Consider the following 72,089-nt stretch of genomic DNA (forward strand, 5'->3'; position numbering starts at 1 on the left):
ACATTTTTGCCCACATTGGGATTCAGAAAAACTTCTAATGAGAGAATGTACTTGAGCATTAAGTAACAACTAATTGATAGAAATTTAATTGGAGAATGGGTTTGGGTTGGAAGCAGACAGGATAAGACACTGGGATCTAGAGGAAGATGGAACCACATGCACATAAGCATGGAGAAATTCAAGAGTAAGTCATTTCAGGAAGATGTATGGGACTTACGACTGAGTTGTTAGAAATAAGCCTGGATATGTAGATGGAGGGCAGACTATTGAGAGTCTGATTTGACATATTAGGGATTTTAAAAGCAACTGATCACCAGGGCCATGCTGTAATCATACATATGGCATGAGGAATTTAGCATTGCTATGAGTGGGGGAAACTGGAAGCGGAAGGAACACTTAGGAGGTTGTGGAAGTAGTCCAAGGGAGGGAAAATGGGGACCGATCTAAGCCAGCAGCAATAAGAGAGGCAGATTTTGGAAGAGAGGTGTATTATTTTCCTATTGCTGCTGTAACAAATTACTGTAAGTTGAGTGGCTTAAAACAACAAATATTTATTATCTTACATTTTTGGAAATCAGAAGTCTAGAATGTATCAGCAGGGTTACTTTCCTTTTGAAGACTCTAGAGGCAAATCTGTTTATTTGCCTTTTCCAAATTCTAGAGGCTCCCTGCATTCCTTGGCTTGTGGTTTCTTCCTCTCTCTTCAAACTCAACAGTAGAGCATCTTCAAATCTCTCTGTAGCCCTGCTGGCTTTCTCTAATAAGGATCCTTGTGATGACATTGAGCCTACCCAGATAATTCAGGACAAATTTCCCATCTCAAGATCTTTTACTTAATTACACCTGCCAAGTACCTTTCATCACCTACGATAACACATTCACAAATTCTGGAGATTAGTACATGGACGTCTTTGGGAAGCCATTGTTCAGCTTGCCATGGGAGATGTGTGTGAGTTAGAATTTGCCAAAAATTGATGAGTAAGGCCTTGAGCTGAGAAGGTAGAGGGTCTGTCATAGCACTCCTTTCATTGGGCATGATCAGATCATGGTCCTTGCTGATGTAAATATAAGGCAGCACTATTGAGGTTTGCTTTGCTGACAAGTGATAGAAAAGAATTTCCAGATACATCTGTTCACAGCTCAACAGAGGCTCAGATGGACACTGGCACAACTGGATACAGGGGCTCAAACACTATAAGGATTTCCTTTCAGATTATCAGCTTTATTTTCTCAGCCTGACTACTTGCAAATGGAAAGAGACGCAGAAGCCAGCGGCTCACACAACTCACACCTCACATTAGTGTGAAGCACTTTTTTAGGAGCTTCACTATTAAAGAGAAACTGGATTTATTTTAGCTTCTCATGTGAAAAAAAATCTCAGAAAAGGATTGAGATTGACACAATCATGTGCTCTTTCCACCTTGGACCCATCAACCGTGGTCAGGAGACAATATCCCTGGAAGCCCCTTCAGACCCACATTTGTTTATTCAACTGATAAGAACTATTTTTACTGAGTATTTACTATGTGTCAGTCAGTATTTTAGGTTCCACTCTGCAGGATAAAGAGGATCAGGACTGTGGGGATGACAGGTCATGATATAAAGGATGGTCTTCATAAACCTCATTGAGAAAGTTACATTTGTGAAGACAGTGAATGACTTAGGTGAATGCCTATCTGGGGAGAGTGCTGCAGTCAGGCTATAAGGATAATATAAAGACACTGAGGTGGGAAGTGGCCTGGGGAGAGAGTGACTGCAGCATAGAGAGTGAGAGAGTGCATAGCAGAAGAAGAGAACAGGTATAGGGGCTGATCATGTGAGGCTTTCTCTGCCATTGAAGGACTTTTTGCTTTCATTTAATCTGAGTGATGTGGGGAATCATTGCCGGGTTTTGAACAGATACATGACATGATCTGACATGGGATTTTAAAAGATCATTCTGGCTGCTGAGTTGAGAATGGATTGTAGGATTTGGGAAACCTGATTGGAGCTTACTGCAGCAAGCCAGGTGAGATATAGCAGGCTAGGACTCAGGGGTGCGGGTGGGGGGTGGCAGTAGTAGTATAAGTGTTAATAAGTGGTCAGTTGGGCCAAGAGGATTTGTTGTCAGGCAGGTCATAGGTGTGAGAAAGGAGAAGAGACAATAACAACTCTAGGTTTGGGGCCTGAACAACTGAAAGAGTGGAATTGCATCAGTTGAGACAGGGAGGGCTATGGGTGGAGCAAATTTGTAAAGAAAGAGGACATCAGAAGTTCAGGCTTTGAAATGTAAAAAATGAGATATTCCAAAGGATATATATTATACTGTTCAACTTACATGAGATGACTGAAGTAGTCAAATTCATAGAGGCAGAAACTAGAATAGAGATTACCAGAACCTAGGGGGAGATGGGATTAGGGAGTTAGTGTTTAATGGGGACAGAGTTTCATTTGGGGATGATGAAAAAGATCTGGAGATGAATGGTCATGATGGTTGGACAACAGTGTGAATGTAGTTAATGCCACAAAACTATATACTTAAAAATAGTTATTATGGTAAATTTTATGTTATGTATATTTTACCACAATTAAAGAAAAGGAGATGTTTGTTTGACATTCCAGTGGAAACTTGCGTTTTGGAGAAAGGTCTGTACTGGACATAAAAATTGGAGGGTCATACACACAGATGTAGTATCTGAGGCCAGCAAGCTGGTTGAGATCACCAAAGTAGCAAGTGTGAATATACAGAAGGACCAAAGGCAGAGCCCTGGGATGCTCTGGGAGGAGTAAACTGCAAAGGACACTGAGTAGGAAAGACTAGTGAGGTAGCAGGAAACTAGGAGAGCTGGTATACTGAAAGCCTAGTGGAGAAAGTTTATCAGTGAAAGGCTAGGGCAAAGAGAGTAGCAATTCTTCTCAAGAGGAAAAGGTGTGACCTCTTATGAGGGGTATGTCCTTCCCAGACAGGGCCAGAGTTGTGCTCTGCAAAGACAGAGACCATCTGGTCAGAGGAACCTTAGATATTGTTGAACATGTGGCATTCCCAAGGCCATGGAAGTTGAACATTGCTCCAGGCATTGTCAGAAAGCTTCTATGAAGATTTTATAAAGCAATATTTTAGATTATTTTTCTAGTCTCCTCCAATATTGACCTTTCCATAACCAGGTAGGAAACATATATAGCAGAGAGCCCTGGTGATCTCTGTTTTTTTTCCTTATCTCCTCCTATATCCATGATGCCATCCAGAAGAGCCAGTGTATCCCAGTAAGGGCTGGAGGTGGGGTGGTGGAGGGGAGATGTAAACAGCAGAGGAAAAACTTTTATTAAATCAGAGTACTAGAGACACAATAAAGTGTTTCTCAAAGTGTCTCTAGACCAGTAGCACTAGTATCCCTGGGAGCTTAGACATGCAAATTCTTGTCCTTCATCTCAGATCTACTATATCAGGAACTTCAGGGACAGGCCCAGCCATTTGTGTTAATAAGCCATCCAGGTGGATCTCATGCCTGGCTAACATTTGAAAACAACTGTCCTAGGGGAATTATTGAAATGCGTGATGAAGGACCCACACAGGGCTGCATCTTCAGAGATCTCAGGGCTCTCCACCTCCAAAATCTCGTCTAGTAACAATGATACATTTGTCTTTGGCTTTACAATGCTCATGTCCCCTTTCTTTTTTCATCTTATTCATTTGTTTCAATTATCAGAATTAAATACTTATGGTTCATAGCAGCAATCCTTGGCTGTTCCTTAATTGTCATTTCTTAATGCTTCCATGTTCAAATGAATGTTAGCTCTCATTGAAAAACCCACATTATTTATCATTTGAAAGATACATCCTTACTTTCCTACTTTAAGAGCCTGTGTCCCCTGCCCCACACACACAAGTACACGCCACCATTTGCAGCACCGGCTGTTAAAAATTATCAAATACATTTTGATTCCTACTGAACTTGACAGCGTTTGTATTGATACATTTATGAAATAAATTAATGTAAATATATTTCCTAAAGCTGAAGCATATTTAGATTCTTGAGATAAAAATTATGACCCACGTTGTATTGTCCTTTAACATACTGTTCAGTATGCTGAAGTTTCATGGGATTTTGCCGTGTGTCTGAAATTGTTATCCGTTTAGGAGTCAAGACTTCTAAACCTGCAGAGGCCAGAGGTGTGGAGACCTGAAACACAAACCCCCTAAGTAGCCCACTGGGAGTGATGTTGATGGAGTTGCTTCAACTTCCAACCCTTGATTTCTGGACCCATGTGTTCTCTAAATGGAGAAACAGTACCTTATGATTGTCATTGATTTAGAGCGTAGACTGCATCCTGTGAATTACGTAGTCAGCACTTCCTGTGTATTCAATGTCTGCATGAAATATCATCATTCTCTTTGAAATTAAATGTCTTCCTATATCTTCCATTAAATTATTATTTTTTAACTCTCCTATACTCCATACTCCCTTTAGGCTATGTTATACCTCTGTCCTCCTCTTCTCTAACAAACTTTACATATAATTTATATTTGCCACTGTATTTCTTCAATACTCACTTTCAGCCCACCCTACCTGGATTATTTCTGCCTCTGCCCCTCTATTAAGAGATATTAAGTGGAACCTTCCCTAATATCAACAAAGGCTTTCATGTCACTAGCAAACATCAAGGGATATTCTCTGTCCTCATTTGATTAGTCTTTTTCCAACAAAATGAAAACTATTAACCACTCTGCTTTTCTTCAGAAAGGACTTCTTTGCCTCCATGACACTGCGGATACCAAGTGATCCATAAAATCTCTGCAGATTATTCAAAGGAAGAACATCACAGAGAGTTGGTTCCTGGGTTTGGTTCTTATGGAAATTAAACATTCCTTATGGAACACTTTGTCACTTTTATGTCAAACCAAAGAAAGAAGAATTTCTCCATGGAGAAAATACTTTATTCTTCCCCTACACAGACACAAAGTCTGTGTACAGACTTTGTACACATGAAATGAAAACGAAAATTTTTCATTATTTTATCTTTGTACCTTAAGGGAGCTGAATTATTTAGAAAGAGGAAAGTCAGTTGAACAATTTATTTAATGAAGAGCTCTGAGAAGTCAATCCTCGAGAAAATAATAGCATGTCCCAGTGGACATGGTGTTAGTTTTCGAGGGAAGGAAATAAGAGGCTGCTCTTGTCCTATAATTCTCTGATCCCTGCCTAGTGAAACTTCAATTGGGCTTCCAAAGGGCAGACCTCAGAGAACAGAAAGCATCAATGATAACCATTAGAGAGGGTCAGTGTGTCCCAGTGAGGGCTGGTGGAGTAAGAGGGAAAAAAAGAGAGAAAGTGGGTACTGGGCCTTCCCTCTAGAATAAGAAGACTGGGTAGTCCCATATTTATTTAGTCTATAAAGGTGAAATCTCTCTACATTGAAGGTACTTTAGTTTCTACTGAAGCCAGGCTTTTCCAGCTCTTGTTCGGTTTCCTTCTCATTCTTTTTGGAATATAGAGCTTCTTTCAAATAAGAGTTATTCCTGGAGAGTCTCCACCACTTCTCTACTCTTTCCCATAGTCATAGGCTCCTGTTGGATTTCCTGTGTCCAATCATTTACTCACTAGCTACTCACTGGAGGCCTATTGTGCACCAGGTATTGTTCATTTTATTCCTCATTGATTGTATTTTTCTATTATATTCCCTAACTACTTTTACAGCAAATTCGACTTCCTGAGAGCGCTTAATAGTTCTGCATTGATTGTTTTTGTTGTTCTACTTTAGTGTCCACAATATCATTGACAAATAAGACAATTATTTCTGACATTCAGTACTCAGCACAATTTCCTTTTCTCATGTTACAAATCTCTTTGTTCAGGTGACTATTGAGTGATTGAATTTGGAGCAGACTGCCTTGGTCTGTTCACGAATTTAACACAAATATTTTAATGTTTTAATGTAGAATATCCTGTTGTCTGCAGTTGTAAGACAACCATTTTTTATTGAGTGAAGAAACCATTCTAGTTTCCCCATTTGGGAAGAGACTCTGTCCAGGCTGCTAACCACAGTAACGGCTGTTACATTTTCTCAAATGCATTTTCTATTGTGACTATGGTTATGATTTCTCTTCATTGACCTATTTTTGTGATGAATTATGTCAGCAAACATCACAGTTTTAAACCAGCTTCCCATTCATAGAATAGATATTACTTCGTTGTGATATATCATTCTCTTAAAATAGGTATGAATGTATTTGAGTTAACTTTACTACTCAATTTTATGCCTCTATTCAGGCAAATATGAGCTTGAAGAATTCATTTTTGTGTCATAGTTTACTCTTTGGGTCTAATCTTTATTATACACATTATGCATGTGTTGAGCACCTACTATATGCCAGATACCATGTAAGTCCCTGGAAAGATGATGGTGAGCAAAAACAGTCACATCCTCTGACTTACAAATAAACATAAAATTACCAGTGTGAGATGCAGATGAAGAAATAGTACAGGATGCTGGACTTGTGGGCTCACCTGCTCTGTCCTCCTGACCCTCACTCTCTGTTCTCCATCTTTGGCCTCTGAAACCCCTTCCATTCCCAAGCTCACTGATCCACAGGGCAACCATGAATTCTGTTCGCTCAGCCCAAAATGCTCACCCATTCCTTATTTCCCCTGGTTAACAGTTGCTCATCCTTCATCTCACATCTCAATCACTTATACTTTAGAGAGGCCTTTTCTTGTCACCTCCCCAAACTAAAGTGATCCTCAATGATTTTTTTCTCTCTCTAATAAACTGCATTCTCTAGGCATTAATAATGACAAATATTTTCTATCACGGAGAATATAAACATTGACTCACATCTTAATTTGTCTTTTAATTTCTTAGGGATGATTTGATTAATACAAACTTTGTATATTTCTCATCAGTTCTATCGTTCTTGCTCCATCAACTATACTGAGATTTAATATAATACATCCCCACATCTGAACATGAACACAAGAGCACACACTCTGAAATATGCCTTGTGTTTTATTTTAATGATTTTGTGATCTTTCCCCTTCTCTTATCTACGTAGTTCACATGCTTTTCTCTCTTCTTGGAAGAATCCACCTGGCAGGCAGTCTCTGAAGGAGGGAGCCACAGGGATCTTCATTAATTAGAGGTGCTGTATGGTGGTCAAAAGAGGTAACAGACCTGCTGTGTTTATCATGAACAGAATTCCATCCTTAATGCCTGCCCCAGTTTAAAGGAAATTTGATAAATTATAGCCATTCAAGACAGATTTATTGTGACATTAAGAACAGAAGCTCATATTTATCAAATGTCCACTGTATGTCACAGGAACCACACTAGAAAAAATACATGCATCATGTCATTTAATTCACTTATCAGTCATACAATGTAGGGAATATTTACTACTCCCATTGTAGAGGTGAGGTATCTGCAGCTAAGAGAGATTAAATAAATTTGTCAAGGCCACACAAATAGTAAGGTGGTGGAGCAAAATTCCACTCTAGGAAGTCTGACTCAAGATCCCATTTTCTAAATCACATCTCTATACTGTACTTTGGGAGAGTTACATATCAAAAATAATTGTCATAAAAGGAACATATTAATAATGATAATATAGCTATCATTTATTGAGATCCTACTGTACACAACGGTGTTTCTAAACCTCAAAGAAGTTAATAGTGGTAACCACATTTTTAGAAATAAAATAAATAAAGCACTTGAGTGTTAACTGTGACATCAGTAAAAAGCATCAACTCATGGATTTAATGTTGTTTGAGATGAATCCACATTTTAATAACCAGTACAGAGCCATTAGAATGAAGGAAGTACGGAGATTTTTAAAGAAAAGACATTTAATGTCTTCAATTATTTTGGAAGGGTCATGTCATAGAAGAAATTGGTATATGCCCACAGCCTCAAATATGATTTGATTCAGTGAATAGGACATGAAAATTTCAATTTTCAAAAGGCTAAATAATTACATTTAAAATTGAACTGGGCTGCAACTTGACTGAGTGAATCACTGTCATTGGAAGGACTCAATGGAAGGTGAAGTTTGTCCACCTAAAGGTGGATTCAAGAGGTGCCGACTAGCTGAGCTGCCTGTTGGATGTTCATTGAACTTTGCTTTTGCTTCCTTACACACAAGCTACATGGCAGCAGGAAACCACACAGAAGCATCAGAATTCCTCCTCCTGGGTCTCTCAGAGGATCCTGAACTGCAGCCCCTGCTCTGTGGAGTGTTCTTGTCAATGTACCTGGTCACCGTGTTTGGGAACCTACTCATCATCTTGGCCATCAGCTCTGACTCCCACCTCCACACCCCTATGTACTTCTTCCTCTGCAACCTGTCATTTGTGGACGTCTGCTTTATCTCCACCACCATCCCGAAGATGCTAATGAACATCCAGGCACAGAGAAAAGACATCTCCTACATAGGATGCCTCACTCAGGTGTATTTTTTTATAATTTTTTCTGGAATGGACAATTTCCTTTTGACTGTGATGGCCTATGACCGGTTTGTGGCCATCTGCCACCCCCTGCACTACATGATCATCATGAACCCACGCCTCTGTGTCCTCCTGGTTCTGATGTCTTGGTTCATCATTTTCTGGGACTCTCTGCTTCATATTCTACCGTTGAGGTGGCTGACCTTCTGTACAGGCACTGAAATTCCACATTTCTTCTGTGAACTGGCTCAGGTTCTCAAGGTGGCCTGCTCTGACACCCTCATCAATAACATCATCTTGTATGTGACCACTGCTGTGCTAGCTGTCTTTCCTTTGACTGGAATCCTCTTTTCTTACTCTCAGATTGTCTCCTCCTTAATGAAAATGTCCTCTGCAGGAGGAAAATATAGAGCATTTTCCACCTGTGGTTCTCACCTCTCTGTGGTCTCCTTGTACTATGGGACAGGTCTAGGGGTCTACCTCAGTTCTGCTGTGACCCATTCTTCCCAGAGAAGTTCAATCGCCTCAGTGATGTACACCGTTGTCACCCCCATGCTGAACCCCTTCATCTACAGCCTGAGGAACAAGGATGTGAAGGGGGCCCTGAGAAGGCTCCTCGGCTGAGCAGGATAGGTCCTATTCCATGATGGATCACTGGCCTGAGAACTAAGTAGACATGGTTGGCCCCAAAGGCAAATTTTGTGAATTTAAATCCCTGGGTTCTTTCTTTCCGCTAAAACACATGCTTGATTTCTTCAGTTCCCAAAACATCTATGTCTTCACTTTTATTTGTCTCTATTAGTTTGTTCTCAACAATCTCCTCCGTGATTCATTTTTGTCTTTTATTGCTTATACGATGTTCGGAAAGTTCCGTGTTTGGTTAGCTTCATTGCAACCATTCTCAAGATTTCTAATTTGAGATTTAAACCACTTACAGTATCAAGTGCTGACATGGTACCCCCAAAATTATCCTCTCAACCGTTGATGTTCTTCACCTTCATTTGATTGTGCACTTGTTTTCTCCAGAAGAAATGGACTGAAAATGATACAATAGCCACAACAAACATTTACCAGATAAGGGCTGTGCTTGTTTCTTCACATGTATGACTTTACTTCATCTTTAAAATGTTTCTTTGAGATATTTTCTCTCATTCACCCCACTTTTCAAAAGAAGAAACTGAGATTGAGTTGGGCTATGACCTGGCTAGGTGACACTGACTTTGCTATCCTACTTTTTAGGAGAACAGTGATGTGATTTTCGATTTCAAAGTAGGAATGCAGATTTGAAAACTGTTTTTTTTGGATGATTCATAGTAATATACCACCTAGAATAACTCAGAGATATTGCTTCATTCTTTGTGATACTTCTTTCATTCTTCTTTCTATCTTTCCTTCCTTCCTTCTTTCTTTTATTCCTACCTTTTCCCCTCCTTCTTTCCATTCATAATTCCTTCCTGCCTTCGCTCTTTTCCTCCCTCCTTCCTACCCTCCTTCCTTCCTTTCCTTTTTTTATTTGATGTTTATTTTCCATGACTGTAATTTTGAATTACACCCTCTAAAATCCTAAACCATGTGGTAATAAATACAAGTGAATAAGAGGGGTTTTCTTTATATGGTTTAATTTTCTTTCTGACACTCTCTGGCATTGCCACAAGAATCATAGTTACACATGTGCAGAAGGTGTTCCGAACTGAGCTCACTTTTTGAGAAGAACGTTGATAGAGTTGTATGCAGGGAAGGATGGAGTCACAGGTGCTGTCAACATTCCTCCCACATTCCCGGGGATCCTCTCACCATCTCCAGTGCATGACTGCCAATGGCCAGCACCAGCTGGAACCTACTTTGCCCAATATGTGGTCCTAGAAGTGACAGAGAAATATGCGCCATCAGGGACGGCCTTTGAGGGAGAATATGCAGTTGCCGTGTCTTTCATGCTTTAGTTGAGATAATTCTGAGGTTTGCATTTTGGATCATTTTCCAGAATTTCCCCACAAGATGAAGACTCTGCTCAGTCATAGTGGTAGCTGATCCTATGCAAGCTTTATTGGATGTATTTTCTTCCCTGTATCCACTATTCTTGTCTCCCATCCATGTTCACTGCTCCTTCCAATAAGGTGCTTGTACATGAATCCTTGGCTCAGTGTCTGCTTCTGTGGGAACCAAACCTAGCATAGATGATCAAGACTGTGGTGTATCAAGACAATATCATGAATGGATTTAGAAACTTTAAGAGAGAAAAAACAAAGTAGTTATTGGAATCATAGTAAAGACTGCAAAATTGCTCAAAAATTATAATTTGTTAAAGGTGAAAGACCTATTTGATGTGGCTTCAATTCACTTTGATTCCATTAAATTTAATCCAATGAGCACTTATTGTCTACTGTGGACAAATTGAGGAGTGGACCAGAGAGATGAAAATGATTACAATATAGAGGGGTGAGCCCAATAAAATTGGTATGTAATAGATTCTGTGGAAAACAATGGTAAAAGTTTTCAACTTACCTTGAGTTATTCCAGGAAAAATTCTTTATACATTTATTTTTTAACTTTTTTACTGAGGTGTAATTTACATACATGTAAATCACCCATTAATAATGTAAGTTTAATGATTTTAGTAAATTCATAGATTTATGTGACCATTACCGCAATCCAGTTTTGGAATATGTCTATCACCTCAAAAAGTTCCCTTGTGCCCGATTGCAGTTAATTCCCACTCCTGCCTGAGCCCTAAGAAACCACTTGTCACTTTCTGTCTGTATAAATTTGCCTTTTCTAGATATTTTGTATAAATGGAATCATTCAATATGTAGTCTTTTGTATCTGGCTTCTTATAACTAGCACACATTTTTGTGGCTCATCCATGTGTAAGTATGTATCAATATTTTGTTCCTTTTAACTGCAGAATAGTATTCTATTGTATGTACATACCACATGTTGCTTATCAATAACCAGCTGATGGACATTTGGATATACTCAGTTTGAGGTTATTATGAATAATGTTGCTATGAACATTTGTGCACCAGTCTCTCTGTAGACGTGCATTTTCATTTCTCTTGGGAAGATACCTTGGAGTGCAATTACTGGGCTATGTGGTAAATTTATGCTTAACTTTTTAAGAAACTGCCAAATTGTTTTCTCAAGTGGCTGCATCAATTTACGTTCCCACCAGGAATGCATGAAGATTCTAGTTTTCCCACACATTTGCCAACACTTGTTGTTCAGGAAAAACTTCTATTTGGAGAATATGTTTGACTATTGAGGAACAAATTAATAAGTAGAAAGTTAACTAGAGAATAGCTATGGGTGACATTGAAGAGACATTCAAGAATGAGGCATAACAGGAAGCTGTATGGAACTTATGGCTGAAATATTAGAAATAACGTTGGATATGTAGATGGAGGACAGACCATTGAGAGTCTAATTTGACATACTACGGATTTCATAAGCATTTGAGAACCAGAGCCATGCTGTAATCATACATATAATATGAGGACTTTAGAATTTCCCTGAGTAGGAGAAATTAGGGGCAGAGTAAACAATTAGAAGGTTGTGGAAGTAGTGCAGGGGAAAAATGATGGGGACACTACCTATGCCAGTAGCAATGAGATGGGTAGATTTCGGAAGAAACTTGACTTAAGTCTAGTGGCTTAAAATGACACAAATATATTATCTTACAATTTTGGAGGTCAGAAGTCTAAAATGTATAAGCAGAGCTGCTTACCTTCTGGAGGCTCTAGAGAAGAATATGCTTCTTTGCCTTTTCCAAATTTTACAGGGCCCCTGCATTCATTGACTTGTGGTCCCTTCCTCCATCTTCAAAGTCAACAGTATAGCATCTTCCAATCTCTCTCCACCCCTCCTGTCTTCATCTTCTAAGGACACTTGTGATTACATTGAGCCCACCCAGATAATTCAGAATAATTTTCCTATCTCAAGATCTTTAACTTAATTAGACCTGCAAAGTGCCTTTAGAAATCTAAAGTAACACATTCATAGATTCTGGAGAATAGTCTGTGGACATATTTGGGAGGTATTATTCAACTTAATGTAGGAAATGTGTGTGCATTAGAATTTGCCAACAATTGATTGATAAGGCCTTGAACTCAGAAGGTGGAGGTCTGTCACAGCATTTCTTGTTGATTTTCATTGGGCAGACCATCTCATGGTCCTGACTCATGTAAGGGTAAGCCTGCACTAGACAAATCTGCTTTGCTGACAAGTGATAGAAGGGAATTTCCTGATTCATCTGAATATAGCCAAGCAGAGGCTCAGCTGGACACTGGACACAGAGGCTCAGACGCTGTGAGGATTTCCTTTCAGATTATCAGCTTTATTTTCTCAGATTGGCTACCCTCACATGGAAAGAGACTCAGAAGTCAATAGCTCTCACAACTCACACCTCATAGCTTCACTACTTAAAGAGGAACTAGATTTATTTTAGCTTCTCATGTGTAAAAAAAAAAAATCTCTGAAAAGAATTCTAATTGATACAATTACTTCCTCTTCCTACCTTGCATCAAACTGTGGTCAGGAGACAATGTTACTGGCAGTGCCTTCAGAACCACACATGTTTATTCAATTTATCAAACCTATATTTACTGAGTATTTACTATGTGTCAGTCATTATTTTAGGCTCAACTCTGCAGGATAAAGAGGATCATGAGTGTGGGGAGTGTAGGTTGTCATGTTATAAGGGATGATCTTAATAAACCTCATTGAGAAACTTACATTTGTGAGACAGACAGTGAATAACTTAGGTGAGGGCATATCTGAGGTTAGACTGTCCCAGGCATAAAATGAGGTGAATTCAAAGACCCTGAGCTGGGAGGTTGCCTGGGGGAATGTGGCTGGAGCAGAGAAAGTGAGGGGGGCACAGTAGAAGAGAAGGACAGGTATCAGAGGCTGATCATGTGAGGCTTTCTCTGCCATTGAAAGACTCTTGCTTTCATTTACTCTGAATGATATGGGGAGTCTTTGCAGGGCTCTGAACAGTCAAGTGATATGATCTGACTTAGCATTTTAAAAGATCATTCTCGCTGCATGGTTGAGAATGGATTTTAGTGTGCGGTGAACCCTGCTTGGAGCTGACTACAGCAAGCCAGGTGAGATATAGGAGCCAGGACCCAGAGGAATAGTAATGTGAGGGTTGAAAAGCAGTCAGTTGGGCCAAGAGAATTTGTTTTTAGTCGGGATTTAGGTGTGAGGGAAAGAGAAGAGGCAAGAATGACTCCACAGTTTGGAGCCTGAACTACTGGAAGAATGGAATTGCATCCACTGAGAAAGGGAGGGTTGTGGGTGGAGCAAATTTGGGAAGGAAAGAGGACATCAGAAATTCAGGTTTTGAAATGTCAAAATTGAGAAATTGCAAGTGGATAAATATTATATGATTCCATTTATATAGGGGAAAAAGAGTAGTGAAATTCATAGAGACAAAAAGTAGAATGATGGGTGCCGGAAGCTAGGGGAGGAGGAATGATAAGTTACTGTTTAATGGGAACAGAGTTTCAGCTCGGGAAAATGAGAAATTCTAGAGACAGATGCTGGACATAGTTGTTCAACAATGTGTACGTAATACCATGTGTCCAGAATTGTACACGTAAAAATGGTTAAAATGGAATCTTACATGTTATATAAATTTAACCACAATAGAAAAGATGAAGTAGCACAAAATAGTGGAGAAATATTGTGATATTTCTTTCAGATAAATTGTCAATATCATTATAGAATAATCAAGAATTGTTGGGATTTTTTAGATAAAAATTTCGACTTTAGTCCTTCACAGTCTTTACCAGGATTTCTAACAGACCACAATATTGACATTTTGGTCTATACAATTATTTGTCATGAGGGGCTATCCTGTGTACGGTAAGGTTTATAACAGGTCCCTGTCCTCTACCCACTAGATGCCAGCACTGAGTTGTGATAACCAGAAATGTCTCCAGACATTGCCAGTTGTCCTGTAGGGGGCAAAATCAACCTGACTGAGAATGACTGGAGTAGAACAATTCCATGAGTGCCAGAGGTGACGGCGTTAGCTTTCAAAGAGAAGAGAATGAGAAGAAAGTAACATTTTAAGGAACACAAAACATTAGTTGAATCTTGGAAATGTTAAGGTGAGGGTCATACAGAACACCCCGTTGGTGCTATAATCTCAGAGGTCAAATATATTGGCCTGGCGACGATCAGTCTGCACCAGTGGCAGTGTAAGTCAAGTAAATATGCAGAAAGAGGGAGAAGTTCCTGTTGAGTTCTAACTCCTGTTCAGGAGTTAGAAAGACGTGCTGATGCTGGGCTGAACCCTACCAGATCCTTCAGTTCTCAGTTATATGCCCCAACTGATATATGCTCTTATTGGACACTATACCATCCATCATAACATTAGCTACCATGATAATTAAATAGTCATTTGTATAATTACTTTATTAATGACAACCTCTTAAAACTTTCCAGCTAAACTTTGAAATCTATCCTTTTCTAACTTTTGGGGGGACTTATGCTATCCCTTGCCCTTTCTTCATCCTGTATATTCCGATATCTGCATGCAATGTTATAATCTCCAATGTCATGGAAATGTTCCGCATTCTCATTTCTGTCAATGAAAATGAAATTCATTTATAGACCCATACTCCCCTTTGGGTATTGCTCTAAACTTTTGGAAAATTTGGTCTATACTTGTTACTTCCATTTCCATTCTGTTCACTCTCTCTTCAACCAACTCATCTGGAGTCTTTCTACCTCCATCACATTTGCTCTCCCTAAGGTCTGCAGTGACAGCATGTGCCCAATAAATTCTAAAGATATTTCCATTCCTCAAAATACTTGATTTTTCAGAAGAAACATCACTAATGGCTTCATCCTCCTTCTAGAAATAGGGACCTTTCCCATGCATTTCAGTTTTCTGACAACGGGATTCTGAAGGTCAAGTCTATTGGGCTCCATGTAACATTAACACATCCCTCGGGGAGAAACTCTTAGCTCTGAAATTAAATCCTGTGAAGAGGAGGCAAGAATTAGGGCAGTACCTTAAGGAGCCTTGGGAGACTTCTTTGAAGGAAGATAAAGAAATTTTTTAATCTACAGGAGAATGATCTTGTTGACTGCAAATGTTTGAATGTACCAGATAAGAAGGAATAATTGGAAGAAAGAAATCCATTCTCTCTGCAACTATCTTCAGGGAAATGGAAGTGGCAGAAAGTTTTCCTTCTATTATTCTCCTTCTACCCCAAGGGAGCTTGATTGTTTAAGGAATAGAGTGAAAATAGAACACTTTATTAATGAGGAGGTCTGAGAATTCAGGCCCCAATGTACTGGAAATGTTAAATAAGTTTTCACTGTCCCCAAGGCAAAGCATCTTGGGCCTCCAAGAGATATGGGTTATGAATTCCCTGCCTAGAGCATCTCTTTGTACTTTCCGGGGAAAGTCACTGTAAGAGAAAGAGACAGGGCCACCAGGAGTTTCCATGATGCCATCTGAAAGAAATAGTCTATCCTTGTAAATGCTGAGGGTGGGGTGTGGGAGGGGAGATGTAAACAGTCAAGGTAAAACTTTTATTAGACCAGAGTACTAGGAACACGAACAAGTGTCTCTCAAAGTGTCTCCAGACGAGTAGCACCAGCAACCCCTGGGAGCTTCTTAGACATGCAAAGTTTTGTCCTTCATCCCAGATCTGCTAAATCAGAAACTCCATGGTCAGGCACAGCCATTTGTGTTTAATAAGCCATCCAGGTGGATCTCATGAATGGCTAAAATTTGAAACCAACAGCCCTAGGGGATTTGTTGAAATTGATGATGAAGGATGCATACGGGGCTGCATGTTCAGAGAGCTGAGGACTATCCACTCCCAAAATCTTATCTACTAATGATGCACTAGTCTATTACTCTACAATACTTATGTCTCCTTTTTTTACCTTATGCACTTGTTTGAATAATCAGAATAATATAAATACTTATGATTCATAGCAGCAATTCTTGCATGTCATTAATTGTCATTTCTTAATGGTTCCATGTTCATTTGAACATTGTCTCTCATTGAAATATCCACATTATTTATCATTTGGAAGATACCTGCCACCCCCACAGACACATACACACCATCATTTGCAGCAATGAGTTTTGAAAATTATCAAACACATTTTGATTCCTATTGAACTTCTCAGCCTTTATTTTGATATATTTATGCAATAAATGAATGTAAATAGTTTGCCTAAGTAGAGTCATATTTAAATTCCTGGGATAAGCATTATTGACCAATGGTGTATTGTTATTCAACATACTGATCAAGTCAGTTCTAAAAACAAACAAACAAAAACCAAACTCTTAGTTTCAGAGAATAGATTGGTGGTTACCAAAGGGGGCGAGGAATGGGTAAAAGAGATAAAAAGGTAAAAACTTCCAGTTATAAAATAAATAAGTCATGAGGATGTAATATACAGCATGTTACCATACTCAACAATACTGTATTGTATATTTGAAAGTTGCTAAGAGAGTAGATCTTAAAAGTTCTCATCACAAGAAAAATAATTTGTAACTTCACATGGTGAGGAAAGTTAACTAAAAATATTATGGTCATCATTTCCCAATATATAAAAATACCGAATAATCATGTTGTCCACCTGAAGCTAATAAAAGGTTATATGTCAATTATATCTCAATTAAAATAAAAGGTGACTTAAATGTCCCAAGGGATGGACTGTAGTGAATGCTGTGCTGCATTGCCCAGATCCTCCTGCAGCATAAAGGGCTTATTCTTCCAGATGCATGGAGAGCAGCCATCTGACAGCCCTCAGCCCTCAGCCCTCTTTGAGAATTGCACTCGGCTTGAGGAACATGCCTCACTCAAGCTCACCCCACTCAGATCTCTTGCCGTGGAAGCATAACTGACCGACAGCCATCTGCATCCACCACTGTGTTTGCACTGAGGTTGCTCCTGGGCTGTTCTCAGCCTCTGACTGAACACAGCAGGTACCAGTGCATGCCCATTGTCATGATCACACAATGACGTTGATGAAAAGGATCAGTTACTCCTGCCAGGATAGTGACTCCTCTTCTTGACATGAGTGACCTGAAGTGCCAGGAAGCAGAAATCAAAGAGATTTTTCCATGCCTCTGGAAGTGTTTTCCCTTTGGGAGTCAAGACCTCTAACTTCGCAGAGGCCAGAGGTGTGGAGACATGAAGCACAAAATCCCCAAGTAGCTCACTGAGAGGGATGTTAGACAGCGCTGCTTCTACTTCAACCCTTGATTTCTGAACTCATTTATTCTCCAAATTGGAGGTACAGCACATTATGATTGTCGTTAATTTTGATTGTTTACTGCATCCTGTAAAATATGCAGTCAGCACTTCCTGTGTATTCTAATGCCTGCACGAAATATGATCATTCTCTTTGAAATTAAATTTCCTATATCTTCCTATATCTTCCATTAAAAAAAATAACTCCCATAGTTGATACTCCCTTTAGGCTATGACTTATCACTTTCTTTCATTTCCGTGTCAAATTTTATACATGATTTATATTTGCCACCTATATTTCCTCAATATTCACTCTTCAACCCTCTCTACCTGGATTATTTCTGACCATGATCCTCTATTTGTATATTGGAGCACAGCCTAATAACAACAAAGGACTCCGTGTCACCAGAAAGTGTCAAGGAGTATTTTTCTGTCCTCATTTGGTTAGTTCTTTCAACAAAACCAAAACTATTAACCACTCTGTTTTTATTCAGAAAGGACCTCTTTGCCCCAATGACAATGTGGACACCAAATGATCCATAAAATCTCCCAAGATTCTTCAAGGGAAGAACATCACAGAAAGTGGGTTCCTGTAGAAATTAAACTTTATTAGGGGACATTTTGCAATTTTTAAGTCCAATCAAAGAAAATGAGTTTCTTTTTGAAAGAAACAAATAAATTGCTGTCATTTGCTGCTTGCACACACCCAACCCTATCCATTCTCTTATCTTTGTATCCCAAGGAAGCTGAATTGTTTGCAGACAGGAAAGTCAATAGAACAACTATTTAATGAGAAGCTCTGAGAATTCAACCCTTGAGACTCTGAAAAATTTAAACATGTTTCTGTTGCGCCCTTACCTATAATTCTCTGATGCTAGCCAAATATAAACCCAATTGGGCTTCCCAAAGACAGCCCTCAGAGAACAGAAAGCTTCAATGATAACCATCAGAGAGGGTCAGTGTTGCCAGCGAGGGCTGGTGGAGTAAGAAGGAAAAGAGGAGAGAAAGTATTTACTGGGCTTTTCCCTAGAGTAATGAGCCTGGGACAGCCCCATATTTATTTAGTTTACCATGGTGAAGTCTCTGTGCTTTGAAAGTACTTTAGTTCGTACTGAACTGAGTCTGTTCCAGCTCTTGTTCTGTTTCCTTCTCTCTTTTTGGAATCTAGATCCTCTCTCTGATAAGAGTTATTTTCCAGAAAGTCTCCACCTCTTGTCAATTCATTCCCACAAACGTAGGCTCCTGTTGGATTTCCTGTGTCCAGTCATTTATTCGTTAACTACTCACTGGAGATCTATTATGCACAAGGTATTGTCTATTTTATTCCTCATGTGATTGAATTTTTTGTATTGCGTTCTTTATAACGATTTTTTTTCAGCAGATTTGACTCAATGATAGCACTTGAGAGTTCTATATTGATTGTTCTTGTTGTTTCACCTTAGCATCCACAATATCATCTACACATATTATAATTATTTCTGGTGTTTGGTACTCAGCCCAGTTTCCTTTTCTCATCTTACCAGTCTCTTTAAATGTTCAGAAGAATATCAAGTGATTGAAGTTGGAGTAGACTGCCTTGGCCTCTTCATTAATTTAACACAAATATTTTAGCATTTTAATGAAGAATACCCTGTTGGCTGAAGTTATAAACAACCATTCTTTATTGAGTTAAGACATTGTCCTTCGTTTCCTCATTTAACAAGAGGCTCTGTCTGGGCTGCTGACTACTGTAACGGCTGTTACATTTTCTCAAATGCATTTTCTATTGTGATTGTGGTTATGATTTCTCTTTATTGACTTATTTTTGTGATGAATTATGTTAACAAACATCACAGTATTAAACCAGCTTCCCATTCCTAGTGTAGGTATTCTTATTCATCATGTATTATTCTCTTAAAATAGATGTGAATGCACGTGATTTAAGTTTACTATTCAATTTTGTGTCTATATTCAGGCATATATGAGCTTGAAGATTTCTTTTTTTGTGTGTCATAGTTGATGCACTGAGTCTCACTGTTCATTATACATCTAATATTTGTGTGTGTCGAGCACCTACTATTTGCCAGGCACCCTGTAAGTCCCTGGAAAGACAATAGTGAGCAAAAACCCTCATGTCCTCTAACCCACAAATAAACATATAATTACCAATGTCAGAGGCAAATCAATGAATAGTACAGGATGCTGGACTTATGGACCTCCCCCACTCTGTCCTCCTGACCATCACCCTCTGTTCTCCATCTCACTGGCCTCTCAAATCTCTTCATTCCCAAGCTCACTTACCCATAGGGCAACCGTTAATTCTGTTCCCTCAGCTCAAAATGCTTGCCCTTTCCTTATTTCTCCTGGTAAACAGTTACCCATTCTTCCTCTCACAGCTTAAATATTCACATTTCAGAGAAGTCTTTTCCACCCACCTCTCCAGAATATGTTTGTCCTCAATGATTTTTTCTCTTTTCAATTAATCAGCATTCCCTTCATATTAATAACTGAAGATTTTTCTATCTTAGAGAATGTAAACATTTATTTACAGATCTTAAGTATGACTTTCAAATTTAGAATGATTTGAATTATAGATGATTTGGATATTTTTATCAATTTTATCAATCATATTTTTTGCAATTAATTGCACTGACTTTTAATACAGCACATCCCCATTTCTGACCATGTACACATGAGCCCGCACTCTCACATACTTTGTATTTTATTTTAATGGTTGTGTGATTTTCATCCCCTCCTCTCATCTGTGTAGTCCACATGCTTTTTCCCATTCTTAGAAGAATCCACCTGGCAGGCAGTCTCTGACAGAGGGAGTCCTAGGGATCTTCATTAATTAGTGCTTCATGGCAGTCAAAAGAGGTAACAGACCTATTGTGTTTATAATGATACGTTCCATCTTTGATGACTGGTCTAGTTTAAGGGAAATTTGATAAATGTAGCCAAGAAAGACAGATGTATTGTGATGTTAAGAATAGAAGCTCACATTTATCAGGTGTCCATTGTATGTCACAGGAATCACAGGAAAAATTACATGCATCATCTCATTTAATTTACTCATCAGTCTTAAACATTGTAGGAAATATTTACTACTCCCATTGTAGAGCTGAATTATGTGCAGCTGAGAGAGATTAAATAACTTTTTCAAGGTCACACAGGTAGTAAATTGGTGGAGCAAAATTCTATTCTAGGAAGTCTGACTCAAGATCCCATTTTCTAAATCACAGCTCTATACTGTACCTCGGGAGAGTTATATATCAAAAATAATTTCATAAAAGAAACAGATTAATAATGATAGTAATAGTTATCACTTATTGAGATCTTACTGTGTACAAAGGCATTTCTAAACCTCACAAAGAAGATAATAACAGTAACAATACTTTTAGAAAGAAAAAAATAAGACATTTGAGAGTTAACTGTGATATCAATAGGAAGCATCAAGTCACAGAATTAAGATTCTTTGCCTTGAAATTCCATATCTTAATCACCATTATAGAGTTATTAGAATGAATGAAGTTTGGATATTACCAAAGAAAAGATCCTCAAAGTCTTCAATTATTTTGGGAAAATCACATCAACGTAGAAATTGGTTTAGGTCCATATATTTGAATAGAGGAATTAGAACCAGGGAGTAGGAGATAGAGAGAGAGAGAGAGAGATTTTTGCTAAATGAAGAAAGTCTGAATGATTTCACACATCTAAAATGGAAATGGGCTCCCACTTGACTGAGTGAATCACTGTCATAGGAAAGACTCAACAAAGGGTGAAGTCTTTCCACCTAAAGGTGGAATCAAGAGGTGCTGACAGCTGAGTTGCCAGTTGGATGTTCATTGAACACTGCTTTTGCCCTCTTTTCCAGCAGACATGCCAGCTACATGGAAGCAGGAAACCACACAGAAGTCTCAGAATTCCTCCTCCTGGGTCTCTCAGAGGATCCTGAACTGCAACTCCTTCTCTTTGGAGTGTTCCTGTCCATGTACCTGGTCACCGTGCTTGGGAACCTGTTCATCATCCTGGCCATCAGCTCTGACTCCCACCTCCACACCCCCATGTACTTCTTCCTCTCCAACGTTTCCTTTGTTAATATCTACTTCAACTCCACCACCATTCCAAATATGCTAGTGAACATTCGGGCGCAGACCGAAGACATCTCCTACATAGGATGACTCACTCAGGTATATTTTTTAATGGTTTTTGCTGGAATGGATGGTTTCCTTCTGACTATGATGGCCTATGACTGGCTTGTGGCCATCTGCACACCCCACTCCCCAACCACCTACACTACATGGTCCTCATGAACCCATGCTTCTGAGGCTTTCTGGTTGTAATGTCTTGGTTTATCATTTTATCTGATTCCCTGTTTCATATTCTACTGAAGATGCAGCTGACTTTCTATATAGGCACTGAAATTCCACATTTCTTCTGTGAACTGGATCAGGTTCTGAAATTAGCCTGCTCTGACACCCTCATCAATAATGTCTCCTTGTATGTGACCACTGCCCTGCTGTGTGTGTTTCCTCTCACTGGGATTCTTTCTTCTTACTCTCAGATTGTTTCCTCCTTAATTAGGATGTCCTCTGCAGGGGGAAAATATGAAGCATTTTCCACTCGCGGGTCTCACCTCTCTGTGGTCTTCTTGTTCTATGGGACAAGCATGGGGATCTACCTCAGTTCTGATGTGACCCATTCTTCCCAGAAAAGCTCGATCAATTCAGTGATGTACACCATGGTCACCCTCATACTGAACCCCTTCATCTACAGCCAGAAGAACAAGGATGTGAAGGGGGCCTTAGGAAAGCTCTTCATCTGAGCAACCTCTTGTCCAGGTGGGTCAGAACATAGTGGACATAGTGAGCCCCAAAGGTAAACATTGCAAAATTAAATCTCCTTTTTCATTTTCTCCCCTAAAAAACATGCTTGATTTTTTCTATTCCCAAAGCATTCTGACTTTGCCTTTCATTTGTTTTTTGTATCAGTTTCTCTTCAACAACCTTCTCAGTCATTCCTTTTGGCTTTTCTTGCTTATACACTGTCCACTGAAGTTCTATGTTTGGTCAGCTTTTTTGAAGACATTCTTAAGATTTCTAACTTTAGACTTAAAGAACTTATCATTTCAAGTGTAGAAATGGTTTCCCCAAAAATTATCCCCTCAAATGTTGATGTTCTTCTCCTTCCTTTGGTTGGTTGTTTCTTTTCTTCAGAAGTAATGGAATGAAAATCATACAGCAGTCACAACAAGTGCATACCGGATCAGGACTGTGATTGTTTCTTCACATGTATGACTTTATTTCATCGTCAAAATATTTCTTGGAGATATGTCCAATATCATTATACAATAATAGAGAATGGTTGGGATTTTTTAGATTATATATATATATAATATATATATATTTATATATATATATGCCAGATTTGATGGTGTTAGGTTTCAAAGAAATGGGAAACAGGAAAAGCAACATTTTAGTGAGTATAAAACGTTAGTTTAATCTGGAAAAGTTGAGTCGAGGGGGTCTGCAGAACAAACCATTGGTCTTATTATCTCAGAGGTCAAATGTATTGGTCTGGTGATCATCAGTCTGCATGGGTGGCGGTATAAATCAAGTACTTGTACAGAAAGAGGGAGAAGTTCCTGTTGAGAGAGTCAGGAGTTAGAAAGACAAGTTGATGCTTGGCTGAATTCTGCCCATGATCCTTCAGTTCTCAGTTATAGGACCCCACTGGATATATGCTCTCACTGGACACTATACCATCCATCACAACACTAGCCACCATGGTAATTAAATAATTACTTCTGTAATTATTTATTAATGATTGCCTTTTAAAAACCTCTACCTGAACTTGGAATCCCATCCCTTCTTATCTTTGGGGAGAACTTACACTATCCTTTATCCTTTCTTTATCCTTCATATTCCAATCTTCATGCAATATTACAATTTCCAATGTCATGGGGATGTTCCACCTTCCTTTTTCTTTCAATGAAAATGAAACTCACTCCTCGACCCATACTCCCCTTTGAGTATTGCTCCAAAATTTTGGAGAATTTGGTCTATACTTGCTACTTCCATTTCCACTCTGTTCACTCTCTCTTCAACCAACTCACCTGGAGCCTTTCTACCTCCATCACAAATTGCTCTCCCAGAGGTCTGAAGAGATCTTATGTATCCAATAAATTTTTAGGGATATTTACACTCTTCAAAATTTTTCAGTAAAAATGTCTCTAGTGTCTGCCTTTTCTTTCTTGAAATGGAACCCTTCTCATTCATTTCGTTTTTTGTGACAGTGGGATTCTGAGGGTCAAGTCTTTGGACTCCATGTTCTATGGGACAGGCCTGGGGTTCTACCTCAGTTTGGCTGTGATTCTTCCCAGAAGAGCCCAATAGCTTCAGTGATGTGGACCATGGTCACATCCATGCTGAACCCCTTCATCTACAGCTTGATGTACCATGCTCAGTGTTCTATAGCTATTAAAAAAAATAACACAAGTTTAGCTGCTTAAAACAGTGTGCATTTTTTATTGATATCTTAATAGTTTATAACATTGTGAAATTTTTGTTGTACATTATTGCTAGTCAATCACCATGTACATGTCTCCTTTCAGCCCTTGCGTCCACCCCCCCACCCCCATTACCCCTGGTAACCACAATACAGTTTTCTCTGTCCATGTGTTATTTTGTATTACACATATGAGTGAGATCATATGGTATTTGTCTTTCTCTTTCTGGCTTATTTCACTTAACATAATACCCTCCAGGTCCATCCCTGTTGTTGCAAATGGGACGATTTTGTCTTTTTTATGGCTGAGTAGTATTCCATTGTATATATATACCACATCTTCTTGATCCAATCATCAGTAGAGGGACATTTGGGTTGCTTCCACTTGTTGGTTATAGTGAACAATGCTGCAATGAATATAGGGGTCCGTAAGCCTCTTTGAATTGTTGATTTCAGTTTTGTTGGATAGATTTCCAGTAGTGGTATAGCTGGGTCATAGGGTATTTCTATTTTTAATTTTTTGAGGAATCTTCATACTGTGTTCCATAGAGGCTGCACCAGTTTGCATTCCCACCAGTTGTGTATGAGGGTTCTCGTTTCTCCACATCCTCTCCAACATTTGTTGTTTTTAGTCTTGGTGATTTTAGCCATTCTAATGTGTGTGAGGTGATATCTTAGTGTTGTTTTGATTTGCATTTCCCTCATTAGTGATGTTGAACATCTTTTCACGTGCCTGTTGGCCATCTGTATATCTTCTTTGGAGAAGTGTCTGTTCATTTCCTCTGCCCATTTTTTGATCGGGTTGTTTGTTTTTTTGTTGTTCAGTTGTGTGAGTTCTTTATATATTATGGAGATTAACCCCTTGTCAGATATATGTTTTGCAAATATTTTCTCCCAGCAGGCGGGTTGTCTATTCATTTTGATCCTTGTTTCATTTGTCTTGTAGAAGCTCTTTAATCTGATGAAGTCCCACTTGATTATTTTTTCTTTAGTTTCCCTAGTCTGAGTAGGCATGGCATCTGAAAGGATTCCTTTATGACCAACGTCAAATAGTGTGTTGTCTATATTTTCTTCTATGAGTTTTATAGTTTCAGGTCTCACCTTCAAGACTTTGATCCATTTTGAGTTAATTTTTGTGAATGGCGATAGCAGATGATCCATTTTCATTCTTTTGCATGTGGCTGTCCAGTTTTGCCACCACCATTTATTGAAGAGAATTTTGTTTCTCCATTGTATGTTCTTAGCTCCTTTGTCAAAAGTTAGCTGTCCGTATATGTGTGGTGTTATTTCTGGGCTTTCAGTTCTGTTCCATTGATCTGTGTGTCTGTTTTTGTACCAGTACCATGCTGTTTTGATTACTATTGCTTTGTAGTATGTTTTGAAGTCAGGGATTGTGATGCCTCCTGCTTTGTTCTTTTTTGTTAGGATTGCGTTAGCTATTCAGGGCCTTGTCTTGCCCCATATGAATTTAGTATTCTTTTTCCTATTTCCACGAAGAATGTCATTGGGATTCTGATGGGATTGTGTTGAATCTGTAGATTGCTTTAGGTAATATAGACATTTTAACTATGTTTATTATTCCATTCCACGTGCATGGGATATCTTTCCATTTCTTTATGTCATTATCAATTTCTTTCAATAATGTCTTGTAGTTTTTATTGTATAGGTCTTTCACCTCCTTGGTAAGATTTATTCCTAGATATTTTATTCTTTTTGGTGCAATTGTAAATGGTATTATCTTTTTGAGCTCTCTTCCTGTTAGTTCGTTATTAGCATACAGAAATGCAACTGATTTTTGTAGGTTGATTTTGTACTCTGCGAATTTTCTGTAGTGGTTGATTATTTCTAATAGTTTTCCAATGGATTCTTTAGGGTTTTCTATATATAAAATCATGTCATCTGAAAATAGTGAGAGTTTCACTTCTTCATTGCCTATTTGTATTCCTTTTGTTCCTTTTTCTTGCCTAATTGCTCTGTCCGTATCCTCCAGTACTATGTCGAATAAGAGTGGCAAGAGTGGGCAGCTTTGTCTCATTCCTGTTCTCAGAGGAATGGCTTTCAGACTTTCCGCATTGAGTATAATGTTGGCTGTGGGTTTGTCATAAATAGCCTTTATTATGTTGAGGTACTTTCCTTCTATATCCATTTTGTTGAGAGTTTTTATCATAAATGGATGTTGGATCTTGTCAAATGCCTTCTCTGCATCCATTGAGATGACATGTGGTTTTTATTCCTTGTTTTGTTGATGTGGTGTATCGCGCTGATTGATTTGCAGCTGTTAAACCATCCCTGCATCCCTGGTATAAATCCCACTTGATCATGGTGTATGATCTTTTTAATGTATTGCTGTATTCGGTTTGCCAATATTTTGTTGAGGATTTTTACATCCATGTTCATCAGCGATATTGGCCTGTAATTTTCCTTCTTTGTATTGTCTTTGTCTGGCTTTGGTATCAGGGTGATGTTGGCCTCATAGAACGAGTTAGGAAGTGTTTCATCTTGCTCTATTTTCATAAATAGTTTGAGAAGAATATATATTAAATCTTCTTTGAATGTTTGGTAAAATTCACCAGAGAAGCCATCTGGTCCTGGACTTTTATTTTTGGGGAGGTTTTTGATTACTATTTCAATCTCTTTACTTGTGATTGGTTTATTCAGATTCTCTATTTCTTCTCAATTCAGTTTTGGGAGGTTGTATGAGTCTAAGAAATTATCTATTTCTTCTAGATTGTCCAATTTGTTGGCATATAGTTTCTCATAGTATTCTCTTATAATCCTTTGTATTTCCGTGGTATCCATTGTAATTTCTCCTCTTTCATTTCTAATTTTATTTATTTGAGGTTTTTCTCTTTTTTTCTTAGTAAGTCTGGCTAAGGGTTTGTCAATTTTGTTTATCTTCTCAAAGAACCGACTCTGTTTCATTAATTCTTTCTACTATTATTTTGTCTCAATTTCATTTATTTCTGCTCTAACTTTTATTATTTATGTCCTTCTGCTGACTTTGGGCTTTGTTTTTTCTTCTTTTTCTAGTTCTGTTAGGTGTAATTTAAGATTTATTTGGGATTCTTCTTGTTTGTTAAGGTGGGCCAGTATTGCTATGAATTTCCCTCTCAGGACTGCTTTCGCTGCATCCCATATGAGTTGGTATGGTGTGTTTTCATTTTCGTTTGTTTCCAGATATTTTTTGATTTCTCCTTTAATTTCATCAATGATCCATTGGTTGTTCAGTAGCATGTTGTTTAATCTCCACATCTTTGTCACTTTCCCAGTTTTTTCTTGTGGTTGACTTCCAGTTTCATAGCATTATTGTCTGAAAAGATGCTTGTTATGATTTCAATCTTCTTGAATTTATTGAAGCTTGCCTTGTTTCCCAACATATGGTCTATCCTTGAGAATGTTCCGTGTGTGCTTGAGAAGAACGTGTAGTCAGCTGTTTTTGGATGGAGTGCTCTGTATATGTCTACTAGGTCTATCTCATCCAGTTTTTCATCTAAGTCCACAGTTTCTTTATTGACTTTTTGTCTGGATGATCTATCCATTGATGTAAGTGGGGTATTAAGATTTCCTACTATTATTGTGCTATTGTTAATAACTCATTGTAGGTTTGTTAATAGTTGCTTTATATACTTTGGTGCTCCTATGTGGGGTGCGTATATATTTATAATTGATATGTCTTCTTGGACATAAAAGGGAGTGTCCCTTTTATCATTATATATTGCCCCTCTTTGTCTCTCTTAACCCGTTTTGAGTCTACTTTGTCTGATATGAGTATGGCAACACCTGCTTTCTTTTGTTTGCCATTAGCTTGGAGTATTGTCGTCCATCCTTTCACTCTGAGCCTGTGCTTGTCTTTAGAGCTGAGATGTGTTTCTTGGAGGTAGCATATTGTTGGGTCTTGCTTTTTAATCCATCCTGCCGCTCTGTATCTTTTGATTGGAGAGTTCAATCCATTTACATTTAGAGTAATTATTGATATATGAGGGCTTAATATTGCTGTTTTATTGCTTATTTTCTAGTTCTTTTGTATTTCCTTTGTTTCTTGTCCCGTGTGTTTCAGACTGCCAATTCAGTTTGGTTATTGTGTCTTATGACTCTTTTGGTTTTCTCTTTACTTATCATATGTGATTTTGTTCTGATTATTTGTTTAGTGGTTACCTTGATGTTTATATATAAAATCTTGTGTATGAGATAGTCTATTATCTGATGGGCTCTTATTTCCTTATACTGAATCAATCGATCTCTTCCCTCTTCCCCTTCTAAGTTATTCTTGTCACAACTTATTCTATCTTGTGTTGTGGGTGTGTGTTTAAAGTGATGAGGTTATATTTATTTTTGGTGTTTTCCTTCCTTTGATCTTTGATTTTTTGTATGTAAGCAGTTGATAACCTATTCTGGTAAAGATCTACTATTTTCCTGATTTTGTCTATCTATTTTTCTCCTTGCTTCAAGCTTTGTATTCTCTTTTTCTTTTTTTCAGGCCTGAGGGCCTTTTTGAGCATTTCTTTAGTGGGGGTCTTGTGGCCATGAACTCCCTTAGCTTTTGTTTATCTGGGAAAGTTATTATTTCTCTATCATATCTTAAGGATATTTTTGCTGGATAGGGTATTCTTGTCTGAAAGTTTTTGTCTTTCAGTATTTTGAATATATCATTCCAGTCTCTCCTAGCCTGTAAAGTTTCTGTTGACAAATCTGCTGAGAGCCTGATGGGTGTTCCTTTGTATGTTTTTTTTTTTTTTTTTTTTGTCTAGCTGTCCTTAATATTGTTTCTTTGTCATTGACTTTTGCCAGCTTTACTACTACACGTCTTGGAGTGGGCCTTTGCCTGTTGACATATTTAGGTGACCTATTGGCTTCACTTACTGGTATTTCCTGCTCCTTCTCCAGATTTGGGAAGTTTTCAGCTATTATTTCCTTGAATAGGCTCTCTGTTCCTCTTTCCCTTTCCTCTCCCTCAGGAATACCTATAATTCTTATGTTACATTTCCTAATTGATTCGGATATTTCTTGGAGACTTTCTTCATTTCTTTTTAGTCTTAGTTCTCTCTCCTCCTCCATCTGGAGCATATCTGTATTCCTATCCTCTGTAATGCTAATTCTTTCCTCCATATTGTCAGCTCTGTTGTTTAGAGATTCCAGATTCTCCTTTATCTCCTCCATTGTGGTCTTCATCTCCACCAATACTGATTGGTTTTTCTTTATGATTTCAATCTCTTTTGTGAAGAAACTCCTTATCTCGTTGAATTGTTTATCTGTGTTTTCTTGTATTTCGTTGAGCTTTTTTATTATAGCTATTTTGAATTCTCTGTCATTTTGGTTGTGGATTTCTGTGCCTTCAGGGTTGATTTCTGAGTGCTTGTCATGTTCCTCCTGGTCTGGCGATTTAATGTACTTTTCCATCATGCTTGCTGTATTGGCTTTGTTTTTCCTCATCCTGGAAATATCTGGTTGCAGTTTCCACCTGTTCCACAGCCCCCTGTGCTCTGCTGTGGCTGCCTGCACTCAGCAGCGGCTGCTCAGCCGTGGCTGCTCTGACTGGTTGGCTGAGCTGCAGTGTCTGGCATGTGGGGGAAAGGGGCTCTCTCTTTTGTCCACTGGGTCCCTGGGGTGGGGGCTTCTCACTCGCCCCTTATTATCCACTCTCCTGGGGTGTTCAAATGTTGATGGCACCCCTGCAGCAGTTCTGAGTCCTCTGTGTGGGAGTTTCCCACTGGCTGAGAGAGCCTGAAGAGCTATGGTTTCCTCGCAGAGGGCCACCCCTCCTCCCTCTCTGGGAGCTGCGTGACCTGAGTCGCTGATCCACTGGGGAGGTGGAGGATTTTTCCTTACCTCTCCCCACTTCCTCTGGGGGCCGCAGCACGTCCACTCTCAGATGTGCAGCAGTGTGGGTCTTCCGATGTCCCTTTGTGCTGTGTGAGTGTCCCTTCTTGGTCTATGAATGTCCCTTTTGTTGTATCTTATCAGTGGAAGAGTTTACAGGAAAGCTCACTCCACCATGATGCTGACGTCCACAATGTACTTTTTTTAATCTCACAGTTTTGTAGGTCAAAAGCCTGGCTTAGTTTAACTGGGTTTCCTGGTCCAAGAATAACAAGGTGAAAATCAAGGTGTCAGCCAGGCTGAATCATCATCTGGGGGCTCTAGGGAAAAATTGCTTCTAAACTCATTCGAGTTGCTGGCAGAATTCAGTCCTTTGTGATTATAAGACTGAGGCCCCTGTATTAGTTTCCTATGGCTGCTATAAAAATTATCACAAACTAAATGTCTTAAGACAAAACACATTTATCATCTTACGATTCTAGACGTCAGAAGTCTAAAATGAGTCAGCAGTGGTGCATTCCTTCTGGAGTCTCTAGGAGAGAACCCATTCCTTGTCTTTTCCAGTTTCTAGAGGCCACTGATATTCCTTGGTCCCTGGCCCCCTTCCTACAACTTTAAAGCTAGTAGCGTAGTCAGTTTCTCTCTCTCTCTCTCCCTCCCTCTCCCTCCCTCTCTCTCTCTCTCATCTGCTTCCATTTTCACATCTCATTTTCTCATTCTGATCTTCTTCATGTCTTCTTACAAAGATCTACATTGGGACTTGGGCCCACTTAGGTAATCCAGAATAAACTCCCCATCTCAAGATCCTTCATTTAGTCACATCTGCAATGTCCCTTTTGCCATGTAAGTTATATATTCACAGATTCCAGTGACTGTGAAATGGGCATTTTGGGCTCTATTATTCTATTTGACACAGTCCCTATTGCTTAGTAGCTGTCAACCTAGGGACACACTCAACTCCTAGAAGCTCCCTTCATTCCTTAGCACTATACCCTTTCATTGTTCAACGAATCAATCACATGTCAAATCATTCTAGTGCTTCTAATCTCCTACTTCCTCTTCTTTGACCTATTGGAGAAAACTCTGTTGTTTTGGAGCTCATATGATTAGATTCAGATCATCCAGATAATCTCCTATTTTAGGTCATTTGGGACCTTAATTTTATTAAATGTCTTCCTATATATTCAATTATTTTTTTTATCTCTTCCATACTTGATACTCCCCTTAGGCTATGATTTACCTCTGTCATCCTCTTCCCTGTCAAACTTTATATATGATTTATGCTTGCCACCGATGTTGCCTCAATACTCACTCTACCTGGATTATTTCTGCCCCTGACCCTGACCCTCTACTTAGAGGTAATAAAAGCAGCCTTCCATAATATCAACAAAGGTTTCCATGTCACCAACAAATGTCAAGGGATATTTTTAAGTCTTCATAGTTAGTCCTTTCAGTACAACCAAAATTATTAATCACTTTACTTTTCTTCAGAAACATATCTTTGCCTCCATGACTTATTTGACATTAAGTGATTCATAAAATCTCTCAGGATTCTTCAAGGGAAGAAGATCACAGAAAGTTGGTTCCTGGGTTTGGCTCCTGGAGAAATTAGACTTCCTTAGGGGACACTTTATAATTTTTAATTCAAGTAAAAGAAAGAATTTCTCCTTGAATGAAATAAATTCATTTCCCCCATTGCTGCTTGCACAAACACAACATTGGCTGAAAATTTTCCACTTCATTATCTTTATATCCTAAGGGACCTGTATTGCTTGGAGAGAAGAAAGTGAATAGAACAATTTATTTAATGAGGAGCACTGAGTATTCAACCTTTGAGAGTTGGAAACTTTAAACATGTTTCTGTTGTCCCTCACATATAATTCTATGATCTCAGACAAGTGCAAACCCAATTGGGCTTCCCGGGGACAGACTTCAGAGAACAGAAAGCTTCAGTGATAACCATCAGAGAGGGTCAGTGTATCCAGTGAGGGCTGGTGGAGTAAGAAGGAAAAGAGGAGAGAAAGTGTGTACTGGGCTTTACCTCTAGAGTAATGAGACTGGGACAGTCCCATATTTATTTAATCTACAATGGTAGAGTCTCTGTACTTTGAACGTACTTTAGTTTCCACTGAATCCAGTCTTTTCCAGCTCTTGTTCTCTTTCCTTCTGTCTCTTTCTAGAATCTAGAGCCTCTATCTGGTAAGAGTTATTTTCTGGAGAGTCTCCACCTCTTTTCTACTCTTTCCCACAATTCTAGGCTCCTGTTGGAATTCCTGACTCCTATCATTTACTCACTGACTACTTACTGGAGATCTGTTATGCACAAGGTATTTACATATTTTACTCCTCAAGATACTGGACTTTTCTATTATATTCCCTAACTATTTTTGCAGCAGATTTGACTCACTGATAGCACTTAATAGTTCTGTGTTGATTGTTGTTGTTGTTTCACTTTAGTGTCCAAAATATCATCTACAAATAATTAATTATTTCTAATATTAAGTACTCAGGCTGCTTTCTTTTTCCATCTTAACAATTGCTTTAAATATTCAGGAGACTATCAAGTGATAGAAGTTGGAGTAGTCTGCCTTGGTCTGTTCATGAATTTAACACAAATATTTTAGTGTTTTAATTTAGAATACCATGTTCACTGCAGTTTTAAAATAGCCACCCTTTATTGAGTTTAGAAATTGTCCTTAGTTTCCTCATTTAGTGGGAGGCTCTGTCTGGACTGCTAACCATAGTAATGGCTGTTAGATTATCCCAAATGCATTTTCTATTGTGATTATGGTTACGATTTCTCTTCATTGACCTATTTTTGTGAAGAATTATGTTAGCAAACATCCTAGTATTAATCCAGCTTCCCATTCCTATAATAGATACTACTTATTCTTGATGTATTATTCTCTTAGAATAGATATGAATCCTTTTTATTTAAGTCTATTATTGAATTTTGTGTCTATATCTGGCATATGTGAGCTTGAAGATTTCTTTTTTGTGTTATAGTTAATGCTTTGGGCCTCAATCTTTATTACACATCTAACATTTGTGAGTGTTGGACACCTACTATGTGCCAGGCACCAGGTGAGGGCCTTGGAAAGACAGTGGTCGGTAAAAACAGTCATGTTCTGACTTACAAATAAACATAAAATTCTCAACGTGAGAGGCACACAAGGAAGTACAGGATGCTGGACTTGTGGGCCTCACCTACTCTGTCCTCCTGACCTTCACTCTCTGTTCTCCATCTCACTATACTCTCAAATCCCTCCATTCTCAAGCTCACTGACCTACAGGGCAAACATGAATTCTGTTCTCTCAGCCCAAAATGCTTGTCCTTTCCTTATTTCCTCTAAAAACTATTACCTGTCCTTCCTCTCACAGCTCAAATATTCCTATTTCATAGAGGCCATTTCTCCCCACCACCCCAGGTTAAATTGGTCCTTAATGATTTTTCTCTCTTTAATTAGCATTCTCAAGACATTAATAATGCTAAAATGTTTCTATCATGAAGAGTTTAAACATTTATTTTCAAATATTAAATTTGCCTTTCAATTTTTAGGATGATTTATTTTGTAGAAGCTTTAAATATTTTTTTAGCAAATCTATAAATCATATTTTTTGAAACTAATTCCACTGATTATTATTACAACACATCACTACTTCTGAGCATGTAAACATGAGCACACACTCTCACATATGCTTTGTATTTTATTTAACGGTTTTGTGATTTTGTTTCCTCCTCTTAACTATGTAGTCCATGTGCTTTCCCTATTCTTGGAAGAATCCACCTGGCAGGCAGCCTCTGCAAGAGGAAGCCACAGGGATCTGCATTAATTAGTGCTTCATGAAGGTCAAAGGAGGTAACAGAACTGTTGTGTTTATAACGATCAAACTCTATCTTTGATGATTGCCCTAATGTAAGAGATATTTGATAAATGATAGCCATGAAAGACAGACTTATTGTGATGTTAAGAACAGAAGCTCACATTTATCAAGAGTCCACTGTATGTCACAGGACTCAGAAGAAAAATTACATGCATCATTTCATTTAATTTACTCATCAGTCTTACAATGTAGGGCATATTTACTACTCCCACTGTAGAGGTGAAGTATCATCAGCTAAGAGAGAGATTATATAACTTCCTTAAGGTCACACAGATAGTAAGCTGGAGGAACTAAATTCTATTCCAGGAAGTCTGACTCAAGATCCCATTTTCTAAATCACATCTCTATACTGTGCTTTGGGAGAGTTGTATATCAAATTTAATCATCATAAAAGGAACATATTAATAATGATAATAATAGCTATCATTTATTGAGATCCTTATGCACAAAGACATTTCTAAACCTCACAAAGAAGGTAATAGCAGTTACCACATTTTGAGAAAGAAAAAAACAAGACACATGAGAGTTGACTGTGACATCAATAGGAAGCATCAGGTCACAGAATTGAAATCCTTTGGGTTGAAAACCCATGTCTTAATCACTATTACACAGTTATTAGACTGAAGGAAGGATGGAGATTAAGAAAAAAAGACCTTCAATGTCTTTAATTATTTTGGAAGAGTCTTATCAAAGAAGAAATTGGTTTATGTGCACAGATTTGAATAAAAGAATTTGATATGTGAGTAGGAGATAAAAAGAGAGAGAGACAGATTTCTGCTAAATTACGGAAAGTCTGAATTATTACATACATTTAAAGTGGAAATGGGCTACCAATTTAATGAATGAAACTTCTCATTGGAAACACTATACAGAGGGTAAAGTTTGTCCACCTAAAGATGGAATCAAGTAGTGCTGAGTAGCTCAGGTGTCAGTTGGATATTCACAGATCACTGCTTTTTCCTCCTTACCCAGCGGACATACCACTGACATGGCAGCAGGAAACCACACAGAAGCATCAGAATTCCTCCTCCTGGGTCTCTCAGAGGATCCTGAACTGCAGCCCCTGCTCTTTGCAGTGTTCCTGTCCATGTACCTGGTCACCGTGCTTGGGAACCTGCTCATCCTCCCGGCCATCAGTTCCGACTCCCACCTCCACACCCCCATGTATTTCTTCCTCTCCAACCTGTCCTTTGTGGACATCTGCTTCATCTCCACCACCATCCCAAAGATGCTAGCAAACATCCAGACACAGAACAAAGACATCTCCTACATAGGATGTCTCACTCAGGTGTATTTTTTTACAGTTTTTTCTGGAATGGACAATTTCCTTCTGACTGTGATGGCCTATGACCAGTTTGTGGCCATCTGCGACCCCCTGCACTACATGGTCACGATGAACCCACGTCTCTGTGGCCTCCTGGTTCTGATGTCTTGGTTCATCATTTTTTCTGTCTCCCTGTTTCATATTCTACTAATGGTGAGGCTGACTTTCTGTATAGGCACTGAAATTCCACATTTCTTCTGTGAACTGGCTCAGGTTCTGAAATTAGCTTGCTCTGACAATCTTATCAGTAATATCTCATTGTATGTGGCCACTGCACTGCTGTGTGTGTTTCCTCTGACTGGGATCCTATTTTCTTACTCTCAGATTGTCTTCTCCTTAACGAGGATGTCTTCTGTAAGAGGAAAATACAAAGCATTTTCCACCTGTGGGTCTCATCTCTCTGCAGTCTCCTTGTATTATGGGACAGGCCTGGGAGTTTACCTCAGTTCTGCTGTGACCCATTCTTCCCAGAGAAGCTCAATTGCCTCAGTGATGTACACCTTGGTCACCCCCATGCTGAACCCCTTCATCTACAGCCTGAGGAACAAGGATGTGAAAGGGGCCCTGGGAAGGCTCCTCATTCGAGCAGCCTCTTGTCCATGATGGGTCACTGGACTCAGAACTTAGTGGACACTCTGGGCTCCAAAGGCAAATATTGCAAATTGAAATCTCCTTTTCCTTTTTCTTCCCTAAACACATGCTTGAATTTTTCTATTCCAGAAGAACTTATGACTTCATTTTTTTTTTTTGCTTTTGTATCTGTTTCTCCTCAACAGCCTCTTCAGTAATTCCTGTTTTACTTTCTCCCTTACATGCTGTGCATTAAAGTTTCATGTTTGGTCAGCTTTCTTGCAGTCATTCTTAAGATTTCTAACTTTAGACTTAAAGCACTGATCATATCAAGTGCTGACGTGGTTTCCCCCAAAATTATCCTCTCAAATGTTGATGTTTTTCACCTTCATTTGGTTGTGCACTTGTTTTTCCAGAAGAAATGGAATGAAAATCATACAGTAGTCACAAGTGCCTTCCCACATCAAGACTGTGCTTGTTTCCTCACACGTATCATTTCTTTCATCTTGAAAACATTTCTTTGAGATATTTTCAAAATCATTATGAAATAATAGAGAATGGTTGGGAATTTTTAGATAAAAATTTTAATATTATTCCTCAACAGAGTAGATTAGGGTTTCTCAACCTTGACAATACTGACATTTTGGGTCTGTATTATTTGTCATAAGGGGCTGTCCTGTGTACCATATGATACTTAACAGCATCCCTGGCCTTTACACACTAGATGCCAGCACTTAGTTGTGATAACCAGAAATATCTCTAGACATTGCCAATTGTTCCAGTGGGGGAAAAGTCAGCGCAGTTGAGAACATGAGTAAAACAATTCTATGGGTGCCAGAATTAATGGTGTTACCATTCAAAGAGATAGCATAATAGGAAAAGCAACATTTTAGGGAGTATAAGACATTAGTTTAATCTTGGAAAGGTTGAGTTGAGGGATCTACAGAACACCAAATTGGTGCAATTTTCTCAGTGGTCAAATGTATTGGTCTGGCAAACATCTGTCTGCCCAGGTGGCAGTATGAATCAACTAATTGCATAGAAAAAGGGAGAAGTTCCAGTTGAGAGAGTCAGGAGTTTCAAAGACAAGCTGATGCTTGGCTAAATCCTACCCATGATCCTTCAGTTCTCAGTAATAAGGCCCCACTGGATAATGCTCTCATTGGACACTATACCATCCACCACAACATTAGCCACCATTGTAATTAAACCATTATTTATATAATTATTTTATTAATGACTACCTCTTGAAAACTTCTACCTGAACTTTGAAACCCATCCCTTCATTATTTTTGACAGAATTTACACTATCACTTGTCCTTTCTTCATCCTGTATATTCCAATGTCTGCATGCAATGTTATTATTTCCAATGTGATGGGAATGATCCACGTTCCCATTTCTTTCAGTGAAAATGAAACTCACTCCTAGACCCATACTCCAAACTTTTGGAGAATTTGGTCTACACTTGTTACTTCCATTTCCACTCTGCTCACTCTCTTTTCAACCAACCAATCCAGAGTCTTTCTACCTTCACCACAAATTGTTCTCTCTGAGGTCTGCAATGACCTTATGTCCCCAATAAATTCTAAGGGATATTTCAACTCTTCAAATGCTTGATTTTTCAGTACCAATATCACTAATGTCTTCTCATTCTGTAAATAAGGACCTTTCTTAGGCATTCCATTTTTGTGACGATGGATTTCTGAAGGTCAAGTCTATTGGGTTCCATGTTCTCTGGGACAGGCATGGGTTCTATCTCAGTTCTGCTGTGACTCATTCTTCCCAGAGAAGCTCAATAGCCCCAGTGATGTGCACCATGGTCTTGTCCATGCTGAACCACTGCCTCTACCACTTGATGTACCAGGCTCAGTTTTTTATTGCCATCTAACAAATTACCACAAGTTCAGAGGCTTAAAACAATGTATGTTTTCTTATCTCACAGTTCTGTGAGTCAGAAGTCTGGCTTGCCTTAACCGGGTTCTCTGGTCAGGGAATCACAAGGCCAAAATTAAGGTACGAACCATGCCACATATCATCTGGGGGCTCTAGGGAAGAATTACTTCTAAGCTCATTTGTTGGTAGCAGAATTCAGTCCTTTGTGTTTGTAGGACCAAGGCCCCTTTACTCGTTTCCTATGGCTGCTATAAAAATTACTTTTAAAAAAAATTAAGTGGTTTAAAACAAAGTGGCTTTAAACAACACATATTTATCATCTTACATTTCTCGAGGTCAGAAGTCTAAAATGGGTCAGCAGTGCTGCATTCCTTCTGGAGGCTCTAGGAAAGAACCCATTTCCTTGTCTTTTCCACTGGTATTCCTTGGTCACTCATCCCCTTCCTATACCTTTAACTGTAGTAGTCTTGTCAGTCTCTCTCTCTCCTTCTTTCTCTCATATGCTTCCATTTGCACATCTTTTCTCACTCTAATCCTCCTGATGTCCTCTTACAAAGATCCTCGTGATTATATTGGGATTAGGCCACTTGGATAACTCAAGACAATCTCCCTGTCTCAAGATCCTTCGTTTAGCCACTTCTGCAAAGTCCTTTTTGCCATGTAATGTGTGTATCCACAGGTTCCAGGGATTCTGGAGTGGGCATCTTTGGGCTCTATTATTCTGTCTGCCACAGGCCCTATTGCTTAGTAGCTGTCAGCCAAGGGACATGCTCAACTCCTAGAAGCTCCCTGCATTCCTTAACACATTACCCCTTCCTTTTTCAAACAAACAATGGCACGTCAAATCCTTTTGATGCTTCAAATCTCCTACTTCTTCTTTGATGAGCTGGAGAAAATTCTGTTTTTTAGGGCTCATGTCGTTAGATCATCACCCAGATAATCACCTATTTTAAGCTCTATTGAGTTAGAACCTTGGTTTCATCTATAAAATTCCTTCACAGAAGCACATAGATTAGGGTTTGATTGAATAACTGGGAGTAAGTGTACATGCTGGGGGCTGGGAATCTTGGAGAAACATATTAGAATTCTCCATAGGAGCCCTGGGAAAATTCCTCAGCAGAACATTCTCTTTCTTGTCCATGATGAAGTTGGGACTTAAATGGATCCTATAGGTAGGTAGCAGCGGTAAAACCTAGCTCATCTTTCAATACCTTTGCTTCTTGCCCACTATTTCTTGGGCATCTACAACTTTATTTTTATACATTAGGAAAATCAAGTTTTGCTTATGTAATTTCTTTAAGAATTTCTATCCTATCTAGTGTCTGTAAATTTCTGTCTTTGATCAACTTTCCTGCATTTACACCAAGGAGTACCAAGCTTAGACTTGAAGCATCCCTAGTTATCCCATGAAAAAAGAGTATTGTCAAATAATGAAAATGTTCATAATGATATGATAATAATAATAATGATCTAAAAGTTGCTTGTTAAATTTTAGTTTAGTTCTATGATTGTGTCTTTATGCACACTGCTTCTGTTCATACATTTTTATTTCTGCACACATGGTGATTAAGACCATTATAATACTAATGGAGCCAACATTTATTAATTATTTTCCATGTGCTAGACTCAATAATAAGCTTACATTCATTACCTGTAAGAAATTAATGATGGCTACAAATTCTTTCCCATACAGAGATGCTGTCCATTTCTTCTCTCCTTTAATCTGGAACAGCCAGTGACTGGACCAAGAGAGTTCAGAAAAAGTGATGTTGCCTCACCTACAAGACTAAGTTATAAAATCCTTGGGCTTTTAACTATTTATTCTGGTAGCACTAAACCACCATATAAGAATTCTGACTACTCTGAGACTGGCATGCTGGAGAGGTCATGTGTAGGTGCTCTGGTCCTAGTTTCAGCTGAGACCAACTTTCCAGTTCTCCCTGCTAAGGCACCAGACATATGAGTGTCACCATCTTAGGCTTCTCAACCAACCAAACTGCTAGCTGAACAGCACCATGTGATGTAGAGCAGAGGAATTGCTGAGCCCTTCCTGAACTCCTGACCCAAAAAATCATGAGATAAAAGTAAAATTGTTCTTGTTAAGCCATTAAATTTTGGTTTGGTATATCATGTGGGAATAAATAGCTGGGATATTACTTTACTTGGTTCTCAATTTTTTTTTTTTGAGGAAGACTGGCTCTGAGCTGACATCCATTGTCAATCCTCCTCTTTAGCTCTGAGCCAATCCTCCTGTTAGCTCTGAGCTAACATCTGCACCCATCTTCCTCTATTTTGTATATGGGATGCCGCCACAGCATGGCTTGATGAGCAGTGAGTAGGTCCGCCCCCGGGACCCTAACCTGCGAACCCCAGGCAGCTGAAGCAGAGCATGCAGACTTAACCACTACACCACCAGGTCGGCCCCTGGTTCTCAAATTTTTTTAAAACATTATGCAAAATTATAAACATTATTAATCCTATTTTGCAACTAAGAAACTGACATTTGAGAGGTTGGATAATTTATCCAGAGTTTACAGAAGTAGCAAGTAGTTTCAACTATGATTCAAACTTTGCATCACAGATTATGATTCAGTACAGGGGACCTGACATTTGAGAGGAAAACCAAAGAATTTGGGAGCCATGTTTTAAAACTACCACAACTTGAGTGTATATGGTTTTACTGAAGGAGCAGCATGGAGAATCACAGTGTGCCTGAATAGCTCTTAAATTGGTAAGACATAGGAGACAGAGACACAGGGAGAAGATGGTAAACCTTTTGTCTGTTCTATAAGGCAGTCACTAGATTCCACTGTCCTTATCTTATATCCATGAAATAGATGGCATTCCATGTTTCTGGACATTATGGCCCCACCTGTGGCTCACCTGAATTTGCACTCCTTCCCTGCCAGTGTCCCTGCAATTCTCCCTGAGGAGAGAGGGCTTGACTTCATTATGGACCCAACAGGCATCAATTACCCCAATTGAAGATCTTTCCATTTCTAGGGCACTGCATCAGAGCGACTCTACAACTCAAGATATCCAGTTTCTTCTTCTCTTTGCCCAATCCTGAGAAATCAAACTCGTGGAGAGAGACAGGAAATAGATGGTCCATCTGTCTCATATACTGGCCAAACTAGCCCACTCTTGGCACCAATTATACTTTCCAAAGTGTCTGCATGCTAGAGGGAGAAGTGTTCAGGGTGGCTATCCCTCATCTAGCTTGAAAACATTTTCTATTCTTTCACATACATACATGTATAACCACAGAAAATTTGTAATACCATATTGTGTTTTTTAACTGGATGGGGTCATATTGATTATATTGTTTTGCTGTTTTTCCTCATTGACATGCTGCCAAAGTATGATTGCAGTGCTTATTCAGTTGTTTGCCTATTGATGGGTATGTAAGGATGGGATTATCTTGCAACTCATCTCTAGTATCTTGAGGCTTATTTCCAGGGTCACTTAGAATCAGGATACTCTTGTCCAAAATAGAAATGAAATATAGCTATATAATGACTAATGATGTGCTGTTTGAAATACAGTAATCTTCCAAAATCTCCTGCTCAACTTTTCTCCATCATTTATTGAAAATGTATAGATTGATGGTCTGCAACTTGGTTACATAACCTGACTTTGGTTCTGTGACCAATGGAGTATACTTCTCTTTTCAGTAAACTCATACCTTTGCTTCCCTGACACTGAGATATCTGCATTTACCTTGGTGGTTTATAATTTGAAGATAACACATGTCCTGGACTTCTGAGAGAAGGACTTATATGTGCCTGATGGTTTGGATCCCTACGATGTTTTCCTGTACTTGCTTTCTCTCACAGTACTGTATCCTCTGTCATTTTGTGTGTGTGTGTGTGAGGAAGATCAGCCCTGAGCTAACATCCATGCTAATCCTCCTCTTTTTACTGAGGAAGACCAGCTCTGAGCTAACATCTATTGCTAATCCTCCTCCTTCCCCCCGCCACCAAAGCCCCAGTAGATAGTTGTATATCATAGTTGCACACCCTTCTAGTTGCTGTATGTGGGACGTGGCCTCAGCATGGCCAGAGAAGCGGTGCGTTGGTGCGCGCCCGGGATCCGAACCCGGGCCGCCTGTAGCGGAGCGCGCGCACTTAACCGCTAAGCCACGGGACCGGCGCTCCTACGTCATTTTACAGCCTACCAGAAGTATATTTTTTGCTCACTTTTAGAATTTTAATGTGATTTAATAAAGAAAAAAAGTCCATTTGGCATCTACTAAGGAAGTTGCCATTTCAATCTAAATTGTTCTTTGGAAAACCCATCTGCCTCTCTCTCAAGGCATTAGCCAGTGATCTTTCTTCTTTTATCATGGAATTCCACCTGGTGTCTTCTTTACCATTTGACGCTGGGATCTCACACAATACTTGGCCTAATCATTCAGTAAAGATATGACTAACTAATTATTGACAGGTGCAAAGCCCCAATCAAAATCTTTCAGATCCAGTAATCTGACTTCCTAAATCTTTGCCTTTTCTGTTTTCTCCTAAGGACTACCAAAGTGCAGCAGAGGGGTCATTGAGACTTTCTAGGATTTGTTGTTCAACGTCCTAGGACAATGTTTCCTAGAATGTCTGATCATTGGCATGCTTTTAAGAGTAGATTCTCAGGAACCATCAACTCTGTGTCTAGATATATACTCAAAAGCCATGAAAGCAGGAACTCAAATAGATTCTTGCATACTAATGTTCATAGCAGCATTAATCACAATAGCCAAAACATGGACACAACCCAAGTGTCCATCAACAGATGAATAGATGAGCAAAATGTGGTTTATTCATACAATGGAATATTGTTCAGCCTTACAAGGTCTGTAATTCTGATTTGTACTGGAATATGGTTGAACCTTGAAAACATTATGCTAAGTGAGATAAACTAGACATAAAAGGAAAGTATTATATGATTCCACTTAGATGAGGTACCTAGAATAGGCAAATTCATAGAGACAGAAAGCAAATAGGGGTTTCCAGGGGCTGTGAGGAGAGACAAATGGGGAGTTGATGTTAAATGTGTATAGAATTTCTGTTTGGAATGATGAAATAGTTCTGGAAACTGATGGTGGTGATGGTCACACAACATTGTGAATGTACTTAATGCCACGGAACTGTACAATTAAAAAATGGTTAAATGGTAAATTTTGTTGTATATCTATATTATAGGTATCTATATGTATAATATAGATATACATGTATTATATATTTATCTCCAAAATAAAAATGTGAGTAAAAAATAAAACAAAATAAAGCTGTTGTAATTTTCTTTTAAAAGTACATTCTCAGGCTCTTCCCCTGGAAGTGTTGACTAGGTAAGTCTGGGATAAGGTGGGAAGCTATATGTTAACAAAAACGTCAACTGATAGTTTTGATAAAGCTAAAATGATGAATCATTGCTCCAAGGCAATGATTCTCAAGGGATTGTAATAGGAACCATCAAAATTTGGAATTTGTGAAAAATCCAAATGATCACACCCAAACTCAGACCTACTGAGATAGAAACTAGAAACTTGGGGGTAGGAATCAGAAATTTGTGTTTTAACAAATCCTCAAGGTCATCATTGTGAAGGCTAATGTTTGAGAAGCATTATCCTAGTGAATCCCTGGACTCTTTGCTCAGCCATCTTCCTGACGAGGAAACTAGAAGTCAGAAAATGCTGACACTTGTTCCCAAGAGGAGATCCAAGGAAGACTAAGGTGATTCTTCTCGGAGGAAAAAGACCCAGGAGACAGGAATCACAGCTGACCTCACTGTTAGTCTGCCAGGGATAAGGAATTGGCAGGTCAGACTCCGAATCCTGTGTGGTCCCTGCCCTTAAAGAGCCAAACTGATTAGGGAGTAGAACATCCATTGATTTATTTGTCTAACAGTCTTCAGAGGGGATTCAGTCCCCAGGGCCACAAAACCTGCAAGACATCAACTTATGGTCACCAAGGTTCCCATGTGCCTGGTTCAAGACACTCATGCCTTCTCCAGCAGAAATCAGTCAGGCCCTGTACCACATGCCTGGCTCTGTATACCTGCTCTTTTGGGGGACAGACCTTCTGTTTTTATCACTCATCACTCATTTATCACGAGAGAGAAAGAATTCAGAGGAGCTAATCCCTGTGGTGGGCCCACAGTGCCAAGTCTGCATAGCCCAATAAGTGTTGTGGGAAGTAGGGAAAAGAAGTGGCTGAATACTGAGGGCATTGGCTATTGTTAAGCACAGGGCAGTGGATACCCAATGATGTCTATGGAGAAGGAGATCTAGGAGCTAATTGGTTGAGAGGGTGAATGGCTACACTCCTCTTCTGAAGCTGCCATTGCATAGGGAGCTTTTACTTTGATTTCATGTTATATAGTGGGATGGCTGATGGAGATTATGGGGAGGTGGATGAAGAGGCTAAAGCCTAGTCTTCTCTTTGACACCATACCACTTTCCAGGACCACACTGTGCAGTGATACAGTTACCAGTCTGAGGTGCACAAACGGATGCCACCAGGTGCTGATAGAGCTTTACATTCTTTACAGTGAAATCATTATCTCTTCTTGTTCCTTTCTCCTATTACCTGGACCAAGAACTCCAGAGCCTTCATCTTCATTCAGCCTAGACAAATCTTTCTGAATGCTCTGTCTCCCTCATTTGCTTGGCAACATTTCCTGCTTCTTGAAAAGGATCTATTCTTCCTCCTCCTTCTGCACCCTTATCCAGAGTTTTTATTAGAGACCTTCAAGAGAGGAGGGTCTGTGTTCTCTGGTGTCTTGGGCTGCAGTGTCTAAAGACTAGGGTGGGGTGAGTGAGAGAGGGAAAGTGAAGGACACAGGAAGTCCAACATCCATTCCCCTCTTGACATCCTGCCATTTATTCTGGGAATATTCTAGGAAACATTAAAACTCACATATCCCTTCTTCATAGTTCCTCTTGATTCCACTTGGGTGCCAGGTCTCATCTTTAAGCAGGGACATGGAATCATTAGCAAGACATGAGAATCATTTCCTCACCTCTTCTGGCCTATGTTCCTCTTCCATAAAGCAGGTGGCTTGGTCCCTTAACTCTAATGATGTGAGGATTCCAAAACAATCCCTTTGCCCTTAGTTTTGCCTGCCTTAAATCCATATTTCACTCCATTCACCAGGGAAAACTGTGATATGGATCATGTTACTCCTTTGATCACAGTCCTTCACAGCCCCCATCCTTTATCCATTATCCTTTTCAAGGTTCCTGAAGGTGTGGTCGCTGCCTGCCTCTCCAACCTCACTCTTCAGCATTCCCATCTCCCACTTTGTGCTTCAGCAAACTGCTAAGAGCATTCTGTCCCATGTTACTTCTTGCTTATGGGCCTTTTCCATTGCTCTCTTCTCTGACAGAAAAGCCCCTACTCAATCATCCACCTAAATAACTCCTTACTCAGCTCAAGGAATCTTTCTCTGACTCCATCACTCCAGGTTGGATACGGGACTTCTCTGTGTGCCACTACGCAGACTGCATTTATCTTCCATGCCAAAAACACCAACCATGTGATTAAAGGGTTGGAGCTTTTGGCAAAGAGATATGAGCCCAACCTCTGGGAGGGAGGCTGGAAACTGAGTTCAACCATATGGGCAATAATTCAACTAATCATGTGGATGTAATGAAGCCTCAATAAAAATTCTGGACATTAAAGCTCAGGTGAGCCACCTGGTTGGCAATGCTCTTTGAGTATTGTCACACACTGTAGTTAGGAGGAGGTAATAGGTCTCGGCTCTAGAATCCATGTAGAGAGAACATGGAACCCATGTTCCACGTGTATGGAACCTATCCATACACGTGGCCCTAACTGCGTCTTCCTTTGGCTGGTTCTAATTTGTATCCTTTTGTATAAAACTGTCATGATAAGTACAGTGTTTTCCTGAGTTTGAGTCATTCTAGTATGTGATTGAACCTGAGGAAGTCCCCTCAGTTGGAAGCATTCTGGTGAATTATTGAATGTGAGGGAGTCCCCAAATTTGCAGCCAATTGGTCTGAAGTTATGATGGCTCTGGGGACCCCTGAACTAGTGGCTGGTGTCTGAAGTGAGGGCAGTCTTGCAAGGACTCTTCCCTCAGACTTTGCAGTTTGGTAAACCCTTTGGTAGCAACGGACAGTGGAAAAATTCAAGCCAAGTTAAAGTCCATCGAGCCCATCTGTAAACCCCCAAGGAGCTCTGGAGCTAGGATAATCCCGTGGAGTTGGCTGGAATTAGGGCAATGGGGCCAAATGTTTACATCCCACATCAAACAGTCCTTGAATATGGGTTGCCCTAGGAAAATAACATGACCTTGGTTAAGGTGGCTCTCTACAGCTGAGACAAGTCCCTACATGGGTTGATTGCTGAGGGGCGAGTAACACACCCAACATTTGGAGCAACATGTCCTTCATTCCTGACAGGAGATCTTTTTTTTTTTTTTCTTTTTATTCTGGTAAAATAACATAAAATTTACCATCTTAACCATTTCTAAATGTACAGCTCCATGGCATTAAGTATATTCACATTGTTGTACAAACTTCATGACCTTCATTTTCAGAACTGTTTTCATCTTGCAAAATTGAAACTCTGTCCCCATTAAACACTAACTCCCCATCTCTCTCCCCCAGCTCCTGGCACCCAACATTCTACTCTCTGTCTCTATGAATGTGACTCCTCTAGGGATCTCATATGACTGGAATCATACAGCATTTATCCTTTTGTGTCTGGCTATGTAATATGACTGGGGAGATGTTAGATGAAATGGGAAGGAAAATTATCAGAAACATTGGGAATTGCCTTTGCTCTGGTTGTCCTCTCCCATTTTCTCCTCAGGAATCATACATCCCAGTTTTCCTAGGAAAGTCCTAGTTGATAACTGTTTATTTATACTCAGTGTTAGTTGTGTCACATTTTGATTTCAAAATACTATCCTAGTTTGGACAGTAAATTAAATAGTTACCCTACTTGCTCAAGAATCTGACTGAGATCATTAAGGGGCAAAAATATAGTAGATGCCTTGGTCCTTAAGGTAGGGTTTAGATCCTCCTAACACATAGAAAAAAATCATGGGACAATTATAAAAACAATAAATGATGAGAAAGAGAGAGCCATGATTATTTCGCAATGGTAGAAAAAAGACTGCTAATGAACTAGAGTCCTGGGTAATGCTTAAGGAAAGGGAGAGGGTATACCGATGTACGATGCATAATCCTGGAGGGGCTATGACCTAAGTGAGGAGTCCAAGATAATCTCCCAACTCTGTTAGAGCTATGCTGAGAGAGAAAAATGAGTGAAAAGAAGTCAGAGGAGCCACATGGGTACATATATACTATGTGACTGCAGATTCAGAATTTCTTGTTGCACATGTTTGATTTTGATGCCTTTTCCAGTCCTGTGAACCAAAAGTAAGCAGAGATATTGACATCAAACTATTCTGCTGACAATCATGCACAAGCCATTCTTGATGTGCCTGTTCCTCAGGCTGTAGATGAAGGGGTTCAGCATCAGGGTGACCACAGTGTACATCACTGAGGCCACCACAACCTTCCTTCAGAAAGATGAGACAGTGGAACTGAGGTAAACCCAAAGACTTGTTCCATAAAACAAGCAAACAACTGACAGGTGAGAGCCACAGGTGGAGAAGGCTTTGTACTTACCACCTGATGAGAGGACTCTCAGGATGGAGGAAATAATTTGAGTACAAGAGTAAAGGATCCCTGTGAGTGGAACACCACCAAAGATGGCACTAATAAAATAAATTAATATGTTATTAGTGAAGGTGTCAGAACAGGCAAGTTTGAGGAGTTGAGGAGAGTCACAGAAGAAATGAGGGATTTACACATCTGCACAGAAGGTAAGCTGTGACATCATCAAGTAGTGCATCTGGGAGTCCAAAAGACTGATGAAAAATGACACCAGGACCAACAAGCCACAGAGATGGAGGTTCATGATGACTGGGTAGTGTAGGAGGTGACAAGAGGCCACCAACCGATCACAGAGCATCACAGCCAGGAGCAGACTGTCCAAACATGCAAAAAGAGAAAACAAGGACATCTGAGTTAGGCAGCCTGCATAGCTGATGGATTTGCTGTGTATCTGCAGGTTCACCAGCATCTTAGGGACTGTAGTGGTGCTGAAACTGATGTCAGCCAAAGACAGGTTGGAGAGGAAGAAGTACATGGGGCTGTGGAGGTGAGAATCAGAGCTAACAGTCAGGATGATGAGCAGATTCCAAGTACAATGACCAGGTACATGGTTAGAAACACTCCAAAGACTAGGTGCTGCAGTTCCAGATCATCTGAGAGACCCAGGAGGAGGAATTCTAAGACACCTGTTAGATTCTGTGGCTCCATCTAGATAGGACGCCTTTTAAAAAAGAAGAGAGTGTTGAATAAACAAAATAAAATGTAGAGGCACCAGCTAAACGTTCATGTTTTGGATTCAAGCAATTCAAAACTAAAATGTTCACACTTGAAACCTTATACCCCATTACCTTCAAAGATATTTCTCAGTTATGAATTCTCTTTAGAACGTATTCCTTATTGATATTCGGACTATTCACCTGTTTCAATATACACCCACTTTAGAGCCACTGAGCCAAAGATTACTAGATAAGCAGGCACATTTGAGATAACAAATCCATGAACACAGTAAAATATCTGCACCCTACTTTTGAAGGAAAAATATAAGAAATATCCTTCTCTCTTAAGAAAATAAATTATTCTAATTAAAGAACACTGTGAAGCATTCAAATGTACTTTATCTTATCCAAATGCAGTGCAAGAAATGCACTCAATTTGGAATGTAGCCTTAGATGAGCTAAAACCCTATTAGCTACATTCTAAATTAAAATAGAATGTTCTTGATCAGGTAGCATTTTTATATGCCAATTATGCTCCTGGCTTTTCATTTTTATTTGATTGCATCACATCCATCTTCCATGGATATAAGTGTTCAGTCAAATGTGTGGATTGTATGGTCAAAGATTTTTCAAAATAACTCAGATATATAAATATTTCACCATCATGAACTTAATATTTTGATAAATAATTTGTTGGTAAATGCACAGAACCATATAGCATTGCTGATCACGAAGACAGCATTAATTTACAAAGCACCAATGATTAAGCAATAATTACATTCTGATGAACAATCTGTATGTATCTTTCATTTTTGCCAGGTTATTTTCTGTCAATGCTACACAATCAATGCTACACAATCTCAGGGAAACATCCGAGGTTAAGTTCCCTTTTTGCTGTTTTTGTTTGTAGTGGCTTTGTAAAACTTCTTAAATATGTTTCTAATCCTAAACATTTGTGAAGGGTTGTTTTTCCCTCAGATCCAACCTCTTATTAATAGTTGAGAAATTTAGAACAAAATCCAGGTCTGAATCCTTAAGATGGCCTTCTTTTCCCAGCTTAAAATTTTTTAAGTCAATCCTTCCTTATAAGATGTATTGTATTTCTTGTAAATTCAGCTCCCTGAAGGCAATCAGGTCTTCATTTCTGCTAGCAGATAAAAAATGATTTAATTTGGGGAAAATGCGAATGCAAAAAGAACAGAAAATACTACTACAAACAAACACCAAAGTAGTTTGCTCATCAGTAAAATGGGAATATTAATTGAACCTTATCTAGTTGCTATAAAAATCAAATTAAATAATAATGATATAATGCTTAGACAGTGGTTCTCAATGTTAGTTAGCCATTATAATTACTTCCTAATCCTTAAATATTTACTGATGTGCTGGTCACAATCTAGAACCAATTAAATCAGAATCTCTACATGTAAATCCTTTGGTCATACTGATGCATAGCTAGGGTAGACAACCACTGCCAGGCACGTAGTAAATGCTCCATTAATGTTAATTAACATTTATCATCACTACCATTATTAGCTACTATTCATATTAAGCATATAAATATTTAATCCTTCTTGCTTCAGAATTCATATTTATTATTGATAAATTTACTTTTTCTGCTATCCCTGCATGATCCCATTGTGTTCAGTTGCCCAAAGGTAAACATTGTCATGAATTTCCTTTCCATGTTTCCACAATATCAGTATTGATGTGTGTATTCATAAACAGTTTTCTTGAAAAATTACCTAAATACTATGATAATACATGTATTGTTTCCTGAGAATTTCTCATTTACCAAGAATATTGTATTTCAAGTCTCTGTGAAGTACACACACCTATTTCAAACACTTTAAATGATTCATAGTATTACCTGAGAGATGAACTTCAATTTATCTTTCAATTTCTTATTATGATATTCCTAATATCATAATATTAGGAGAGCATATGCAGATAGTACCTATCTGCATATGACACAAGTGAGAATTTACATAAGATATATGCACGAAAGATAATTGAGTTGTAAAAAGGAATACATGTGCAATTTTACTATTAATTATCTACATTTATTTTCCCAATAGAAAATTTAGAAAAAATCAAGTACACGCTCTTATTGTCAAGGTATAGAATCAGACAGTTCCCTCAAGTCTGTCTTGCAATGGCCTTTCTGTGATAGGTCCACGTGAAAATTCCCATCTTGTATGGGGAATAATATTTCCAAATCTGAGATTTCCAAAATGGGCTACAAAATGCATTACTGTTCATAGAGAATACTATGTTCTATAATATTTATGAATTAAAGGCCCCTGCAAACCACTTTGCCCATTCCCCTAATTCACAGATGAACTCACCAAATTCCAAGAGAAAGAATTTGTGGTTTTGCTTCCATTTGCACATATGGGACTAAAGCAGGTTGCAAAAGAAAGCACTCATTCTGCTTGTTCAAGAGGACAAAGCCCTGGGATACCAGTCAGAAGACCTTTGTCTGAGTCCCACATCTTTCACTAACTAAATGTGGAGTGTGTGTCAATCTCCACACCTCTCTGTGCTGGTATCCCTTACCCAGAAATGAGGAGAATGACATCCATCTCTAGGACATGTGTAGCACCTAACAGAGGTTTGCACTTTGTAAATATCCACCCATGGTTTTAAATCAGAATTTGAATCATTATTGAAACAGTGGATTTATTGATGAAACACTATCCAAGAAAGGTTTAATGACCTTTTATTCTATTATATGGCAGAGAGACAGAAGCCTATCATGCCCCAGGTAATTCATTTATGGCATGAGTGGAATTCCTAACAGGTGTTTCAGTTCACACACTAAGATTTACTTCCCTTTCTCTTTATCTCTCTCTCTCTCTTTTTTTTTCTTGCTTTCATTTTTAAGAAAATATCCACATGTTTTATAATTGAATGTTTTAGATTCTATTAAATGAAAAATGAAGTGTCTCTTAGAAAATTGGTGACACAGATACAACCACTGTTGTATCTTTTGCCTAGCCCTATGTAATGTCACTGGAAGCAATGAAAGTACAGGCAGGAAAGTGCCCAGTGTATGAAAGTCATATTGCCTATGCTCTGTTTCTGAGAACTAAGAAAAGGTGTATTCAATATACAACAGAGGTTGTTGCTGTTCTTGTAGCCTATTTTTTGCCAAGCAATGATAGGCTGTGAGGAATCTGAAACGAATGAGACTGAGTTGGTTCCCTTCAGGCATCAGAGTCCACTTGCATAAGGATAGAAATAAAATGTTCTCTCAGGATCTAGACAAAACCAAGCCTGTAGATCACAGGATAATTTAGTTGGGTCTCTGGTGTTGAGCCTTGATACTAATAAAAAGGCCTAAAATTTACTTTGCCTTTACTATCTGCATCCATCACATATTTAGTCACACATTCTATACCCTTTATATTTAATTCTTACTCAATGCAGTTGTATCAACTGGAGATCAACTCAGATGGTGACATTGAGGCTCAAAGATACTAACAACTTGCCCAGTGTCACACAGATAATAAATAGAACAGGTAAGATTCAAAATTAAATGGTGTATCTCTGAGGACCAGGCACTGAAATTGTTCACTGTTTAACAATGAGGGTTTAAGCAAACATCCAGAAACTTATCCCAAACTTCTTAGGGTACACCTTTTAACTGTTTTCTGAGTAAGAATGGAACCCAACACTTTGACTCTACGTCTCCCTTAGAACAAGAGGGGATAAATTACAGGAATGAAGGAGGAAGTGGAGCTGTTGCAGCAAAATCTGGGAGCAAGGACAAGAAAGAGAAATTCCCAGAATTATCATGTGTCAACCATTTTTGTGATTCTTGTATGTAGTCTCAGCCATACTTACTATAGCTCATGAGCAAGGGAAACCCACTGTTTTCCATTGTGGTCTACCAGAAGCCTAAAGAGAATAGCACAGTGAGTGGGGGGCTCTGTCTGTAACGAAAGGAAGAAAAATGCCAGGTTGAGTTGGCAGGAGATAATATTGTCTAGATGCTCTGTGAATGGAGTCTCGCTGTCTGGATTGAAACTTGACATTGCTCCTTTTGACTCCAGGACCCGGTAAAAATTACAGAAAATACTATGCTCCTATCCTTAATTGTAAAATTATGATAAGGTGTGTTTCCCTCTTTTTGGGGTGGTAATGTAGATAAAAGGTAACAAGCTACATAAAAAACTTAGCTCAGATCATAGCGCTTAGAATCCCTAAGTAAAGGTTTGTAATACTGTGGTACTGCCAGTATTTTCATCAGTATCATCATCATCAGCCTCCTGATCCTTTTTTGGTGCTTAGGGGACAGTTTATAGGGACTCATTCCTGCTGTCATGGGGGAGATACTTACAATGGCAGAATCAATGTGGGAGAAAAGCAGAACTTTGAATGAGAGCTTTGAGATCCCCACCAGAACCAAGAACATAAACTACATGGGGCTCTGAGCTGAAACTTTGCACATTGGTGCCCTCTCACCTGTTTGTCCCAACTCTCTTGTTTCTCCTAATAATGAAAAAACAATGCTCGCGACGGTCCCTTCTCCATCCACCATCCCCATGCTACTCACTGGGCTGTTCTGTGTCTCTGCTGGAGTATGATCAAGGAATGAGAATCCACTGCCCATCTCCCACCTGGCAAGCAATGAAGGTTCAGGTTCTTTCCTTAGGACTGGCAGAAAGAGAGAGTTAGTCAAAAGCCTTTTGATGCAAATGGTGATTCTTGGAGGAGAAGACACAGACGTGAACCGCACTGGACTGTGACCAGGATCCTGAAGGGCTAGAGGCACAGGCTGATTATTTACTCTTGTATGGCCTTGAGAGCTCAATGCACAGAGCTCTTAATTAGCAAAACTGGTCCCTGTCATCCCATTCTCTGAGGACTTGCAATTATTAATGGAAGAGGAAAAGGAAAAAGTGAATGTATTTGAAACAGTCCTCTTTTCAGGAGGAAGCGTACTCATACCCCTCACTTCTGACTTCCAAGTTGCGGGGATTTTATAAATTCAGATGATTTTTTTTTCAATTAAAAATAGCAACGTGTGACTTGTATCTCTGCAAATTCATTGAATTAATCATGATATGTAGGGAGAATTATGTCTTCTATACCAAGAATCTAATGCAATTTCCATTTTCTCAAATAAAATTTATGTCTCTAATGAGAATTTCCTAAGTTTCTTTCTATATTCCTGCTTTGGGGTTTTGGGTTTTACATTTAAAGATGTATGTTTTTGCTCTTTTGAATGACAGCCAAAGTTTAATTTTTTCTGTAGACTTTACGTATGTTGGTACATTAAATAATTATTTTGACATAATTATTAAATTGACAATTTGCTTAAATACTATGGGGGGCGGTTCACAGATGTCTCATTTAACTACAGGGCTGCAGTCACATCAAGGCTTGAGTAGAAGAGGATCTGATTCCAAGCTCACTCATGTGGCAATGGCAGGATGCAGTTCCTTGTGTGCTGTTGGCCATGGACATCTCTCAGTTTCTTGCCATATGGGCTTCTCAACTGGGCAGCTGACAACCTGGCAGCTATCCTCCATCAGTGTGAGCTGGTAAGAGAGCAGAAGAGGGATGGTCAGTTTAAAGCCTGAGTCTATTTACACATTAATGCTGGGGTGATATCCCAATATTTTTTGATAGTTTGTTCATTGGATGCAAGTCACAAGGTCCAGCCCAATTAGAGATGGGTAAATACAAGGGCACAAATAACAGAAGGCAGGGGATATTGTGAGCGTCTTAGAAGCTGCCCACCACAAAAGCCTTACTCTCTATCAGGAATTTTGGCTGTAAGCACAACAAGATTCTAGAGATGTCTCTCTGCTTTCCAGCAGAGTCCCCAGCTCTTCACGTCACCATCTTCTCAACAGAACTTTACTGGAGAAGAACTGGCAGATGGAAAAACTTGCTGTTTTAGGTATGTCTGCTGATCCCACCATGCTGCTCCTGACCATGTCATAAGAAGAAGTCTGCCTGATTTCTCTTATACCAACAGAGTCCTTTCATCTTTGTCAGGAGAAGCCACAGCCATTTCAGGACCAGTTCAATAAGCAGCTCTAGAAGCTTCTGATTTCTGCTCAACTAGTAAGGACTCATCTTTCTCCAGATATATTTTACTTAGAATCTTTGTATTTGAACTCTTGAATTCCTTTTAAAAATGTGATTTTGGGGGCCAGCCTGTTGGGGTAGTGGTTGGGTTTGTGTGCTCCACTTCAGCGGCCCAGTGTTCAGATCCCAGGTACGGACCTACACACTGCTCGTCAAGCTATGCTGTGATGGCAACCCATATGCAAAGTGGAGGAAGATTGGCACAGGTGTTAGCTCAAGGACAACCTTCCTCAAGCAAAGAGGAAGATTGGCAACAGATGTTAACTCAGGGACAATCTTCCTAACCAAAAAGGAAAAAAGTGATTTTGGCTTATTATAGTGAGATAAGGTGGAACATAACAGAATCATGATTTGTGGCAACCTCTGTATCTTATCTTTGCAGCCCTATTGGCTCACATTTCTCTGTATAAGGATCTCACAGACTGATTTCTCATTAACTGAGATGAGGGAAACTTGAATATTTACCCAATTAAGTTGGATGTGGGAGAAAGTATTCTAATTATGTGTGTGTGCATCAATGGCATCTTAGAAGCTGCCAAATTTTAGGGGGGCCAAATGACCAAATGGCAGGAGTACAGAGAAGGATTAGAGAAGGAAGTGTGAGTGTTGAGACATTTTAGAATGTTTGAATGGGAAGAAAAATCCAAAAGAAAGCTGAAGTAATTTTATAATGGGAAGAGTCAATCAAATACTAGGATCATTGTCAGTGAAGTTGGTAGGCAATTTAGCTTAGAGGTAAATGGCAGAATAAATTAAAGCAGTTCTTGGAGAGCTTTTCAAAAGGCCCAGATTGCTACCTCAGAAACTATATGTAGCATCTCTAAAGGAAAGACTGATATGTACATATGTACCTGGCTATGTAGCAGAAGACAGAAGGAGCCCATGACACATTGATCACGACAGAAACAGGGCAGCATGTTTACAAAGTGGAATACTTAAGAGCCTGTTTCCAGTGAAAAGAAAGATCTCCCCTTTCCTGAAGACATTGTCCTTTGCTATCCTTGAGCAATGAAAATGAGGATAGAGTTAAATTTATTCATAATGACTTGAGTCACAATGATCTACAGGCACAATTAGAACCACACAGCCACTGGAAATATCATATCACTACTTTGAATATCAATTGTATACCTTGACCAAGACATGGTCATTACAATCACCTTTTTACCATGAGCTCACTTTGCAATCTTCCAACTGCACCTCACAACGTAGGTTTAGGATTTATCAGCCAGGGTTCAATCAAGAAAAGAGAAACCACACTAGTTATTTTAATGAAGATAATTTAATACAAGTATAGCTAAATAGTTATTAAAAGGTGAAAAGTATAAAAGAAAAAATATGGTAACACAGAGTCATCGCTGTAAGATGTAGTGACAATATGATAGGCTAAGGGATAAAGGGAAAATGTTGGGCATTAGTGCGTGTGAACTTTACTGACTGTAATGGGAAGAATATAAAGGGAAGCCAGATGGAAAATTGGAGCATTGGTTTACAGATTCTCAGACCATCCCCCATCCCCCAGTATCACAAATTAAATTACAGAAAGGTAACTTTGGAGCAGAAAAACAATAGCTTAATATCCAGCATATAGGACCAGCTCTGGCTTGTGCAGGGAGAAGATATGTGAAAAAATATTACCAGGAATATGAGAAAAAAATCACATTGCCCATTGACTAAGGCAAACTCTTTTGTATCTTCTCCTTTATGAGCCCTGATCACTTTAAGATCTTCAGGATCTGATCATGAACAGTAAAGGACTCAAGACATACAAGTTCTCTTTGAATGAGAGGTCTGACAAAATTCAATAGTTCTCTACCTTGGCTGCACATTAGACTCACGTGGGGAGCTGTTAAAACCGTTCATGCTCTTTTCATTCTCCAGTCCAATGAAATCTTAAGCTATGGTGGTGGGGCTCTGGCATGAGGATTTTTAAAACTAATCAGATGCTTCCAATATGAAGTCAAGATTGAGAACCCGTGACATACATTCTCTCACACAATCTTCACGAACAGATTTCATTGAAGTCAAGTTTTGTGGAAAATAAACATGGGAAGTGGAAATGGTTGAGAACTGTGTATATATTAAAAAAGAAAGTTCTGAATTTCTACAAGATGCCTGGGTCATAGGTGACAAACACAGAAGATTCTAAAGATGTAATAGGACTCAACTGCTCAGTGATTTTGACATACATAGGATCCCAGAATACTCCCATAATCCAATCAAAGATGTGCCAAAATAAGCAATTTTCAGATATGATAAATCAAGAGGAATGAAAACCATGAGGTAGAAAAACTATGTGACCAAAGAGGCATGTTTGCCAATTCCAGATGTTTAGTTTTGCAACCATTTCTAATCCACAGAGCAAAAAATGGCCAAAGTGTCTAGACTAGGCTGTTCTGTTGAGGAGCCTCTGCATGGCCTTCTTGATGTCCCTGTTCCTCAGGCAGTAGATGAAGGGGTTCAGCATGGGGGTGAGCACAGCATATATCACTGAGGCCACCACATCTCTCCTAGAGGAATGTGAAACAGGAGAACTGAGGTACACCCCAAGGTCTGTTCCATAAAATAAGCAAACAACTGACAGATGAGAGCCACAGGTAGAGAAGGCTTTGTACTTCCCACCTGTTGATGGGACTCTCAGAATGGAGGAAACAATTTGAGTAAAAGAGAAAAGAATCTCTGAGACTGGAATACCACCAAAGATGGCACCAATAAAATAGATTAATATTTTATTGGTGGAGGTATCATCACAGGCAAGCTTGAGAAGTTGAGGAGGATCACAGAAGAAATGAGGGACTCCCACATTTGTGCAAAAGGTAAGTAGTGACATCATTAAGCAGTGCAGCTGCGAGTCCAAAAGGCTGATCAAAAAAGACACCAGAACCAGCAAGCTACAGAGGCATGGGTTCATGATGACCAGGTAGTGCAAGGGATAACAAATAGCTACAAACCGATCATAGGCCATCACAGTTAAGAGTAAACAGTCCAAACATCCAAAAAAATAAAAAAAAAGACAACTGAGTCAGGCAGCCCACATAGGAGATGACTCTGCTATGAGTTAGAATGTCCAAAATCATCTTTGGGACCGTGGTAGAAGTAAAACCGATGTCAGCCATGGATAGGATGGAGAGGAAGAAGTACGTGGGGGTGTGGAGGTGGAGTCAGAGCTGACAGCCAGGATGATGAGCAGGTTCCCCAGCATGGTGACCAGGTACATAGATAGGAACACGCCAAAGATTAGAGGCTGCATTTCTGGATCATCTGAGTGGCCCAGGAGGAGGAATTCGAAGACACCTGTTAGATTCTGTGGTTCCACGTAGCAGAGACACCTTTTGGAAAATAAATGAGAGCTGATATAAAGGAAAGAAGTATACAGGTACCCATCAGAGTGTCTATATTTTGGATTCAAGCAATTCACATGTAAAGGATTCATGCTTGAGGACCATACCCCTTTAGCAATACTTCTCAGTTGTGGCAAACACATTCCTCTTAGAACTCTTATCTCATTGGCTTTTGCTCCATTCACCCATTTCTACGTGCATCCACTTTGGAAAGACTGGGCTAAAGAAATTAGAGGCACAATGATACTTAGAGATTTAAAAAATCCATAGAAATATTAACATAGCAGTTTCCTTCTTTGAAGGAAATAAAGGGAGTAAGAAATAGCATCTCCTTTAAAAAAAGAAATATTTTAATTAAAGGACATTAATAAGCATTCAAATGTACTTTATTTTATCCAAATGCAGGGCCATTAATTCCCTTGATTTTGATTATATATAAACACCCTATAAGAATTATGTAATAAAGTGCCTGACTCCCTTTTTTGAGTGTGATATTTGGCTGCTAACAATTTTTAAATCACGCCTCTCTCTCTTCCCCTTCTGCCCAACATCTGAGCTAGATGATAAAAAAGCCTGGGTCCTAAAGTTATAAAATAGATAAGTCCCGGGGATGTAACGTACATCATGGTGACTCTAGTAATAATACTGTATTGCATATTTGAAAGTTGCTAGGAGAGTAGATCTTAAAAGGTCTCATCACAGGAAAAAAAAATTTATAACTCTGTATGGTGATGGATGTTAACTAGACTTATTGTGGTGATCACTTCACAATATACAGAAATATTGAATCAGTATGTTGTACACCTGAAACTAATATAATATTATATGTCAATTATATCTTAATTAAAAAAAAAAAAGATAGTCTGAGTTCTTCCTCATTTGGCGACAGTGAGAGATTCAAACATCACAAGCCCATGCACATATGCAGGAAATGTCACTGTGAACCCACACTGTAAGTATGATAAAAAAATCCACGCCAGCCACTTTCCTTGAACTCTTATGTCATTTCAGACCAGCTTAGAAGGCCTGCTATACTCTCCCCAGACAGGGAGATCTTTATATTAGGAATAAAACTTTTTATATCCTCTTGTGTTTGTGGCATTATCAGCTTCAACATCCAAGCCAAGTTTAGAGTGGAAGTCTATCCTATTTCTGCAACACTTGATGCAGCAAGTAGGGCACTGAGACAATGACCACCACTCTCAGAGGTCTTCCTGCTCTTGCTCTAGTTTTCCTCCTGGTTCTGCTGTCTGATGACAAGCATGAACTTTGAGCTACTGCCTGCTAGAAGATTGCACTTCAGACTGTGCTACATTTGTTGAGTCCTTCCATTGAAACCACGAGCAAAAGGGTTAATTCTTCTCTAGGCTAGAAACAGAGAGAAAAAAACAAGATAAGCTTTTCTAACTGCAGCTGTGTATACTCAGCATCATCAACTGTTTTTTAAAACTAACCAGATCTTACTGTCCCTCCTTAGTATATGAGTGAGCTATTTTTCCCAGGAGGTCAAGGTCCAAACATCATGAAGAAAGCATATTCAGCCTCACAAGGCCAAATGTTGTTGATTATTTGGCCAGCCATAAGAACCTTAAGGGAAAGGGCAGAGGGGGATTCTCCCTCTCTCCCCACACCATCATTGTAATTAAATAAATATTTGTATAATCATTTTATTAATGACTCCCTCTAAAAACCTCCATGTGAACTATGAATCCTATCCCTTCCTAACTTTTGGAGGAACTTGGGCTATTGCTAATCCTTTCTTTATCCTGTATATTCCAATGTCTGCATGCAATGTTAGAATTTCCAATGTCTCAGAGAAGTTCCACATTCCCATTTCTTTCAATAAAAATGAAACTCACTTATAGACCCATGCTCCCCTTTGGGTATTACTCCAAACTTTTGGAGACTTTGATCTATACTTACAATTTCCATTTCCACTCTGCTTACTCTCTCTTCAATCAACTCATCTGAAGTCTTTCTACCTCCATCACAGTTGCTCTCCCTGAAACCTGCAGTGACCACATGTGTCCAATAAATTCTAAGAGACATTTATATTCTTCAAAATGCTTGATCTTTCAGTTGCAATGTCATTAACGGTGACTTCTCCTTCAGAAAATAGGGACCTTTCTCATGCATTTCATTTCTGTGACAATTCTGAGAGTCAAGTCTATTGGTCTCCTTATAAAATTAACACATCACTCAGGGAGAAACTCTTAACTTTGAAATTAGATCCCGTGAAGAGGAGGAAAGAATTAGGGCAGGAACTTAAGGATCCCTGAGAGACTTCTTTGAAGGAAGATAAAGAAACTTTTTTAATCTCCAGGAGAATGATCTTATTCACTGCAAATGTTGAATGTACTAGATAAGAAGGAATAATTGGAAGGGGAAAAAAAAAAAACCTTCTCTCTCCACAGCTATCTTCAGGAAAACAGATGGGGCAGAAAGTTTATTTCCATTGTTCTCCTTCTACCCTAAGGGAGCTTGATTGTCTAAAGAGGAAAATGACAGTAGAACAATTTATTTAATGAAGAAGTTTGAGAATTCAACTCCCAAGATACTGGAAACTTTAAATAAGGTTTCAGCGTCCCCTAGGCAAAACATCCTGGGCCTCACAAAGATATCAGTTATTAATTCCCTGCTTGGAGCATCTCCCTGTACTTTCAGGGGAAAAGTCACTGTAAGAGAAAGAGGCAGGGCCCCCAGGGGTTTCCATGATGCCACCTGAACATCTGAAAGAGCCAGTGTATCCTAGTAAAGGGTGGGGGTGGGTTGTGGGAGGGGAGATGTAAACATTGGAGGGAAAACTTTCATTACACCAGAGTACTAGGGACACAAACAAGTGTCTCTCAAAGTGTCTCCAGATCAGCAGCACCAACATTCCCTGGGAGCTTGTTAGACATTCAAATTCTTGTCCTTCATCCCAGATCTACTAAATCAGAAAATGCAGGGTCAGGCACAGCCATTTGTGTTTAGTAAGCCAACTGGATGGATCTCATGCATGGCTAAAATTTGAAAACAACTGCCCTAGGGGATTTGTTGAAATTCATGATGAAGGACCCACACAGGACTGCATGTTTAGAGATCTGAGGGCTCTCCACCTCCAAAATCTTATCTACAAATAATCATGCATTTGTTTTTGACTTTACAATGCTTATGTTTTCAATCTTTTTTTCATCTTATGCATGTTTGAATTATCAGAATAATAATAAAAACTTATGATTCCTAACAGCATTCCGTTTGTTGATGCAAAATAATCAATAACGGTTCTATAGATAAGAGAGATAGGTGAGTTTTACTTGAGCCAAACTGAAGATTATAATCTGGGAAGGCCTTTTCCAGAAAGGAAGAAAGCCTTCTTGAGAAGCATGGTTTTCAGTACAGTCTTATACCTTTTTAGAACAAAGAATCATACATTAAACACGCCCAGGATACATATTCATCAAAGTTTTAAAGAGGTATTCAGTTGCAAATTAGCAAGTCAATATGACCCTGATGTGAGGAAATGGACTAATATGGGCATTACCAACAGGGCACTACCAATAAGGCATAGGAGGGGAAGTATGCATGCTTATCTTGAGAGTGTGCATTCTTTAATGGTTAAAGCAGATGTACAAGGTGCATTTGATAGGTCATAGGCCAGGCTTTTTAGTTCAAGCTGAATCAGTTTTGAACCCGAATAGTTACCCCATATCCCTCAATATGTGAAAATCTCTTCTCCCTTTGCATGTTCATTGTCATTTCTTAATGCTTCCATGATGAATTGAATGTTATCGCTCATTTGTGAATGTTAAATCAACAGTATTTGTCATTTTAGATATATACTTATTTTTCTAGTTTGAGAACCTGAATCCCTCTCCTCCACCACACATGTACACATCATTATTTGCAGCAACGGCTGTTAAAAATGATTAAATACATTTTGTATTCTATTGAACTTGCCCTCTTTTGCTTTGATATATCTACATGATAAATAAATGCAAATAGATAGTCTAAAGTTGAAGCACATTTAAATTCCTGGGACCTCAGCAAGATGGCAGAGTACAAGGTCCCCCACTCAAATCGCCCCACAACAATAATAATTCACCAGCCATCCATGGACAAAAGTGCCTTTGTGGGAGTTTTGGGATCCAGGTAGAAGGTTTCAAAACTCCAGGAGAGCCCATGAACAAGAAGGGCCATTTTGAGAAAGCTGATATTTCCCCAGGGGGCAGGCTCGCTGACCGTGGTCCCGACTATAGATCTGGAAACACGCCTGATGTGGACTTGGCTAGAGCTGCATTGGGCATTGCTCTTGCCATCAGCACCCATCAAGGCCCAGGAAGGAGTCATGCCCATTCATGCCTCAGGTAACAGGCCTGATGTCCTTAGTCCAAGATGCAGACCCTGAGCAGCCTGTTACCCAGCCCTAGACACTTGCAGCTGTGGTCTGGGAGTGTTCTTGCTCAGGTTGGAATCCAGAAGGAGATATGCCCATTTGTGTCCCTGGCGGTAAGCCTGCTGACCTTGGTCTGACTGTAGATCTTGAAGCAGCCCATCCTAGCTCCAGATCCTCCCAGTCACGATGTAACAGAAGTTCTGCCCACCCAGGGACCCACCAGGGGACGCACACATGACTGCCTCCTGAGGCAGGCCTGCAGAACTTGGTATTGGCTGTGGACCCTACAGAAGCCCTGTGACATGCAACCCATGACCCTCTCAGCTGTGGTCTGGGGCCATTCCTGCCTACTCAGGAACCTGCCCACTGACCTGATGGGAGCCACAGCTGTCCACACAACTAGTAATAGTCCTTCCATCTGTGGATCCTGAAGAGAACCTTTGTCCCAGTATCAGTCCTATTGACCAGGCCCTGGAGGCAGTCCTGTCCTCCCAGGGACCAGACAAGGTTGATTCCCCTAGTAATAGGACTGCCAACCAGAGACCCCACCACAGACCCTGTAGCAGCCATATGACCCGGCTCTAACTCTCCTCAACTATGATCCCAGAGGCAAAACCATGAGCTCAAGGACCAGACAGGAGATATTCTTTATCTAGTGAAAGCAGTCTGTAAAGACTGAAACAGGTGTTTGCTCCTTCAAATGCACAGAGCCCCAATAGCAAGCCCATCTGCCTGCACACACTACCAGCTGACCTGTAAAGTATCCCAAGCTGAGCACCTAAGGCAATAAAATGCAACAAATATTACCTACCATTATATATTTATCACTAAATATAAAACCTCTATAAAGCTATTATATTCTAGAGTGTGAAATGGGCATAAGTAAATATATTATTAGCACAGAAGAGTCTAGAAACTGATACAGAATTTATTGTTTAATAAAGGTGGAATTTCAAATCAGTAGATCAAGAATAGTTTTATCAATCAGTGGTACTAAAACAAGCAGCCATATTTTCTGGAGGAAAAAAAGTAATTGGATCTACTACCCAATACCACATGTCAAAACATATTCCATGAGGATTAAAGATTTAAATGTCTTTAAATATAATACATTTAAGAATAAAATTATAAAATCTGTATATAAAGTAGAGTTTGAAGAGACTCCCCCCAGCCCCCGCAAAGCCCCAGTAGATAGTTGTATGTCATAGCTGCACATCCTTCTAGTTGCTGTATGTGGGACGCGGCCTCAGCATTGCTGGAGAAGCCGTGCCTCGGTGCGCGCCGGGATTCGAACCCGGGTCGCCAGCAGCGGAGCACGTGCACTTAACCACTAAGCCACGAGGCCGCCCTGAAGAGACTTGTTAAGGGAAGGCAGGAAACCCAGATATTATTTTAAAAAACAGAGTTCTTTGGCTACAGAAAAATTAAATGATTTCCATAGTACAAGATGAAACATTAACAGCAAAATAGATGTCAATTCAATAGATGCATAAAATACATTTGATGATGAACACAAACAACTCTTGATAAAATGTATTACTAAATCAGTGTTTTAAGAGATCTTTAGAGCCTGCCCCTACACCACTTATCAGAGGCCATTCTGTGGCAGTGGCTCACATACAAAATAAAGAAAGATTGGCAACAGATGTTAGCTCAGGGTGAATCTTTCTCAGCCAAAAAAAAAAAAAAAAACCACAAACTTTATTAACTCCACAAAGGCCATCCACTGAAAATCACAGTAAATATGATTACCAGAGAAACTTCAGAACCATTCCTGAATAAGTAAAGAATGCCTGCTATCAGTGCTAGTTCACAAAAATAAAAACAAATAGATATTTGAAACAGAAAAAAAAATAAAAGATTTACATAAAATATCATTACATTGAAAATACAAAGAAATCAGTGATGAGAGTCCGGCCTGGTGTTCAAATAAAGGCCTAAAGACAGGATTTACTGAATGGAGGAAAAAGACTATTTCATGGATTTGTGGACTTAACAACATGGGACAAAGACTTTAGGGACATGGGGAGAGATAGGAAGAAAACATTCATTGTGCAGGCTGTGGAGTGAGTCATTTCCCCCAGCCTTGCCCTTCCACCATCCAAACAGGAACTGAGCCTCGTCCTGCCTCCAACCCTGCCCTCATGCATGGACCCTGCCCTGTGCCATTAACTCCATCCATATAGCCAGTTCTAGCTTCAGCCTTGGCCTCTGGGCTTCTTCCTGTCCTCATCTTCTGTGATCAGTCCACTGGGGGCCCATCCACACCTGTGGGCGGAATCTACCATTTCTCTGTCTGAAGTGCTGGAACATACCTAATGGCTCCAATGCCAAAGCCACCCCCCTTCCTGTCCCCAGGCAGGAAGTGGAAGTGAAATCACACATTCTTTGCATTCTTTTCTTGTGGTGCCTCTGCCCACTTGGAGTTTATCAGTTGGATGTGGTCAGGCCTCCATCTGCTCAGGTGGGGCTCACGTGAATGGAATGTAGGAAGAAGAATCAAAAGATGGTTTGGGTCAGGGACACCAAGGGGCCTGCTTTGAGAGACTGGCCTGCACAGTTTGCATCCGCCTAGACCACTTGACAGGCTGTTAGTGACATGGGTCCCCAGGTTCCCTGGGTTGGAAAATGTGCTAAAGACACGTCCATGGGGCCTTTTCATCCATCACGCTCCCCTCTTCAGAAGCCTCCAAAACAACTTTTGTGACTTTTCTCCAGAAAGAAAAGAAATTCTGCTGTTAGAGTGAACTTGACTCCACCCCTGTGTCCTCGTGTCCTTGCATCCCCACGAGCCTGGCAATTCTGGCATATTCCAGTGAGCACTGGGGGAAAGTTGGTTCAAAAGGGCCTGTTTCCTTTTCATACGCAAAAGAATGTTTCATCTGAGAATTTGTCTTTGTCTTTGTGTGTTCTTTATTTCCAACACACTACATTCAAGTAGAAAGATAATATACTTTCTTAGATGTCTATGGTGTTCATATTTTGGTATATAATTAGAAACATATGTAGAACACAAGTCTTTCTGCTAAAGAGAAACAAGGATATTCACCTATGTCTTCATCTGAACTTCCTAATCCTGTACTTCTCCACAAAGCTTTAAACCAGGGGCCTCTGGAGGGAAAGAATGGAAGGTTGATTACACAACTTCTAGAATAATTGAATTTCCCATTAATAGGATGTTTGGACTAAGTGTATTTTTTGACATTTTTCTTTTGAAAAATATTAAACCTAAAGAAAATGTAAATGTTTCTGGCTAAGGGCCTGTTGCCAGATGCACATAGAAGCCAATATTATGGTGCCGGCCCCGTGGCGTAGCAGTTAAGTGTGTGTGCTCTGCTGCTGGCAGCCTGGGTTCAGATCCCGGGCACGCACCAGGACATGTCAGGCCATGCTGTGGCGGCATCCCACATAAAGTGCAGGAAGATGGGCATGGATGTTAGCTCAGGGCCAGTCTTTCTGAGCAAAACGAGGAGGATTGGCATGGATGTTAGCTCAGGGCTGATCTTCCTCACAAAAAAATAAAGAAGCCAATATTATGGCACTGGATTTTGAGAAAAGCAAAGGCTATATTACGAGGTCAATGAGCAAGAAGATAGGAGGCAAGGCTCTCAGATCTGTCTTCCTGATCCAGGGTTTGGGGTAAAATTTAAGGTATTAGGGGAGCAGGCTGTTTGTGGAAGCACTGGCAGAACAGTTTCTGATTGGAGGACTCCAAACAAGACCATTTATGGTAAAGTATGGAAAGCGGTTTTAACACCAGATCTTCCTGGACAATGAACCCCTCTCTTCTGAAAAGCATCCATCTTTTTTTTTTTTTTTATTGATGTTTTAATGGTTTCTAACATTGTGAAATTTTGGGTTGTACATTTTTGTTTGTCCATCACCATATATATGACTCCCTTCACCCCTTGTGCCCACCCCCCACCCCCACTGCCCCTGGTAACCACAGTCCAGTTTTCTCTGTCCATGTGTTGGTTTATATTCCATATATGAGTGAGATCATACAGTGTTTGTCTTTCTCTTTCTGGCTTATTTCACTTAACATAATACGCTCCAGGCCCATCCATGTTGTTGTGAATGGGATGATTTTGCCTTTTTTTATGGCTGAGTAGTATTCCATTGTATACATATACCACATTTTCCTAATCCAATCGTCAGTCGAGGGACACTTAGGTTGCTTCCACTTGTTGGCTATGGTGAATACTGCTGCAATGAACATAGCGGTGCATAAGCCTCTTTGGATTGTTGATTTCAGGTTCGTTGGATAGATTCCCAGTAGTGGGATGGCTGGATCATAGGGCATCTCTATTTTTAATTCTTTGAGGAATCTCCATACCGTTTTCCATAGAGGATGCACCAATTTGCATTACCACCAGCTGTGTATGAGGGTTCCTGTTTCTCCACATCCTCTCCAACATTGGTTGTTTTTTGTCTTGGTGATTATAGCCATTCTAACGGGTGTGAGGTGGTATCTTAGTGTTGTTTTGATTTGTGTTTCCCTGATGATTAGTGATGTTGAGCATCTTTTCATGTGCCTATTGGCCATCCGTATATCTTCCTTGGAGAAGTGTCTCTTCATTTCCTCTGCCCATTTTTTGATCGGGTTCTTTGTTTTTTTTGTTGTTCAGTTGTGTGAGTTCTTTATATATTATGGAGATCAACCCCTTGTCAGATGTATGTTTTGCAAATATTCTCTCCCAGCTGGTTGGTTGTCTGTTCATCTTGATTCTGGTTTCATTTGTCTTGTAGAAGCTCTTTAATCTGATAAAGTCCCACTTGTTTATTTTTTCTTTTGTTTCCCTAGTCTGGGTAGGTATGTCATCTGAAAAGATTCCTTTATGACCAATGTCAAATAGTGTGTTGCCTATATTTTCTTCTATGAGTTTTATAGTTTCAGGTCTCACCTTCAGGTCTTTGATCCATTTTGAGTTAACTTTTGTGAATGGCAATAACAGATGGTCCACTTTCATTCTTTTGCATGTGGCTGTCCAGTTTTCCCAACACCGTTTATTGAAAAGACTTTCCTTTCTCCATTTTATGTTCTTAGCTCCTTTGTCGAAAATTAGCTGTCCGTATACGTGTGGTTTTATTTCTGGGCTTTCAGTTCTGTTCCATTGATCTGTGTGTCTGTTTTTGTACCAGTACCATGCTGTTTTGATTACTATTGCTTTGTACTATGTTTTGAAGTCAGGGGTTGTGATGCCTCCTGCTTTGTTCTTTTTTCTTAGGATTGCTTTAACTATTCGGGGTCTTTTGTTGCCCCATATGAATTTTAGTATTCTTTTTTCTATTTCCATGAAGAATGTCATTGGGATTCTGATTGCGATTGCATTGAATCTGTAGATTGCTTTAGATAATACAGACATTTTTAACTATGTTTATTCTTCCAATCCATGTGCATGGGATGTCTTTCCATTTCTTTATGTCATCATTGATTTCTTTCTATAATGTCTTGTAGTTTTCATTGTATAGGTCTTTCACATCTTTGGTAAGATTTATTCCTAGATATCTTATTTATTTATTTTTTTAATTTTTATTTATTTATTTTTCCTCCAAAGCCCCAGTACATAGTTGTATGTCATAGTTGCACAGACTTCTAGTTGCTGTATTTAGGACGTGGCCTCAGCATGGCCGGAGAAGCGGTGCATCAGTGTGCGCCCGGGATCCGAACCCAGGACGCCAGCAGCGGAGCACGGGCACTTAACATCTAAGCCATGGGGCTGGCCCCTATTCCTAGATGTTTTATTCTTTTTGATGCAAGTGTAAACGGTATTATCTTTTTGAGCTCTCTTTCTGTTAGTTCGTTATTAGCATAGAGAAATGCAACTGTTTTTTGTAGATTGATTTTGTACCCTGCAACTTTGCTGTAGTTGTTGATTATTTCTAATAGTTTTCCAATGGATTCTTTAGGGTTTTCTATATATAAAATCATGTCATATGCAAATAGTGAGAGTTTCACTTCTTTGTTACCTATTTGGATTCCTTTTATTCCTTTTTCTTGCCTAATTTCTCTGGCCAAAACCTCCAGTACTATGTTGAATAGGAGTGGTGAGAGTGGGTAGCCCTTCCTCATTCCTGTTCTCAGAGGAATGGCTTTCAGTCTTTCCCTGTTGAGTATGATGTTGGCTGTGGATTTGTCATAAATAGCTTTTATTATGTTGAGGTACTTTCCTTCTATTCCCATTTTGTTGAGAGTTTTTATCATAAATGGATGTTGTATCTTGTCAAATGCCTTCTCTGTGTCTATTGAGATGACCATGTGGATTTTATTCTTGGTTTTGTTGATGTAGTGTATCATGTTGATTGATTTGCAGATGTTGAACCATCCCTGAGTCCCTGGTATAAATCCCACTTGATCATGGTGTATGATCTTTTTAATGTATTGTTGTATTCGTTTTGCCAATATTTTGTTGAGGATTTTTGCATCAATGTTCATCAGCGACATTGGCCTATAATTTTCTTTCTTTGTATTGTCTTTGTCTGGCTTTGGTAGCAGGGTGATTTTGCTCTCATAGAATGATTTAGGAAGTGTTCCATCTTCCTCTATTTTTTGGAATAGTTTGAGAAGGATGGGTATTAAATCTTCTTTGAATGTTTGGTAAAATTCACTGGAGAAGCCATCTGGTCCTGGACTTTTATTTGGGGGGAGGTTTTTGATTACTATTTCAATCTCTTTACTTGTGATTGGTCTATTCAGATTCTCCATTTCTTCTTGGTTCAGTTTTGGGAGGTTGTATGAGTCTAAGAATTTATCCATTTCTTCTCAATTGTCCAATTTGTTGGCATATAATTTCTCATAGTATTCTCTTATAATCCTCTGTATTTCCGTGGTATGCATTGTAATTTCTCCTCTTTCATTTCTAATGTTATTTACTTGAGCCTTTTCTCTTTTTTTCTTAGTAAGCCTGGCTAAGGGTTTGTCAATTTTGTTTATCTTCTCAAAGAACCAACTCTTTGTTTCATTAATCCTTTCTACTGTTTTTTTGGTCTCAATTTCATTTATTTCTGCTCTGATTTTTATTATTTCTCTCTTTCTGTTGACTTTGGGCTTTGTTTGTTCTTCTTTTTCTAGTTCTGTTAGGTGTAATTTGAGGTTGCTTATTTGGGCTTTTTCTTGTTTGTTAAGGTGGACTTGTATCGCTTTGAGTTTCCCTCTCAGGATCGCTTTTGCTGCATCCCATATGGTTTGGTATGGCATATTTTCATTTTCGTTTGTTTCCAGATAGTTTTTAATTTCTCCTTTAATTTCATCAATGATCTATTGGTTGTTCAGTAGCATCTTGTTTAATCTCTACATTTTTGTCACTTTCCCAGTTTTTTTTTTTTTTCGTGGTTGATTTCCAGTTTCATAGCATTATGGTCTGAAAAGACACTTGTTATGATTTCAATCTTCTTAAACTTATTGAGGCTTGCTTTGTTTCCCAACATAAGGTCTATCCTTGAGAATGTTCCATGTGCACTTGAGAAGAATGTGTAGACAGCTGTTTTTGGACGGAGTGCGTAGTCCGCTGTTTTTGGATGGAATGCTCTGTATATGTCTACTAGGTCCATCTACTCCAGTTTTTCACTTAAGTCTACTATTTCTTTATTGACTTTTTGTCAGGATGACCTATCCATTGATGTAAGTGTGGTATTAAGATCCCCTACTATTATTGTGTTGTTGTTAATGTCTCCTTTTAGGTTTGTTAATAGTTGCTTTATGTACATTGGTGTTCCTATGTTGGGTGCATATATAAGTGATATGTCTTCTTGGTGGAGTGTCCCTTTTATCATTATATATTTCCCTTCTTTGTCTCTCTTAACCTGTTTTATCTTGAAGTCCACTTTGTCTGATATAAGTATGGCAACACCTGCTTTCTTTTTTTTTTGCCATTAGCTTGGAGTATTGTCTTCCATCCTTTCACTCTGAGCCTGTGCTTGACTTTAGAGCTGAGATGTGTTTCCTGGAGGCAGCATATTGTTGGGTCTTGCTTTTTAATCCATCCTGCCACTCTGTATCTTTTGATTGGAGAGTTAATCCATTTACATTTAGGGTAATTATTGATATATGAGGGCTTAATGTTGCTGTCTTGTCACTTATTTTCTGGTTCTTTTGCATTTCCTTTGTTTCTTGTCCCATTTGTTTTGGATTGCCAATTCAGTTTGGTTGTTCTGTCTTATGACTCTTCTAGTTTTCTCTTTGTTTATCATATGTGATTTTGCTTTGATTATTTGTTTAGTGGTTTCCTTGATGTTTGTGTGAAAAATCTTGTGTATGAGATAGTCCATCATCTGATGGCCTCCTATTTCCTTATACTAAGTCAATTCAATCACTTTACTCTTTTTCTTCTACGTCGTTCTTGTTATGCCTTATTCTATCTTGTGTTGTGGCTGTGTGTTTACAGTGATGAGGTTCAATTTATTTTTGGTGAATTCCTTCCTTTGATCTTTGATTTTGGTATGTAAGTGGTTGCTAACCTATTCCGGTAAAGATCTACTATTTTTCTGAGTTTATCTACCTATTTTTCTCCTTGCTCCAAGCTTTGTATCCCCTTCTCTTCTTTTTTTCAGGCCTGAGGGCCTTCTTGAGTATTTCTTGTAGTGGTGGTCTCGAGGCCATGAACTCCCTTATCTTTTGTTTATTGGGAATGTTACTATTTCTCCATCATATTTGAAGGATATTTTTGCTGGATAGAGTATTCTTGGCTGAAAGTTTTTGTCTTTCAGTATTTTGAATATATCATTCCAGTCTCTCCTAGCCTGTAAAATTTCTGTTGAGAAATCTGCTGAGAGCCTAATGGGAGTTCCTTTGTACATTATTTTTTGTTTTTGTCTAGCTGCCCTTAATATTGTTTCTTTGTCATTGACTTTGGCCAGCCTTACCACCAGATGTCGTGGAGTGGGCCTTTGCCTGTTGACATATTTAGGTGATCTGTTGGCTTTGCTTACTGGTATTTCCTGCTCCTTCCCCAGATTTGGGAAGTTTTCAGCTATTATTTCCTTGAATAGGCTCTCTGCTCCTCTTTCCCTCTCTTCTCCCTCAGGAATACCTATAATTTGTATGTTACATTTCCTAATAGAGTCAGATATTTCTCAGAGACTTTCTTCATTTCTTTTTAGTCTTAGTTCTCTCTCCTCTTCCATCTGGAGCATGTATGTATTCCTGTCCTCTATAATGCTAATTCTTTCCTCCATATTGTCAGCTCTGTTCTTTAAAGATTCCAGATTCTCCTTTATCTCCTCCATTGTGTTCTTCATCTCCATCAGCACTGATTGGTTTTTCTTTATGATTTCAATCCCTTTTGTGAAGAAACTCCTAATCTCATTGAATTGTTTGTCTGTGTTGTCTCGTATTTTGTTGAGGTTTTTTTATGATAGCTATTTTGAAATCTCTGTCATTTAGGTTATGGATTTCTGTGTCTTCAGGGTTGGTTTCCCTGTGCTTGTCATTTTCCTTCTGGTCTGGTGATTTCATGTACCTTTGCATTGTGGTTCCTGTATTGGCTTTGTTTTTCCTCATCCTGGAAATATCTGGTTGCAATTTCCACCCACTGCCACTGGGTGGGGCTAAAGGGCTGTGTAATCTGAGCCCCCTGCACTCTGCCCCGGCTGTTCACTGCGATCCACCGGTCACTTGGTCTGGTCTGGTCGGCTGAGCTGCAGGTTCCGGCTTGCGGGGAGGAGGGGCTCAGTCTTTTGCCTTCTGGGTCCCTGGCATGGGGGGCTTCTTGCTCGCCCCTCGTTATCCGCTCTCCTGGGGTGCTTAGATGTTGATGGTACCCCATAGCAGTTCTGAGTCCTCTGTGTGGGAGTTTCCCACTGGCTGAGAGAGCCCGAAGAGCTACGGTTTCCCTGCAGAGGGCCGCCCCTCACCCCTCTCTGGGAGCCGCCCAGACCAGGATCGCTGATCGGATGGGGAGGGAGAGGAGTTCTCCTTACCTCTCCCCACTTCCTCCAGGGACCAAGCACCTTCCTCTCTCAGATGTGCGGCAGTGTGGATCTTTCCGACCTTGCTTTTCACTGTCTAGGATTCAGTTGTTGGTCTGTGACTGTTCCGTTTGTTGTATCTTATCATAGGAAGAGTTTACGGGAAAGCTCACTCTGCCATGATGCTGACGTCACTCTATCAAGAAGACTTTTTAAATGAGAAATATGAATCCATGAGTCTATGCCTTTTGATTTTGCAGTGCATGAATTTTTTAAGAGTACCTGGTATGGTCCTTTCCAATGGGGCTGCAAAGAGTCTTTTATCTGGTGTCTTTTCCAATAAGCAAAATCTCCAGGTTGTAGTCCACAATCCTTAAGGTCTT

The 72,089-nt window shown here is 39.3% G+C and overlaps 2 protein-coding genes and 3 pseudogenes across 2 annotated transcripts; 3 read left to right on the forward strand and 2 right to left on the reverse strand.

Moving 5' to 3' along the window:
* The first annotated feature begins 8,120 nt into the window (after nucleotides 1-8,120).
* Nucleotides 8,121-9,041, forward strand: LOC131394596 (olfactory receptor 7D4-like). The gene has a single exon (XM_058525986.1). It carries the CDS (start codon nucleotides 8,121-8,123, stop codon nucleotides 9,039-9,041), a length of 921 nt encoding a protein of 306 aa, XP_058381969.1.
* Nucleotides 9,042-21,516: 12,475 nt separating this feature from the next.
* LOC131394597 (olfactory receptor 7D4-like) lies at nucleotides 21,517-22,451 on the forward strand (annotated as a pseudogene).
* A 12,372-nt stretch (nucleotides 22,452-34,823) lies between these two features.
* Nucleotides 34,824-35,783, forward strand: LOC131394598 (olfactory receptor 7D4-like). The gene has a single exon (XM_058525987.1). It carries the CDS (start codon nucleotides 34,824-34,826, stop codon nucleotides 35,760-35,762), a length of 939 nt encoding a protein of 312 aa, XP_058381970.1. The 3' UTR covers nucleotides 35,763-35,783.
* An 11,259-nt stretch (nucleotides 35,784-47,042) lies between these two features.
* LOC131394599 (olfactory receptor 7E24-like) lies at nucleotides 47,043-47,991 on the reverse strand (annotated as a pseudogene).
* An 8,479-nt stretch (nucleotides 47,992-56,470) lies between these two features.
* LOC131394194 (olfactory receptor 7E178-like) lies at nucleotides 56,471-57,236 on the reverse strand (annotated as a pseudogene).
* Nucleotides 57,237-72,089: the final 14,853 nt, after the last annotated feature.

The sequence above is a fragment of the Diceros bicornis genome, chromosome 30, assembly GCF_020826845.1.
Source record: "Diceros bicornis minor isolate mBicDic1 chromosome 30, mDicBic1.mat.cur, whole genome shotgun sequence".
In the NCBI taxonomy this organism is placed as follows: Eukaryota; Metazoa; Chordata; class Mammalia; order Perissodactyla; family Rhinocerotidae; genus Diceros; species Diceros bicornis.

Bases quoted from the DNA above. Each gene is read 5' to 3' on its own strand.
- LOC131394598 (XM_058525987.1), top strand. From the start codon at position 34,824: ATGGCAGCAGGAAACCACACAGAAGCATCAGAATTCCTCCTCCTGGGT.
- LOC131394596 (XM_058525986.1), top strand. From the start codon at position 8,121: ATGGCAGCAGGAAACCACACAGAAGCATCAGAATTCCTCCTCCTGGGT.